The sequence below is a fragment of the Saccostrea echinata genome, unplaced genomic scaffold, assembly GCF_033153115.1.
Source record: "Saccostrea echinata isolate AGI-Se365-2 ecotype Australia unplaced genomic scaffold, CSIRO_AGI_Sech_v1 ptg000072l, whole genome shotgun sequence".
In the NCBI taxonomy this organism is placed as follows: Eukaryota; Metazoa; Mollusca; class Bivalvia; order Ostreida; family Ostreidae; genus Saccostrea; species Saccostrea echinata.
Genome location: NW_026889821.1, coordinates 1,360,330 through 1,432,418, shown reverse-complemented (window position 1 = coordinate 1,432,418; position 72,089 = coordinate 1,360,330). Strand labels below are relative to the sequence as shown.

At 33.0% G+C, this 72,089-nt stretch overlaps 2 long non-coding RNA genes across 3 annotated transcripts; one reads left to right on the top strand and one right to left on the bottom strand.

Moving 5' to 3' along the window:
* Positions 1-22,151: 22,151 nt before the first annotated feature.
* On the bottom strand, positions 22,152-41,990 carry LOC133176214 (uncharacterized). The gene is made up of 6 exons (XR_009719408.1): positions 41,932-41,990; positions 39,029-39,125; positions 34,526-34,630; positions 34,211-34,308; positions 26,662-26,734; positions 22,152-24,472 (listed from the first exon to the last, which is right to left on the bottom strand). It is a non-coding gene; the product is annotated as an uncharacterized LOC133176214 (long non-coding RNA).
* A 5,041-nt stretch (positions 41,991-47,031) lies between these two features.
* On the top strand, positions 47,032-60,694 carry LOC133176222 (uncharacterized). Of its 2 annotated transcripts, XR_009719410.1 has the most exons (7): positions 47,032-47,112; positions 48,074-48,268; positions 51,214-51,345; positions 55,200-55,273; positions 55,433-55,642; positions 56,917-56,995; positions 59,903-60,694. It is a non-coding gene; the product is annotated as an uncharacterized LOC133176222 (long non-coding RNA). The 2 variants fall into 2 exon arrangements; XR_009719411.1 differs by lacking the exons at positions 47,032-47,112; positions 48,074-48,268 and adding an exon at positions 50,770-50,903.
* Positions 60,695-72,089: the final 11,395 nt, after the last annotated feature.

Here is a 72,089-nt window from a genome sequence, read left to right as displayed (position 1 = left end):
CTGCATATTGAATATTTGATATTGTATATATCATATACAATATGATGAATAAAATGAACTTGTTAGATTAAAAGAAATCATATAACAATATCATATAACAAAATCATAAAACAAGATTTTTTCTTGACTGTTTTCAAGATTTTGTTTTAATAAGTTGTCTAGATCACTATTCGTTTCGGGAACTAATGCTGCATCTTAAACTTCCACTATTTCAATTTTTTCCAATATGGCAGACAATTCCATGTTATATTAAGTCCAGGTAACGTTTAATTCAAATGTATAAATCTATGTTAATTCCAGATTTCTATACATGTCGAAAATATGATGAATAAAATGAACTTGCTAGATTAATTAAATATTTTGAATGTTTGTAAATGCGCTATATTGTAGGCCAAGTCGTATTCTAAGTGTGCTATACCTCTTTACACGAATACAAAACACACCGTGTGTTGCTATTGTTTATTGTCTTCTTTCCCAAAACATTCTCATGCCACAATTTCACCTCATCTTCCGGCCATTTAGGATCATCTTGGCGGATCTCGCCCCCTAATTATCTATCAATGAGCAATTTCATTTTGGCGTCCAAAACTTTTCTCAACACGACAAAACTTAGTTCCTTCTCATCCAGAATTTTTTTTATCAAACATACCTTTTTGTTTTAAATGCCTTAATAGTCCACATAAAATAAGGTAAAGGGTTTAAGAGGGTAATCAGATCTGTCTTTCTTCAAGATTCTACAATAAACGCTCAAGTCAATAGTTCATTGGTTTTGTGTCCATTGTGACACGGCTTATGGTGTTTTTGTATAGAAATTGACTGTGCTGTAACTGTGATACAGTATAGTTTTGAGGGGCGTGTTTTATGCAAATGAGGACGAAAGTGTTCTGTATCTGCAAAATATCTCTGATACAGCACGAACAATGTTTGGATCACTGCCAATCTCTCGCGGACATTTTAAAAAAGGAGGCCTGTGTAAATTTTCAAATGTTTAATGCAGCTATTTGGCAAAAAATTCAACAGAATCTGAAGTAACATCAATTTGTCGAACAGTTTTTTTAGACAATGTAAAAAAAATACACTGTAAAAAATCGGCTTATTTACCAATGCTAAAATTAAAGCTTCAATTAGCAAAAACTACCTTGTTTGAATTGGTAAGGTCTTGCAGAACACGGAATTCTCTAGAACATCTGATGCACTTTCACATTTCACCTTCTTTCTTCGGGGCGCGGCTTGAGCTGTCGCTCTCGCCTTAAGCCCCGCCCTGTATCTCTGATACAGTAGAAAACTTGTACTCTAAATATATCTTAAGTGAACCTCGGTAATATACCCCGCTCTCTGCTAGCGTCAGTCTTCGAAAACTTTAAGAGCTCATTTTGTGTTGCTTTTAGTATTCCTATTTTATTGATTTTCAAAGACCCACCTCAAATCTTCATCATTGACGACAGGACCTAACATTGCCCTCTTTTCGTTCTTTTTTCTTCCTTCACATTCGGATTCCATTAAAGTTTAAAAAAAAAACTGCCCCCTTATCAAACTCCATTGTATTTATTTGAACAGCTGTCTAAAACGCCTTCATTCGTTTCCAAATTGAAATTTTCGGGGAAAAAGTCTTTAATCCCTTAAAAAACATGATATTCAGTCTCTATATTTTCACAAATCTGTGATAATGTGATCAGCTCATCTATGTGATCTACCTCATCAGTTAAAAAATCAATCAATTCCAAATGCATGTCCATCCTTTAGTGTTTTCAGAACTAATGTGATACAGTAACTAGAAATCTCACGCTGTCTGTGGATATAGTGCAGTTTACATCGAATCAAACGTTTTAATTGGAATGGGAATTCACATCTATTTTACAATTTACCGGGGATTAAGGAAAAAGTGAAATATACATAACACCACTTTTTTTCAATGGCACAATTAGAAGTTGGAGGAGCTTATTTTGATTTAGTCGTGTAATAAATCATTTAGAGACCTCTACAGGTTCTGTATCGTTGATAGGTATTTTGGGGTGGATGAGTGCGCAGTCTCGTTCTCTATATAATACAACAAACGAAATGACTTCAGCATATCCATCGTCAACTTTCTTTATCTATGTATTAATATTCCGCTATCATATGCATATGGTGTTTACTTCTCTAAACTTAGCATGCAGTGAGTATGATCAATTTCTATATAATCTTAAGACATGTATTGTAGTTTTGTATCTATACTGTATAATGTATCTTGTTTGTACCCTTCGAGCTATTTTGTTTCATTTAATCTTTGATACTGAATAAATAAAAAAAAGACACTTCCTTTCCATTATTATGACACATACAGAAATGCATTAGAAATGTTGACAAAGTTACAATTGTGGATATATTTTTTTTTAATTAATTGCATTTTCTACTGTTTGCACAATTATATTAGAGTGAAGACTTGGTGGGTAAAAACAAAATAAAAAGTCCTACTTACCAAACCTTTTACAGCCTGGTCTTTAGATTAGAAGCATTTTAGTTTCTTCTGAACGATTAGTTTCAGCTTTAATTAATACTAAAAAAATCAACAAGGCGGCAGTGATGTACTCTAACAACTGCATGTGTCCGAATCAATATAAACAAGAATATTTAAAAAAAAAGTTTACCTTAATTTAGAATAAACGTACAGTGCAGTCAAAGTGATTAAAAATTTGAACATCATCTATGATGTACTTATATCCAAATTGTCCTGTTGGTAGAATTCGTGTTTGCGATGCAGCGCTTTGAATAACGGTAAACTATTGTCCAAATCCTCAGTACATGTTACTTGTGAACATATTTTACTGTTCAAATTTAATTTGGATACCATTGTGTGAAAAAAAAAAATCATTCTTTTTTATATAAAGACATAAATCTTAAAAAATAATGATTTCGAATTTCTTGAGTTTTATCTAACGTATTTGTTTTAACATTTTCAGTATTGTATATTTGACATTCACGCATATGATGTTTATTTTGTTTTATTGTCAAAATTATTTCAAAAGTTATATTGGTTTAAAATTTTAACTTCAGTTTCTTTTCAGTTTAATGTCCTTGGGTCTGATTTAATTGTTCTAATTTTGCTAAGATACCGTTGTGTGAAATGAATTAATGTTGGTATATAAAAACAAAAATTTAAAGAAGGAAATGTTGCAGTAATGAACAAATTTTATCGGAAGTCTACTTCAGCATAACATTTTTTGAGTATATTCTAGCAAACGCGGACCCATGAATACATCAGATCTGGTCATTCGGGTGCCTTGGAGGAGGAAGCATCACCTGTCAACCGGTCACAACCGTGATGAACCCTTCGTTTTCAATTTGTAATTGTAGTAATCCGTATAGAATTCATTATAAAAATGATGTGCTATGTATTTAGAATAGCAATTACTATTCCCTGATACTACATGTATCTATACAAGGATATGTACGGAGTTTGAAAGGAAGAAGGAATGTAAAATTATAGTGTTATTTCCTCCGTATACTATATGCACACGTATTTTCTTTATCATAAAAATATTTTATCATCTTCTGGGACTTGAAACAAAAAATCCCTGCATGTTACATTAAGATTTTATTAAAATTGATATCGTTGTTAACCATTTCACAACATTATATTTCTTTTTATCCTAGACTCCGACAACTGTTAAATATGCACTGTTGTCTGGTAGACAACTTCCTTCTTCAGAAAAGTTTTCGGGTACTTCATCTTTGGTTACTGCATCCTCATATGGAACACCTTTGGGCAATGTTTGCGACATCCTGTGCCGTGAATCAAAACTGCAGACGCTTTTTTCTTCCACCTTAAAGGGTGCATTTACATGTGCAACAAAGATTCCTGTGCTAGGTTCTTGTGCCGTACTAGATATTTCGATATCACCTCCCGTGGTAACAGAACGGTAATTTATATTAGAAGCAACATTATTTTCCGATATAACTTGATACTGGGCATTTATAGCAGAATTGGTTTTACTTTTTGTTTTGTATCGTGTATATTTTCGCTTAACACAGTATGAGACAACAAATAAAACTATAAGAATTGTTAACCCATTGCCGCCAAAAACGCCAAATATTAACAACGTCTGAAAATTAAATTCCATAACTTTTGCTTTGTTCTGGTGGCTTTTGGATACAGACTTTGTAGGAAATTTTGAATAATCTGTCACATCTGTAGGACCTTGGAATGCTGCCGTTAGTGTTTTGGCTGCATCTACAAATATACATCTTTATGGTTTATTTGCATTTTATATATTTTTGTTCACTTTTATGAAACCATGATGCTATGAAAGTTGTTTATTTTTTTATGAAAAAAATCGTTTTAATTTTTTACATTCCAGATCATAATTGTTTTCTTTTTTTATCCAATTCGGGACCATTTGGCATTTCTTTATTTCGAGTTCAAAACATATCAAATGGTAACTTTGAAAACTTAAGACAATCAAAACCCTTCCTTCGAAGTATTTTGATTATTGTTTCACAGATCAATGAATGCTATTTGTAATTTTCATTCTTGTTTCTTACATATACCTTTATTCGGCTGAGCAGAGGAACAACCTGCCTGGAAGTCACACTCTTCTGGTTTACATGCACAGCTTCCCTGACAGTCTTGGCCATAGTATGGATAAAAACATCTTTTTTGACAGTTTGGACCATAAGAGCCAATTTCACATTCTATAGATAGAGTCACAATTCAAAATAAAAGTATCATTGCTACATTGTTTTTACTAACAATCCCAAAATAGGTTTGTTTTAAAAACAATAAAATTACAGGTGTAGCTGTATATATATATATATATATATATATATATATATATATATATATATATATATATATATATATATATATATATATATATATATATATATATATATATATATATATATATAATTTGTTTGGTTATTTAGATAGGAAACGTACTACTAAAAAGAAATTGACACTTGAAAAGTAACAAATAATGAATGAATAATACTTTCACATTTTTCCAAGGTAATATTCCAATGGAATCCGTCGCAACATTTTTCGTTTTGTCTGGAATTTAGAAAGCATTTAATCCCTTTAAAATTTGAAAATTTTACGTGCGAATACGTAACACAGACACCATTTGAGTTTTAAATTTATGTAAACGAAACTTAAAAAGACAAAAGTTTCACATTTGTATACCTTAAATTGCAATCCTTTCCAAACTTTTGAAGTCCATGAATCGAATTAAAATGTGGACAGATTTGAATGAAAAAAATAAGAGACACAATATTGAAGTATTCCATTCTTCTAGATTGATGATGATTCGAATGTTTTTGTTACCAACTATGATGCACATGTATTTTGAACTTAAATATTTTCCCACGAGAACATATATGATTGATAATATAATTTATTTCCGGGTCATTCTGTATTTTTTTTTCAGAAGGGCTGCATGCAAAAAAAACATTTTTTTTTTTTTTTTTGCTCTTTCGTGATATCTGAACAAATTCCTTATTCAATCTCAAATTAAAGTTATTAATATCTTGATTTTATCCCTTTCAATTACAATGAAACAATCATCTTCACTGCATAAAATTATTTCTAAAATAAATATAAAATCAATTTTCATGTTATAAAAATTCCAGCTGAGGCACTCGATAGTATATATAGTGTGTTTTATTATACATGTTCTATTACAATTATTTGTTTACATGGTGCTCATTTTCTTAATACTTGAACATGGGTATGTTAAAAATGCACCTAACGTTTGCAAAATCATATTTTAAACCACTATTCAAATTGATCGCACTCATCCCTTGTTCAATATAACATTTCACTAGACCACGGTATACCTACTTTTCATGCTTTTTAAAAATTGTGGATTCCTTCTAATCACGAGTTAAAGATCGCCTTTTTTATACGATGCTTTTAAAGTGCATCGTATGCACTCAACTGGAAGTGGTTAATGCCTAGGTTATTCTCACTGATTATGCATAATGATAAAAAAACAAGTATTTCAATTCTCTCTGTCTTTCAAAATATATAGAATATTAAATGATAGCATTTTTGCCATAAATGCCTTTTTTGCATGTGAATTACTTGTCGAAATGTAAGCCTGCTTAAGGCTCTGATGATCAAATTAAGATAAGGGTTGCAATCATTTTATGGTAAACAATATAAGAAACTAGTTGGTATTTGCTGTGTACAGGCTGCGTCTTAATTTTCTTCTATTAATGCTCAATGCATGTTAAAGGTGCTTGGACACAGATTTGAAGTTAATATTTTCTCAGATTTTCTATATAATATCACGACTTATATATTGCAATAGCATTTCACACGAAAATAAAAATTAAAAACTTATTTTATCTGGAAATTATTTGAACTACGAATTTCTGGACGCGTTTGATTAACACATCCTTGCACTTTCACAAATTTTATCTTCATCCTTAATATTTAAGATAAGAAGCGATTTTGTTGTGTATTAATGAAAAACATTACATCTTTAATCCAGAAAATACAGAGTAGAAATGTGCCAAAGCAAACCCCCTCACAAATATCGTCAGCCCGTGCTCAGTGTTGAGTACAGAGTTTAACAAATTGAATACACCCGTGAAACGTAAACTGTTTTTGTAAACAGGGCATGAGCTCTGTTATTGTTAATATTTTCAATTCACCGGGTATGTTCAATTGTTAAAGTCTGCACACACCACTGAGCACGGACTGACAATACTGTGAGTGGGCTTTGCTTTCGAACATTTCTACACTGAATTTTCTGGATTATAGTTTTAATATTTTTCATTAATACACAACAAAATTGCCTCTTTTCTTAAGTATTAAGAACAAAATTAAAATTTCTGAAAGTGCAAGGATGTGTCAATCAAACGCGTCCAGAAATTTGAAGTTTCAATAACTTCGAGATTAAATAAGATTTTTTTATAATATTTTAGTATGAAATGCTATAGCAACATATAAGTCATGAAATTATACAGAAAATTTGAGAAAATATTAACTTCAAATCTGTGTCCAAGCACCTTTAAACTCTGAACAAAAACCTGAAGTATTAAGAGATAAATGTGAATAATAATGATAATTACATGTATAATGCATTATAATAAAGATAACATAATGCATAAAGATAATCTTTAGAATATGTTGCTTTTGATTTTTAAACACAATTCGATATTTTTTTGTCTTTCTTTTTTTTAAATTATTTAATTTTCTTTATTACTGTTATAAGGATATACGTAGAAAAAAATTCTGAATTTTACTAGTATTTTACGGTAGATTTACAGTTATGAAAAGGGTCCATTAACGATGGCTTAATGTCCTTTAAATTCCCAGTTTGTCATTTTATATAGATAAGAATATCTATTGAAAGTGATTTTATTAAAATTGTACATTATTCTTGTATTATTCAAGTGTCTCTTCAATATAATCAAAAATGTTTGGAATTTAGTCCAACCAAACAAAAAAATAGTCGATCTGAGAGAAAAATCATGAGAGTTTTGCAGTGCTCGGAAATATGCGAGGGATTAAAAATACAGGTGAAAACAGTCGTCTTTCCAAGAATACTTTAAATACCCAACACTGTTCGATTTAATGCACACACCTCAATTGTTGCATTTGGGCAATCGTTCATCGTGGTATTGGAAAACATAATTCTGAGTATTGAATTGGGGTCAAATAGATTCTGCACACGACTGAGTAATAGAGGCACAATTTCATTGTTCTGCTGCCCTCGCCCACGATTCTTCATCTCCTGGATATTTCTCAGCAAATCGCTTATTTAATAGAAAAATTTCGTAAGCTCCAAATGTAGTGACTTGTTAAAAAGAATATCATTTTGTTCCAGTTTTGACAATAAGAGTCCCGTGGGCCACATCGTGCACCTGAGCATTTTTTCTACAAAAAAGGAGAAATTAGTTCAGTATCGAAACGTATAAATATATAAATTGCCCCAACCTAACCCAGGGGGATGATAAAAGAGGATGCTCTATATTTCTTTGACTTATCATGGCTTTAAAAGATCTTTCCTATATATTTCTATTAAAAAAAAATGATTTTCTATTGTGGTCCCATCCTTTCACTGGGTGACATGATTTGAACAAACTTGAATATGCACTTTCTGAGGATGCTTCTTTATTAATCATTAATGATTAATCTCGACTTTTCTTGTGTGTTCCTATCTACAAATTCGAATCGCCCATTTCGGCCCGCTCTACGCTCAGAGGTAATAATTTGAACAAATTTAATTCTACACTGCATGTGAATGTTATGTATTTATCTGACTAAATAGATTTTGCTATTCTTGGGAAGATTTATAAAGATATTTCCTTCATACATTCCTTTGTATAAATTTGAATAGTGGACCCACCCTTCCGTCAGGGGTCCTGATCTGAACAATCAATATGACTAATTATGGCCTCGCTGTTCTTTATAGGATTTCCCGTATATATCCACATGTATAATTCTGAGCCTCTGTAGTGTCCCCGCCCATCCTCGTCCAAGGGGGGTGGGGAGTGGGGTCGGGGTGTGGGGGTGTCATGATTTGAACAAAATTGAATCAACACTATAAATGGATGCTTATGAATTGAAATGACTAATAATGACTTTGCTGTTCTTATGTAGATTTTAATGCTACTTCTTATATATTCCTTTTTTTCAAATTTGCTCCACTGATGGGGCCCCACACAAGCCCCTGGGGTAATGTTTTTAACATTTGTGAATCTCATGTTTTTAACAAACTAAAACTACACTTTCTAATGAACCTCTCACCTAAGATTCCTCTTTTCTGGCTTAGTTGGTTTAAGATGATTTTTTTAAAGATGCCATTAAATTTTCGCTAAGTCTTTATTATCTCCCCTTGAAAGAGGAAGTGGCTCTTCCTATGAAAAAAATAAATAAATAAATAAATCCCCTTCACTCAAGAATGCTTTGTAGCAAGCTTGGCTAAAATTGGCCCAGTGTTTTTTGAGAAAAAGTCGAAAATGTTAAAAGTTTACAAACAAAGCTGGAATTCTCAGCAATTGTTTTTCATATGTCATATTTCATGATATATATAATATAAATCATATATCAGTAAAACTTAATTTTTAAATAAAATATATAATCAGGGATAAGGGCTTTAACCTGTTTCAGTGTGCGTTACGTAAAGTCCTACCGCGATCACCCCCCCCCCCCCCCCAAAAGGGGAAAAACAAAAATAAATAAAAATTTAATTTATGAAATTACTATGTATCATGCAGTCAACTGGAGAATTTCAATGCATTTGCTTAATTGTAGGCAGTTTCCCGGGCATTTGAAATGAAATAATGGTAACAATACAGATTGAAAATGGCGACGTTTGATGACAAAACGGAGAGCTGAAGATTTAGACAAGAACCCTTTACAGTTTTAATTTAAATGGCCACAGAAGACTAGAAATAATTGAAATCTAGAATATAAATTGCATGGAAGGTTTAAAGTCGGACTTTTTGGGATCGTGTCTCCTGGTAGACAAAACATACGGACAAACATATAGTGGCACTGTTAAATGATGCTATCGATAAAGACCCTCGAAAAGAACTGCATATTTAGCTGAAACTAGTAAGAGGTCGTCTATAACATTCTACATTTTAACTCAAAGCTTTAAAGGGTCCCAGATTTGTCCATTGCCTGCTTGCAAAATACTTAGCACAAATCGAGTACGTGCATCAGTGAAATTCTATACATGAATTATAAATAATATGATGTAATCAACCCTACGGATTCGCACATGATTCTTTCTATATATATGAAGGTATACGGTTATTGGATTTAAATCCAAGTATTCATGTTTCCTGATTTTACTTGTATTTTAAACCACTGCACTCACATACACTCACTCACTTTCCTGGAAAATGTAGACTGATTCTTGCCCCTTTGTTGTTTTAGCTCTTTGTAATGAGAACAAAATCTATATTTTAGATTATACTGTAAATTGAAGTATAAAAAGCCATAAGGATTATTTTCTTTAGTTTACACACTAATGGGTAGACAACCAATCAAAGAACTACATTGTACAAGAGGAATTGACATAGTAATATCAGAATTGAAAACTCAGCACATTGTAAATGGGCATATTATCTCACCATGCTTCCCAATATGACCAGTTCCACAGGCTTTCATATGGGTAAAAGAAAACAACTATTGAATCAGTCAATGTACATGTGAAATCCTAAGACAACAAAGTTTTGATGAACAGAAATCGTTGTTTTTTATCTAAGTGAGGAAAAGGCATGCAGATGAGGTGTTCATTTAATTTGTCTTAGCCTTTCAAAATTTAACAATCCTTGAATTGATTAGATATTGATTGATAAATAGATTTCAATTTATTTTAGATCTAGAGGCAAATTACTCTATCTACAAAATATACCACGGATCTAAATTCTTTTGTGTGCAGTGTATAGTGTTCTAAATATTCATACATATAATAACAAAACAATTCTCTGAATAAAAATATGTCGGACCTAAGTTCCAAGATATTAGATTTTACAAATGTGTAGATTTGAAGATTTTTCTACTAAATATCTTTCCATCACAAGATATAGCCCCCTAAAATCTTGTTTCTTTAAAACTTTTGTAAGCAGTTTTTATATTGGCTACAGTAGCTGTATAATTTGCATTGGAAAATTCAAATATGTTTTGAAAATTGAATTGAAATAAATAGTTTAGAAGTTAGAAGTTCTGACAAAACCTTACTCAAAAACTGGCAAGAGACATACCTTAAGGCAACCAAAATACAGTATCAGCATAAATACTATGATGAAAAACAAAGACCGCTTTTGAAGTTATCAAGCAAAATAATACTTACTTTCAGTTTACTTGAGAAAATATTGCATACTTTGATACTTGGATTTACTTTGAAACTCTACTCTAGAACTTTCCCTCGGATGTAGATCTTTAAAATCTCTTCAGTTTTAAACATGGATTAGATTTTGGAAATTATATATGAGCATACGACTATTTAACCCTCATATTATCAAAACTTTGTATAGAAGATTTTTGGGGAAAAAACAACCTAATCAATGGTCACTTATAGGGGACATTATGAAAAACGGGTTGCGTTTGTCAACACTTCTTTCTCTGTTTTTGTTGTCGCTCTCTGTAATTATATGCTTGAAGGAAATGCGATTTAAAGCACTTTCTTTCGGTGATGGTTAAAACTCGTCTCCTCTTTGATTAGACACTGTCAATCTTAAGTTTTTATGATTTTTTTCTGTGACTTTAATTTAACTCTCAATGGTCAGAAAAGCAGAGATATTTTTACACTTTTTCATTGAAAATATGTCCTATAGCATATGGTACCTAGTAAATGCACTAAAAGCAGTTAGCTTCATACGGTTTTAAGTTATACACATTTGTGTGAACTAAATAAGTAACTTAAAATTTTCCAAAATAGGTAAAAGTTAAAAATAGATGCTGACAACAACAAAGTCGTGTACTGTGTTTGTTAGGTCATGGTCTTGTACATGTGTGATTGGGAGTGTGAAATACCAGAAAATTTTTAAAGCAGATTAATAGCCAACCAAATGGGACATGATCTATTATCACATTCATACAGAAACTAACAACCATCCCGTTCAATGGAAATTGGCATGTATCTCACTAAGACGGTTAAAAATATTACCCTTGTCATAAGATATCGGGAATCATACTGGTGATTTTTTTTCATTTTACAGATGCAACACTTGCAGGATATGAAATGTATATTCATGAACAAAAACAAGATACCATCCATTCGTGCAATGACGAAATGATATTCAATGTTCATGAACAAACCAACTTTAGTTTATTCTCAGTGAGTTCAACATTGAAATGTTTAAATAAAATTCAATTTAAAAATATAATAATTATTCAATAAGCAACCTAGTTTAACACAGGCACATATGACTGTACAGTCATGCACAAAAAAATGGTACATTCTGTGTTGCACTTTAAAAATTATATTTTATACCGGGAAATTTCGTCTACTGAGCACAAACCTTTTCAACATAACTCTGTATTTCCCAATCCTTAGCGAGTATTGAGTTTTTTTCTTGATGAAGTGGATGATGAACACAATACATTTTAGTTAGTCTATTCGCTGACTAGCATTGCAAGAGACTCAAAACATAATTCTTCTTAGTAAACAAAGTGTGAAGAATAAACCATTCACAACAGTCCTGTAACAAATTGTTGAATTACGGTGCCGTCATGAAAAGCAGTATATAACAGCAATTTGTGTGTGTGTTTGAGAGAGAGAGAGAGATGACTCTCGCTACCTTGAACCTGATGATCTGTGGAATTTTGTATCCATCGTTTTTGTATTTATTTTACTGTTTCTTTTTGCCATCTCATAGCATGAAGGATCTAAATATGACAAAAACATCATTTATGAATGCACAGTCAAATAGTATATATCATTGAATAACTAGAATGATATCTTTTGTTTTGACGGCAGATACCGAGTCCAGACGAAGAATAACTACTTGTAGAATATATAAAGACTTCTATACCTAAAACGAATGGTTAATAATCTAATTCTTACATTTATAGGCCTCAGCTGAATTATAGCTGGTTGGACAAGATGGGGTATGCTGTGTACAGTCTGCATCGTAATTATCCTAAATGACCGCTGCATGTATATTAAACTCGGCGCAAAAAGCTTAATTACAGTATTAATAAGATACCATACACGTAATAAAAAAAATGAAAATAATAAAACTTTTAATAATTTTAGATTTTTTCCCTCAATATTAGATCTTGTTTTTATGTCCACAGGATAAATATCTAATCTTTACTCTATAGCAGCTTTAGAACCCAGAAAAGGGCATTTTGTTTTTCCTTTAATATTGGTCTAATGTTCTATATTGTCTATTGTGGTGGTTGTTTCTAATTGCAATTGTTTATGTTTATGTACAGTACAATATGTTTTGAAGAAGGTATTCTGAAAATCGCATTTTGTAATGTAATATTGCAAATGTTTCTTCAGTAAATGCATTTATATAGATGGAATTTGGCCCAACTGGACAAATGAATTGCAAGATATTGAGGAAAATCATGAACGTTGAATAGGTCTCGGTGCTGGGATAGAGGTATAAAAATAATACAAGTGAAATACTGTCGTCTTAACGAACTATATACATACCCAATATTGTCCGATTTAATGCATATACTTCTATCGTTGCATTTCGCCAAGCGTTTATACGCAATGGTATTGGAAAATATAATTTTGAGTATTGAATGGAGGTTCAATGGAATCTGCATACGACTGAGTAATAGTCGCACAATTCAGTTTTTCTGCTACTTTCGCCCACGACCCCTCATCTTCTGGACATTTTTCAACAAATTGCATCGTTAATATAGAAATTTCACAAGCCCCAAATGCAGTTACCTGTTTAAAAAAGCACAACAAATTTGCAGTATACAATTTGCCTGGTCGAGAACTCAGAAAAAATACTTTAAATTTATTTTTATGAGCACTAACTGATACATTTGTGCTCTAAAACTGGCAGATTGCGTAGAACACATTAATATTGTAGAATTTAAACATTAATGCGTGCAGAATATTGATTATTCCGAACATATTTAATGAAGATTAATCAATCCCTACCATCAATTTAAGAAAGAAATATTTATCATTACTTACTTTTGCCACAAACATTATAGTTACAAGAATGATGATTGAAAAATGGTTATTTTCTATCATTTTCCTCTTCACTGGAACGGACGTTGAATCCATTGCATCTTTAGATTGAGATCAATCATTTAAGAATCAAAATAATCTGTAAATTACTTTGAATTATGATAGGAAAAAAAAAAAAAAAAAAAAAAAACGAGGCAGACTATACAAAGGCAGACTGCACTTGTGCTATCACAACCACCTAGAAAATTTATATCTCAGACACAGATATGTTCAATGTATTAGAATAGAGCTAAAAATCCCCTTTAAATCAGCTATGGAATATACCGGTGGTTATTTAAATAAAGACACTGATTAAACTGCATTCTAACTACGCTTACAATTTATAGGTGTTATGTCCGTCGAAGTAATTTTGATTTCATATAATTCATACGAGTAACATGTTCGTGTATAAAATTTTTCATAGGAAACTATTGAAGAGACATTGGGAGGAATGTGTTACCGTTCCAGGAACACTAACTCTAATTTTTGGAATCTTTAATCAACCGGATACATGTAAGTATTAAAATACATTTTTGATATCGTACAATAGCAGTATCATTACTTAGTATATAGTACACATTCTAGCTGTTATACAAATAAGTCCAATTTGGAAGAATGCAAACAGTTCAAAGTATTTTTGAATTGTTTTTTTATTTGGAACCATGGATATTTTAATATACCTTGTCAATGTTCGACGAAACTGCACTGTTGGAATTTTTACTATTGCTATTTTATTAATCTGCTGTTCATGTTCGTCCGTTCCAGCGAGATAAGATTATATTCACATACTCTGAAAAAAAAAATGTCAAACGTTTATGTTCATATAGAAAACATAAATACGAAGGAAAAGCTATCAATACATATTCTTGACTGACCTGACCCATAGGCTCAGTCGAACTTTTCAGATTAAACATTGTCCGTTGTCTGATGGCGTTGTTGCTATTGAATTGTTCGTGCAATTTTTTCACATTTTCATCGCTTTCTTAAGAACCACTTGCCAATTTCAACCGAGCTTGCCACAAAGAATTACCAGGCATATGGATTCAGATTTCTTTAGAAGAAGGACAATGTACTATTCAACGTGGAGCTAATCAAGAAATTATATGAAATTTTAAAGATCTTTTTAGAATAATCCTCTAAAGGACGTTTGACCAATATAAACATTCCCTAATAAAAAAAAAATACTATAATAAACTATAGTTAACTACAGTAAATCGCAGTTTCAAAGTTATCCCCATTGTAAATCAAAGTTCTCAAAGTGATTACTAAAGTGTCATAGTTTTCACTATAGTAAATCAGTTTCCACCATAGTAAATCAAAGATTTTATAGTGATCACTATAGTATTTCAAAGTTGTCATAGTTATAACTATAGGGTCATAGCAATCACTATAGCAAATCAGTGTCAAAGTTTTCACTATAGTTAATCGAGAAAGACAAAAGGTATTTGCTATATGTCAAAGATAGTGCTGATATCGCCATAATTTTATGATGAAGTCACGAAGTCTTAAAATTTTTATCAGAGCTACGTAAAATTATTGTTGTCATTACTTATAAAAATAATTTGAATTTAAATAATTATACAGATATTTCATCGAAGATGTCAAATTCATGCAGTGACAATTTTTCCTAATTAGCTTTGTTGTTAATTTTAGCACTAGTCTACATAAAAAAAGGAGACAGACTTTATCAGAGCATTCTTAAATCTTGATTTTAGTTTCAATCACCGATACCCTTTTAAGGAATGTGATAAGTCTCAATGTTCTCTGTTGGAATATATTATGACACTCTATCTTTGTGTACACCTACCATCATGTTCAAGTTTTCTTTCAAAAGTGTTTATCTTACATTATGTGTAAGATCTTACATTATGTGGCATATCATAGATTGAAATAAAAGAAATAAATGACACACCTATTTTATTTAAATCTGCTGTGAACACATTGATTTTCTTTTTACCTTTTAATCTTGCATAAGTCGCATATTTCACCCCATTACTTACATCGATTAGTGTTTAAAAATTCACTCTCATTAAAACCTAAAACGACACCTACATTGTACATTTCAATATTCATCTTTCTTAATTCATAACCAATATTGTAAGTCTATCATCGATCAAGCCAAGAAAATAATGACATTTAAATCAGTAACAAATTCTAGCCAGTAAATGAATGACTGAATTAAAGTAATGTTTAACATGATCATAATCAGTTCGTAATAAATTGATTCTATTAAATAGACCATTGAAAGTATCTTGTTCATTTTATTTTATTTAATGCTACGTTTACCTGGCTTGTTTTGTGTTTAGAAAAGAAGTTAATACTTTATTTCACAGAATTGTGTTTCTATCTGTGGATAGAAACTTCGTAATTAAAACTTTATATCAAACATTCTTATTATTTTTCAGTAATGTTTCAATGTGGTGTTTTATTTCTAAATGATTGTCTATTGTTATGCATACATGAGACTGCTATAATAACTAGATCATATTTCGCCATAAACATTGTCCCCCAAAAGCAGTTTCGATATATTACGGCCGTTGTTACCCATTCACCATCAAAAGCAAATTGACTAGCTCAATAATAAACAGTGAGTATCAATTAAATTTTTTCAAACATTTTACAGAGAGCATGCTAACATGCTATAAAAATGGCAAGAGAATAAAAATGAAATAAAAATCAAGAATTTGTTATAAATAAAAATAAAATACTATATAGAAATTATTTTATGCATAGAAAAAGAACCCCTAAATGGTTCCTGGTACATGAAGAAATATACATGTATATAACACAAAAGAATATAGTTTATCAACAATAAAATGTTAATGAGTAAAAAACCTTAAAATCTGACGTTTGACTTTTATTAACAGGTGTATAAATATGTTAACATTATCTGTACAAGTTATCTTTTCTCTCCTGTATTGTCCCCTTCCTATATTGGTTCTGATATTAGGTCATTCAGACGTGCTAGTTGTTTTGGAGACGTCTCTGAGCCTCGCTTTTGGGAATCAATGTTAATCAAACTTTTTCTCTCCCTGTTTAAAGGTTCATTCTCATACTCAACGAGGAAGTTTTTCATGTCTGTGACTTGTGGTTTATCCACTATTTCCTTCACACATGTTGTGTACAAAGGATCGTAATCAACGCTTGGCCCAGCGATACTGTCATCGATTTCATGGTAATGAATAACAGTGGCAGAGTTATCTTTCTTGTGTTTTCTGAACTTCCTATATTTACGGCAACCACAATAAAGTACAACAGTAAATACTGTGACGACAAAGAAAGCATTAAACGCAAAGATACCTATCAATAATGGACTGTCTGCACCGACTGTTAAAAATGTGTCTGTCTTTTTCCTCTTTCTTTAGTACTTTAATTGTGTTTGTGTAATGAAAATGAGAACGATTGCTTTCGTTCCTTGGATAATTATAGTAAGTTGTTGGTCGTTCATACACTGTCACATTTAAGCTTTTAGCAGCATTTGTTATAACTTTGTTTTTAATTTCTGCTGTAGGTGGTGTAGAAGTAATGGAGGTTAATTCATATTGATTCGACAGAATTCTATCATCCTCCAACGTAGCTGATAAAAACATAAGCAGGTACTGAGAACTTGTTTTATATATATATATATATATATATATATATATATATATATATATATATATATATATATATTACATACGACTGTACTATGCAGTGTATTTTAAAACTCCGGAAAATACGGAAAATAAAAAATGCATGTATGTGTATGTATCCACAATAGAAACTAAATGAGTCATATATCCATCAAGGAGTCAGTTTGTGATTATTCAGTATAAATGGGAATATAAACTGTCATAAGAATTTTTTTTCATCATACTCACTAATTGCTGGTCGACAACCAATCAAAGGGCTACAAGAGGAGATTTCGCAATCACATCGGAACTGACATCCGTCCCCGTACATTGGAAAGGGACATATTATCTCACAGTGCTTTCCAATGTAACCAGTGTCACAGGCTTTTATATAATTAAAACAAATTAACAAATTTAATCAATAAATATGTATGTTGCCTTATTATACATAAAAGAAAACTTCAAAGAAAATGTTGAAAATTATTTATTTAATTCCTTTGTGCAATGGAAGCTCGAGGAAACCTTTTACATGCATATATCAAATGCACTCACGTATGCAAGAGCTTGCATTTCTGTCGAGCATAAATCCCGCACAGCAACCAAGTCCACAACAATCTGACCTGTTGAATATTCCAGACGAGTCTTCAATAAGAAAGCAACTTCATAAAGATTAATATTAGCTAATTTTGGAGTCGAATCTAATGTTATAGATCTCCAAATGAACATTTTCGGAATCTCAGACACCTGACATCGTATTACGGACAGCGGACTTGCAAACAAAAGCCATCTTTCCGGGAACGAATAGAAATACGTTTTCAAACTTACATAGTATGTTTACTGTACTGAGAATTTTTTCTCGTTATCTCTGAAATCTGTTAGAAATGAATGAAGACAACAATGAGACATTAATTATCAAGATTGGAAAAAAATTAAAAATCTATTTTGGAACAACTAATAAACAAATCACTACATAAATTGATAATAATTAATATGTATCTATGCATAATATTTCACTTGTAGATCCAAAAGGGGGATGGGGATTGCAACCAACCACCATTTGATTTCTGGTAAAAATAATATATATATATATATATATATATATATATATATATATATATATATATATATATATATATATATATATATATATATATAGATAGATAGATAGATAGATAGATAGATAGATAGATAGATAGATAGATATTTCCATTTCTATTTGTTTTCTCTGTGATAACTCCTTGAAAGTTAGGAGAGTTGATTTCTTGATTATTCTTACGGAATGCAAATTTCGCAAAGTGAAAGGTCAGGAGCTAGGAAGCCTAATATGCATATTATATCTTTTTGTCTGATGCTAAGGAGGCCTAATATGCATGTAAATCTCGTGCGGCTTCCTTTGTGTTTGATGTCAGTGGGCGGGGACTATTGAAATTGACATGTGAGGCCTCGTGTGATTTAAATCTATTAGTCAACATTTTTAAATTTTTAAAAGTTTTAAATTTACAATTTTATTTCAAAATGAAATGGAAATATAAGGAATCACTGTCGTCTACTTAGTAGAATTTATGCATAACGCCCGTTATGCAAATTATCCCACGTTTCCAACTATCGTTGATGCCCTGGCATACTCTACTAACTAGACAGTGATTCCTTAAAAAAAAAAAAAAAAAAAAAAAATTATATATATATATATATATATATATATATATATATATATATATATATATATATATATATATATATATATATATATATATATATATATATATATATATATATATATATTTAAGAAATAAATAACAAGCTTAAAAACTTCAATGGGAATTGAAGTGGGTCGGTCACGTGATCAAATCCTGTGAAGGCCGAAGGCCTTCTCAGAAGATTTGATCACGTACCGACCCACTTCAATTCCTTCAAAAAACTTCCTACAGGTATGAAGATATTTGCTCTCTGCATTTTCATATAATAGAGAGATACCACAAATATATATATATATATATATATATATATATATATATATATATATATATATATATATATATATATATATATATATATATATATATATATATATATATATATATATATATATATATATAACTCTGATTTAAGGACTAGGGAGACCAGACCATTATATATGGCTTAAGGAGACAATATACAGATTTTTTAAATTTGCTTTTTTCTAAAAAGAAATACCAGATCAAAGATCTATAGAACACCATTTAGTCGACTCTTGCTTTATTTTTTCATAATAAATGCCTCCTAAAAATATATGAAAAAAATGGTCTCCTTAATATTTTATGTTTCTCTCATATGACTTAAGGAGACCAGTGTATATTTTTTAGAAATATAACTTGTGGTTTAAGTAGACCATTTTTCTTTCATAGTAATTTCACTTATTATGCATTAATTAACATATTGTTTCCAACCAGAATAGTTGCGGATGGTCATTAGTCAAGGTCAGCAGAAAGATATTTGTGCTAATATGACTCAACATGATCAGTACAAAACTTTGAATTAAACTAAAGTCATTGCACAAGTGACTTAAAGACCCAATTTTTTACCGTACGGTTACCTGAGGAGGGGGAGTGGTCTTGGTAGTACTGGTGTTATTTACCTGGAGAGCCCCAATACTCAAGATGTCAAAAATCCCTATACACGCTGCATTACACAGGAAGTCCGGCTTTTGTTAATCAGGTTCAACATTACGAGTTTTGTGCATAATTTTGAGTGAAAATATTTAAAATAAATTATGTACTGAAATATAAAATTTGTAGACTTGGCGTTTTCGTCGATATCTTTAAAAATTCGAAAATAAAAAAAAAAATAAATGAAAAGACATATCTTTTTTTAAATCGTAAAATTAAAAAATAAAACGAGTGAAAACTACAAAGCATTCGTATCAATATTTTAATCGCCAATGAAAGAAATCATTATAAAATATTAAGTGTGAATATTGAAATAAAAAGATTTCAGTAAGTCTTACTGTGTGGACATTTACCACGATCGGAATATTATTTACTTTTTTGGCGAACAATGGTGTCCAAATATTCGCCATTTCCGAGGGTCCGTGTTCCTAAGCCCTGTTTACAGATTTGGATATAAAAAGAATCTTTATAATTGATGGCGTTAGACATGTTAGATACAAGATACTTTATTTATATTAGTATAAATATCTTTTCTTATTTAATCCATTGCATTTTGTTGTAATTTTCAAATGGTGGGGAGGGGGTCGATTGTTTCGAATTACGGCTAATTGAGTCTCTGTGTACCTAAGTTCAAGGTCGACAAGGGCATTACGTACATTCTTAAAATCAAGGCACGGGTTGAATAAGGGGCTCAGAAGAATTATACGTCTGTGCTGCTACAGAAACTTCTCTCTGCGGATCTCAGTTATTGAAAGAAGAAAGGGCTTGAATATCCGCTCATATTTCTTCGAAAAGTTCTACAGTTATCTTGGACGTCATATCGCTAACAATTACAAAACAGCAGTCGAGATTGAAAAAAAAAATCACGAAGTCACTGTTTAATTATCTACTGTCAATTATTTTTCAAAAATAAAATTGTCAACCAATATAACAGGAAGATGATTTTTTTTTTTTACCAGAGTGTATACAAAGCGACCATTCACGCGGTACATGAAAGCGTTTGAAGCGTGACCAGGTGATTGTTTTCAAAGCATGCAAACTCAGATTATCAGGTAGTCCATGTAGCTGGCCCGTCAATCAAATCAGAAGCTATTGTTTTTTTAATGATTGACAGGCGGTATACCGTTGATCTTGAATTAGGTAGATTTTGTGGGCGTTAACATAAAATTGGGTGTTTAAATAGAGAGTAGTTGCCCCCGTGGCGCAGTGGTTAGAGCGTCTGCTCTAGAGTAGCGAAGTAAGGAGTTGATCCTTACGTCGCAGGTTCAAATCACACTGTGGGATGGGGAGACCAGTCCTTCAGATGAGACCGTATAAATCGAGGTCCTGTGTCGCAGTAGGTGCTGGCACGAAAAAAATCCCTCGATGCTCAATGGCCGTAAGTGCCGAGTATAGGACAAAATTTGCAGATCTCCACCGGCATGTGGTGGTGTCTCCATATGAGTGAAAAAATCTCGAGAGGAATGTTAAACAACATACAATCAATCAATATCTAGAGAGTATAAGCCCAGAGTAGCTTGTTCTGATATCCACATTTAACTCTCAATGCTGTCGCCCACGTGGTGCAGTGGAAAGAGCCTCTGCTCTAGAGTTGTGGAGTTAGTTGATCCTTTTGTCACATGTTTGAATCCCACTGTGGGACGTAGAGACCGGTCCTTCGTACAAACAGAGGTCCAGTGTCGCAGCAGATGCTGGCATGAAAAAGATCCCTCACTGCCCATTGGCCCTGAGTGCCGAGCATAGGTCATTTGCAGCTCTCCATCGGCAAGTGTTGGCATCTCCATATGAGTGAAAAATTCTCCAGAGGGACGTTAAACAACAAACAAACTCTCAATGCCCAAAACAGTTTAACCTAAAAGTGAATGCAGACATAGATTATTCTTTAGACCAAGTATAGTATACTCCATATTGTTTTGTTGAGGACACAAAGTTCACAGTGGACATCAAGTAGTTTTTCCTGCTATTTATACCCAGCTTCTTTTAAACCATATAGTCACTGAGTGCATTCGCTTTCCAACTTATTGATGAAGTTCTGACCTATGCCTATATTTGTTTAAATTCTTTGTGATTTAAGAATACATTTGACCAGTTGAAACCAAGAGTACATGTACTACATAAAATTTCAAGGTTGTGATTAAGATTCAGTAAAAGTTATGCCCCATCCAGTATAGCAATATGTGGATGCCATGTTCAATATACATATTTGCTATCATTAAACTTGCAGAGACCATGAATCAAAATAATTCAAATGCTTAAAAATCATTTTATTTTTACTGCTAGTCAAAATACAGTCACTCAAGCATATCCTTTGTTAATTTGAAAAAAAAAATGATAGTTTAACATTTATCATTAATACCATACCAAAGCACAAGATAGTGCACTTCTTACATAATCCAATGATTCATGCTGTGATTTTACCTATTTAGATGTTTCTTATTATTTTACAGTTCAGTATACATGATATACCAGTACAATGTGACACTAACCTAGTATCAGTTAAATGGATCATTACTATTCTGTTTTTAAGAAGTTTGCAGGGTAAAAAGTATAATAAAATAAAAATGTTGATACATTTATTGATTGCATATGCTAAAAACTTTTATAAAATATCAAACATTGTATCATAACAGCTTTTACAAATTAATTCAATAAATTCAAAGGTACAAAAATCAAATTATTTTCATCCACAGTTTTATCATATTCAGTTGAACAACAGCTACATCTATTATATAAAATGTATGGTAGTTGGCACTGATGGTATATATATCCTGAGCAAAGAAAATACATACCTAATCAAAGAATACAAAGCTCACTTCTATAAATGTTATCTACTAGTAAGGCAAAGTCTCTCTCAACAAACACTCTGGTAATGTATATCACCTGGATCCAAAATCTATGCAAGTTGGTCTGGGTTACATTAAACTGCTCAATAACCCTGAAAATATATGTTACATCCAGCATCAGAAGCAGGATACATCATCTATGTTTACTGATCACCAAAGAGTATATTGTTACTTTGAATGAACCTTCTCTAAAAAATTGGTCATTAATCCACAAAATCTAAGTCAAATCAAGGATTGGTACCCTGAAACATTTACATGTACATACATCATCTTTGCAGATTTGTTCAACATAGAGTTTATAATTACATGAGAATAAGACTGCTCAAAACACTTAATCTTGTGAAATCCCCCATGTGGTGCAAATGATAGAGTTTGTAATCTAGAGTCGCGAGTAAGGATTTAATCCTTAAGTCTCAGGTTCAAATCCACTGGGGATGTGGGGACCAGTCCTTCAGATAATACCATATAAACCGAGGTCCCGCCTAGCAGTTGATGTGGGCACAAAAAAGATCCCTTACTGCTCAAGGCCCTGAGTGCAAAGTATAGGTCAAATTTTGCAGCTCTCCACCAGCAAGTAGTGGCATCTCCATATGGATGAAAAATTCTTGAGAGGGATGTTAAACAACAAACGAACAAAAACAAAAAAAAACACATGAGGGAAATGTAGATCAGGTCAAGCATCTGAAGTAAGTCTGTTAATGTGCTTTAATCCTGCAAGTTTGTCCAGGTAGAGCTTAGGAATGAACCTTGCTCCTTAAATTTTAACTGGGATACAATGCTAGGTATATAGTAAGAACTCATCTAGACTGTCCAGAAAAGCTAAAAAATATTTCGCAATTTCTTACTTGCATGATTTTAAAAAACTGCAATCTAACATTATTTCAAAAAAAATTTCAACACATTTTCTAATTTTCAAAAAATTCAATGCACTATGAGACGATTTAACATTTCTTAACCACATACACTGTACTTAAAGTGCAATATACATGCATTATACTGTATGTTAAATCTTTACAGTTTTCTTCAAGTACTCTAATAGTATATGAAATATGAAGATTACCAACAGTGATCAAGCTTTAAAGTCCATTGAAACAATACATAATTAGAGCAGAGCAAACACAGACCTCTAAAAACACCAAGTGCAATGGAGGAGAAAGCATTTCCTGCCATGTGCTCCTTGACATGATTGGGCAAATGGAAAAATCCACAAACAATTCAGTGTAAACAATTTTGATGAAAAACATTAGTCAACATTCAACTTAATGATCGATTGAATTTGCTATAACAATTAATTTACACGTAAGTGTACACACATGTATGCATACTAGATGAATTATTTCACAATATCCAAAATTGGACAATAATAGTTTCTAATCTAGCTAGACAACAGGAAATTTTCATTATTACTTAAATTACATGAAACTATTGAAGTCTGTGGGCTACAAATTATATCTAAAAATTATACACATTTTAACAAGTGTTTACAGTTTAGTGTATTTATTATACACAAATGATGACTTAGTAAGACATACTAGTAAAGTCCACAGATTGACTTCCAGATTTCAGCTCAAAGGCTTGAAGATTTTTAGTGGCTCTTTCATCATTTTTTTTTCACTGAATATTTTCATTTTTATTTTCAAGACGCTGTTTTTGTTGAGGTCTTTAGCAGTTTGATGCAATCCAAGAACTCCAAGGGCAATTTAAGAACTCCTGAATTTCTTTCTTACCTGGAAAAAATAAAAATTTAAAAGTTTAAAATATATTCAACTTACATGAAGAAAACTAGTAAAACTAGTGATAATATAATAGACCTTTCAGATGTTCCAAAGCAGCTACATGTATCTAATTAAAAAATATAAAGTTTGAAGTATTTAGAGTCACCTGTATTCTGAACAAGGGATATGTGTATTTGACAGACAGATGAATGAATAGACTGATCACTATAGAGCACCTTAGTCTTTTTTCAATAATCTTTATATTAGTGAAAATCAAATAGAAACTAGAGTGTTTCAAGGAATGTATATGTCACCTGCTAGGTATCGTCATTAAAGAGGTAAATCAATCTAAGAGTGGTCAGCTATTAATTTAATATTAGCATGGAGGTTCATGCATTTGCCTGCAAGGAAAAAAAAAGGATCCAAAAGTAAAAGACTGGGATAGAATCTGGCAATCAAAGAAAATATGGTTCCCCAGTCCTCAAATGAATAACTGAATTGAAATCATGAGGAATAACTATTTATCATTTTATTAATACACATGTAGGTGCTTCCAACAATCCTCGGAGGAAAGGAATTTCAGACTGTCTTTACTTTAATTGTCACTTTGTCAGTCAACACGATTCATTGTGGAATACTGATCCCAATGTATTTTCATAGTCTTTAAATATAAGTTTGTGTGGTAACTGAATTTCATACAGTTTCAAAGTATAGTATCATGAGCTCAAAAACATATATAAATGCTAATTATCAAAACCCTGCCTCTCAAAATTTTGGAGATATAAGGTGTGACAGACGGACAGACAGACACCAGGTAAAGTGATCTCTAAGTGTCGTTCTGCTCTGCAGTTGACACAAAAATGAAAGTTAGTCAATTTTTGACCATGTATATCACTTCAGTGATGAAAGGAATGCTGAAGTGGTAAGTCTATCTTAATTATTTGAAAATACGGCAACCCCATTGGTCAGAATATAATACATATGCTGTCCAGCCTTAATTTCATTGGCATAAAGCAGCACAAAACACAATTTGATTGGATGGTGCAACTTGTTTTTCTAGGGGGTGCTGTTGCAACCCTGGAAAAGAAAACAGGACTGGGGCTTGCCCCTAGGGGGCACTTACTGACCGGAACTAAACAAACAACAGAAATAGCAATACACTAGAAATATGTCCATAGGACATGTATGCCCGCCGAGTGTATAGTAATGCAACATGAAATTTTGTGTTAATGTATGAAGTTTGATGAGAATATCTTGAAAAGTTTCTTTAAAATTGAAATTGAAATCTAAAAAAAAGGATATAGATGATAAATTCTCACCAAATTATGTATAGATGCATAGCCTTAGATATCAATATTTCAAATGGTTTTAAAACCATGCAAAATGCAAATTGAAGGAAAGTGAGGTCAAGGTCATAGGAAAGGTCAAAAGTTTTTGAAATAGTTGAATAGGTCTTACTAATTATATATGTATCAGCATATTAAGTTTGATAAAAAATATCTTGAATGATTTCTTTAAAACTGAGCTAGTCACAAGTGTGGCGCCATGGTCGCGAAGTAAGGAGTTGATCCTTATGTCGCAGGTTTGAATCCCACTGTGGGACATGGAGACCAGTCCTTCAGATGAGACCTTATAAACCAAGGTCCCGTGTCACAGTAGGTGCTGGCATGAAAAAGACCCTCACTGCTCAATGGCCATGAGTGCAGAGTATTATAAGGACAGATTTGCAGCTTTCCACTGGCAAGTGGTGGCGTCTCCATATGAGTGTAAAATTCTCGAGAGGGACTGCAGATTACCTGTAATGATTGACCAAAATCCCTACTAGGCTTTAAACTCTTCATTCTTGACCTGTATTTCGTCAAATGAGATTTTTATGCGCCCGGATCGATAGATCGGGGGCACATATTGTTTTTGTCCTGTCTGTCTGTTTGTCTGTCTGTTGTCAACTTTAATCTTCACCATAACTTTTGAACCATGAGAGAGAGAGACTTCATATTTGGTATGCATACTCCACTCATTAAGTTCTTTCAAATGACACCAAGGTCAATGACCTTGTGACCTTGACTGTGACCTATATGCTAAAAATAGCTTTTTCGAACTTTGTTGCCGCCGGGTGCATAGTGTTTCACAAACCTATCTTGTTCCAGTTAATTAAGGTAAAATTACTAATTGTTAAAACTGTAAATGATTTTTTTTTTTACCTGAGCCAGATTTTTACTTTTCTTAAAAGTGTCTGTATTTGACTGTTGGTTCCACCTATCTCAAGGAAATGATCTGTAAAAGTAAATGTTAGAAATCATAATCTGTTCTCTATCTACTATAATCATGAGAAAAGGTGTTGAAAATTAACAGATGGAGATAAAATCAGCAGTCATATTAAAGGCTTTTTTCAATAATCAATTTATTAGTGAAAATCATAAAAGTATTAGGGAAAAAGGAAAAATAAATGTTGTCATAAATTAACCTTGCATATCTCAACAATTTTCTGATAAGAAAATTATACCCGATAGATGCAATATAATCACCCTTTGCCTGCCCCTAAATTAAATTATGAAATTTTGATAGATTTTGATCTAGTAAGCAATTATTTAAAACAAGGTTCTTTTAGAGGTGCCTAGGGTCGAGATTCATAAAAAAAATCCTACAAAAAACGTGAAAACCTATTTCTATCATACTGGTTTATATTTATTACAAATGTCCTCATAGTCAGCATAGCCCAGAACGATAGACCGCAGACTCTTACCATGAACATTTTTAGTGTCCTGGTTCAAAACCATTTGTTGGCACATTTTTATTTTTTCAAACTTTTTACCTGTATAAACACTAAAGAACGAGTGCACTTATGGGCCCCGGTAAAATGTGAAAAAATGAAGAATTAAATTAAGCATAATTTTCCATCTCAGATCATTAATTGATATCTAAATCATAAGATTCAACAAATTTTATCACTGAAATTCATGAATATACAAGGAGCAAAGCCATACAATGTGGTAGGGGGTCAGCCGACATTCGTGATTTTCTATAGTAAATAGAGGATTCATTTCAAAGCTTTTGTTTATTGTCAGCCTAACATTGTACAAACTTGTGCGATTGACAAAAAACACATTATACATTTATAAAACTTGTGTGAAAGTAGGAAATTTGTACATGATTAGGCTTGTACTTAAAATATTAAAAATGTATGAAAAGTTCAATGTTTTTCCTATAACAAGCAAGAGCTATTTACCTGTATGACCTATGTTGAACCCACCCGTGGATTAAATTTTTTAAAATACTGGTAGTCACGTGAGTTCTACCCAGGTAAACATTCCTCAAAGATGCTCACGGTAAAACATAGCCACGTTTTGTATCATTATATCGAAGTCAAGCCGCATAGAGAAGTTTGTAAGTATTTGGTTTTAGGAACACGGGATAGTTAGGAGAGTTTAGTGTCGTTAAAATGTCATCATAAATAAAAGTGTCAAACATTTTTAACATTCATGCAAGACAATGGTACTGGTATTGAAAGCCACCTAAATACACTTTTTCCCATTTTAAAATTTAAAGGAACTAATGTTAATACTTATTGTATTATTTCAAATGCAAGCATGCAAATTTCTTAGTTTGATCACTATGGATACAGGTATCTATACAACTTCATTTGATTTTTTTCTCGGGTAAAATAGCACAAGAAGTATCATTCGGCAAACGCGCCTGTCAATGATCCACCATCAGATTGTTCAAGTGTCTGATTTAAATGTCTCCTCCCCTTGATTTAAATAAACGAAACTCAAAATAGGTTCGGTACGACTTTTCCGGATTTGGGGTATCTATAGGCATTTAAAAAACTTCATTTGTTTCAAATCCATGCTGATTTAGGTGATGTTTTAATGTGATTTTAATTAGAAATGTCCACTTGTGTTTAACTATTACCAAAAGAGAATAATTTGGTAATACATTCTAAAGTAATACGGCACTGAAAAAGGGCCCATTAAGCATTGCTTAAGTGCACTTGTCCTTTGATTTTTTAATACAGGCTTTTGCATTTTACTTAATATATATTCTTCCTTAAATGCATGTTTGGTGTTGATATAAAAGACATCTATGGAAATGCAGATCATAAATTCTCTTTAACTAAACGCAATCAACCAGAACTAAACCTCATTGTAAGCACACTTTGTTCGAGGACATGAATCATTCACTTTGTGTTACTCGATACTGCAGGTGTCACGAAAAAAAATCATGCCGAGCAATAATTGCCGTGTTTGCCTTTCAAGAACATAATGACGTGTAATAGTACTGTTGTGCCAGTGGGAGAGATACTGTTCTATGCAGAGTAGATGCAGTTCATTCCTCGGGAAAAATGTGTGCATTGGTGATATGTTATGCTAAAAATGCATGAGGGTTTTCAGATTAGAAAAGAATGTGGTACGGTCAGTTAAGGTTTTATGTCCCGTTGCCAATACTCAGTCAGACATCAAGAATGACCTTCAAACAAAGGATGTATCATTCTGTAAATACTGAGGTAGGATCACATGAACACACAGTTGAGTAGAATGAAATATATCGAGATAACAATCAGTATTCAAGCTCAAAAGCCCATCAAAAGATACAAAATAGGAGCAGAGCAAACACGGACCTCCAAAACATCAGAGGTGGGATCAGGTGCCATGGAGGAGTGAGCATCCCCTGCAGACCAGTCACACCCGCTGTGTGCTCCTTGTCACGACTGGGAAACAATGGAAAAATAGGAGCAGAGCAAACACGGACCTCCAAAACATCAGAGGTGGGATCAGGTGCCATGGAGGAGTGAGCATCCCCTGCAGACCAGTCACACCCGCTGTGTGCTCCTTGTCACGACTGGGAAACAATGGAAAAATCCATACACAATTCAGTGTGTAAATAATGGCCTAACAATAAGTATGAAAAACGTCAGTCAGCATTTTACTTAATGATAAATTGTATTTGCTGACAAGGTCATTGTATCAACCATGATAGAACTTACAAAATTATGACTTTAAACAAGACTGCTGATATTCTTGTTTCAGCAATTTGTTTGTCAATAACTTACCTCGTTTTAAAAATTGTTCATACATAGAGGATGCTCTTGCGTATCGAATCAACTGAGAGATATAAACCCCGTATGCAGGTGATGAAGGTATGTTGCTGAATAAGTAAGGTAAGTTGACGATTGAAAAGTTAATGTCATCACGTTTATCATAAAGCTTGGTTGTTAGATTACCGTTAATGTAGAACTAAAGCAATACATGAGAAACAAGAAACTACACACATGTGACCTAAAGTCAGTGACTGGAACATATATCGATAAGCTTTTTCTACAGACTGAAACCAATATTGGTCCTATAGGTCATCTCATATCTTTAACTAGAAGTGTTCCTTTGATATACTATATTTTACTTAATTTCTATAGACTTACTATACCCTGAAAAAAAAAAGGAAAACAGGAACTACCTGTTTAAATGACCCTGACCACCGAGGTTAATCTAAAGTTTGTCCCTGCCTACCTGAAAAACAGACTGCCTCGGGCAGTCAGTAATTTCCAACTCTGCTTATGAGATGCTAAATGTTTAATACTTACAATTAAATGCTTATATTTACATTTTTAAATTCATGATAGATTGAGAAAGTCGATAAAATCATTTCTATATTATGTCTGTATACTGTATAGGGGGAAAATAACTCGTGGTGTTAATATTCGCTATATTCACGGTGTGAATAAATCCGTGAATTCAAGAAACAGTGAATAAGTTTTCAATAACCTACATGTTATATTTGGAAATTTGAGAATAGACTACGATAGGTAAATATACGTGCAGTGCATGGTCATTTCAGTAATTACGAATCGTACTTGTCATTCAATTATTTTAATTATCACGCTTGACATTAATTTAGATCACTCAGCAGATAATAACCTGTATTTGTAAAAAAAAAAAAAACTCTTTTAATAGCCAACGCTACATGTTTAATCAATCAAAACACTAGGGTCATGGGTTTTGAATACCTGTATGTAACTATGTTACGACATGTATTTGTTACCTGCATTATCATGTTTTTATTGACATTTTGGTTTTAAAAAATCATTCAAATAACTATCGAACTTGCTGATGTATATATAAATCTACCCTGTTGTTCGTGAAGTGAATACATAACGCTGATTAATGCCTTCTAGCTATGCTATGGATTAAACGGATATAGACATTGAAGGGAGGTACATGTAACCTTTATTATATACCGATTCCGCGAATTCAGCAAACCGCGATCATGTCAGAGGAGAGAAAAACATGAAAATTACAACCCCTGAAATTAATCCCCTATACAGTACTTCAAACGAGAAATTAGTTGGAACTGGTTCCAGAAAAAAAGCTGAAAATGTTCAATAGTTTACAGACAATACTTGACACATGATGACTAAACAAAAACAGATAGCAATAAGTAATTTAAATGACTCAGGTGAATTATAACCTGTTCAATCTTAGATCCATCTTTTTTCTAATACGAGGGTTGATCCAAAAGTTCATGGAATTTAATTATTTCTAAAATGTTATTGTGATTATGCAACAATACTGGAAAATTTCACCACATTCCAATTACCAATAAGGTCACATGAGCTTTCTGAACACTGATAGTTGTAAAATCCGGGGGAGACTTCGACGTAACGTCAAGTTAAGTATGTCATGTCATGTTATAGGAGCATCTCACCCTCATGTTCAATTCAACTAAGTAATTCTACAGAATATTCTGCCTTTTTCTCCTTTTTTCTCTCAAGAAAAGCCTGGGTATCCTCTCACACCAATCGACTTATCTTCATATTACACTCATATTTCAAAAATACTCCCCATCTTTCCATATGATGTTCCAATTTCAGTAGCAAAGTCCAGCACAGTACGTCAGCGGTCAACATCCATCAACGCTTAATTTGTCTACGAGAAAAACAGACCCTCCAAAAGCAGCCACACCTTTAATCAACCTCCATGGAAGTTCTATTGTTCTTAAATTTCTCACACCACTGGAAAATCAGTTGCTAAATGCATTTTTCTCCAGCCTGTATCAGAAGTATACCCCTTTAAGTCAGAGTGTTCCTAAGATTTTAACAAAACTTATAACTTAACTGAAATGTGATGTTCTCTAACAGTTAAAAGATAAACAAGAAATCATCAACTAATAATCTAAATATCAAGTTAAATCAGTAAAATTCTCACAGACAGGTATACTAGTGGTCAAGCAATCGTAATAATGACAAAATTCTCATTTTATTTGCCACTTAGCGCAGTTTTTTTCTTATTTCACGTATTAAGAATTAAAATGATAATGAACGAGTAAATGTCTCCCCTGCATTTTAAAACATCCTTTGCTATGGCAACTGCCATAGAGTCACTATCATTAATATTTAAAATATTTTTTTATTTAAAAAATTCAACAAGTGTCTATATTCTTATTTGTAATTTTCAACCACTTTCACTAAATAAATAAATAAGAAGAAATTCCATGAACTTTCGGATCAATCCTCGTACATGTCAGTCATTAAATTTATATAATATACCGTATGCATAAGGGAGACCAAATGTATTATTACTGCATTAAGGAGACCAACCACTATCCATATGTAAATCAGTATTCAACCACTTTCACTAATAAATAAATAAAATAAGAAGAAATTCCATGAACTTTCGGATCAATCCTCGTACACGTCAGTCATTAAATTTATATAATATCTATATAATATACAGTATGCATAAGGGAGACCAAATGTATTATTACTGCATTAAGGAGACCAACTACTCTCCACATGTAAATCAGTATTCAACCGCTTTCACTAATAAATTAAAAAAAAATATGAAGAAATTAGTGATGAGACATTGGTTAATTTTCATAATCGATCATCGGTTGGAATCGGTTACTGCTTCTGATGCAATTTCACCGATTATAATCAGATTTCTTCATAGTTTTGTATACAAAAAGCAGACTATTACAATAATTTCATTTATTTCTTTAACATGAATATATAAAATACATAATATATCATTTTCTTTGTTGTTTTGCTTCTTTTACACTTTCTAGACCTAAAAATATTTACAGTGGACACCCAACATGGCTGCCTAGCGGCAGAAAACGAACTTCAAAAAGTTGTGGGGGGAATTGATCACTCTTCATATTTAAAGTAAATGTTGACTAAGTTGCATATTTTATATCTCAAATAAAAGATACAATTAATATTTTTTGAATAAAAAGAATCAGCTGATTGATCAAATCAAAGAGCAAACACAGATTTGGCAGAAAAAAAAATTCACTCAGGGGTAAATTGAATGGGTCGGTCGGGTTATTACAGGAAAACAAAAATATTTTTTTTTAGGCCCTATATATGCATCTTCGGTTCTTAATCACCTCTGCTTCGTGCTAGTTGCCTAGTATCAGATGCAGATGCCATTTTCTTTCATTAAGAAGAAATAAATTTTAAACCAGAAATGGATAATTCCGGAATGTATTGTATTTGAAGTATGTTTCCGATGATCGATTATGAAAAACTATAATCGATCATTGGAATCAGTAGCATTTTTTGTCGACAATCGATGTTTTCTGATTATCGGTACAACACTAGAAATTCCACGAACTTTTGGATCAACCCTCATACATGTCAGTCATTAAATTTATATAATATACAGTATGCATAAGGGAAACCAAATGTATTATTACTGCATTAAGGAGACCAACTACTATCCACATGTAAATCAGTATTCAACCACTTTCACTAATAAATAAATAAAATATGAAGAAATTCCACGAACTTTTGGATCAACCCTCGTACATGTCAGTCATTAAATTTATATAATATACAGTATGCATAACGGAGACCAAATGTATTATTACTGCATTAAGGAGACCAACTACTCTCCACATGTAAATCAGTATTCAAAACTTGAGATTTTAATACTCTAATAATTTACATGTTTAGTTACATGAACTAAACCTATTTACCTTTGTCATAACGCAAGAACTGTTTTACATTCAGCCAACTTTAACATTACACATGCATACAGTGTATGCCATGCATTAGGAAGACCAGATGCATTATTTCAACATTAAAGAAACCAACTACAATGGAACAATTAGACAGTATTCCAAAATGTTCATTCCAATACCATAGTAATTTCCCTTAATTTGTTTGTATTTAGATGACTTAAATCAATTTATCTCAGCCAGAATTGGAACAAAAAAGCTAATCATTAAAGTGGCCAAACACATGAACAGACAGATGGACATGATGATTCCTATGCTTATATATACCCAAAGTTGCCAAAGTAGAGCAGATGCAGTGGTTAGAGCGTCTACTCTAGAGTCGCGGAGAAAGAAGCTGATCCTTACATCGCGAGTTTGAATCCCACTGGGGGGGGGGGGGGGCGTGGAGACCCGTTCTCCAGATGAGACAGAGATATTAACCGAGGTCCCATGTCACAGTAGGTGCTGGCTCGATAAAGATCCCTCAATGCTCAATGGCCGTAAGTGCTGAGTATAGGACAAAAATTTGCAGCTCTCCACCGACAAGTGGTGGCGTCTCCATATGAGTGAAAAATTCTCAAGAGGGACGTTAAACAACAAACACTATACACCCAAAACTTTGTTTGCAGAAGATTTTGTGATACATGCTTTACAAGTATACATATTGTTCATAAGGGAATAAAAATGCTATAATACATCATTAAGGAAAGCAACTGAAATTAAATGTGCACTTCTAATTGAACTAAACAAAATTACCTTTTGTCAGAATGTAGATTTATAAACAGGAAGGCTGTTTTTCTTCATTTTTTCCATGTCAGATTCAGACTGTTCTTGAAAAAATTCTGGCATACACCCTGTAAAAGTGAACAGTGCAGATAATAAAGAACTTCTAAATAAACTGCATAGTATTTAAATGATCCACTTAAAAGGGATAACAAATGCATTTAACTCCATCAAGGAGACCAACTGATATCCATATATATATATATAAATCAGTACATGTATTTTAATTGTGATATTTTAATATCCTAGTAATTTACATGTTTAGTTTCATGAAATAAATCTATTTACCTTTGTCCAATGACCAATGAGCACAAGCACTGATTTTTCCTCTTTTTTCTTAACGGAAACACCAGGGCCAGTCTGGGGTCCATATGATTCTGGCATATGTACACTCTGTAAAATGCATATTTGTACCATGTACAGGTATATGAACAATATTTCTATACTACATACATGCATCATTAAACTTAATAATCTTTTTTTTCCAAAATTCATTATTCATATATAGTGTTTTGCTGTTAGCAAAATTCAACAAAAACTATACCGTATATATACTTGCCTATAAGGTGGTCCACCTATAAGTCAGTTGTATTTTTTGAGGTTATTTTGGAGGGATTTGCTATTGACCCGCTTATAAATTGGTACAACTTTTTGCCAGAATCAATTGACAATTTCAAATCAATGCTCTGATGTTTTAACCTGGTTTCAAAATACTAATCTTTTTATGACTCACCTATAAGTTGGACATAGAGTATATACAGTACCTGCATTATACATGCATTAGGAAGACCAAATGCATTATTGCAATATTAAAGAGACCATTGTGGCAAATGAAATCAATGTATGAATTGTATTCAAAACTACGGGTTTACTAATTTGTCTGAAGTATATCATGATATAATGTGATACACAAAGACTTTAACAGGATATGTACATATACCCACATGCCTAAATGTAACAACAGTTTAAAAATGAATAATTTTTTTTTTTTTGGTAAATTTCACTGTTTAATTTATGAAATATAAAATATTATTTAAAACCTACATTTATTAATATTGTGGGTCATCACCCCATTTTTTGTGAAGGAATCATGAAAGGCATTGTAATTTCAACTTGCTCACAGAGCAAGTTTTACACAGAGGACCAACTCTTTATTCAAAATTTAGTTTACATACTTAATTTTTTAACAATTAAGTTTAATGGATTTAAAAAACTTCAAACTAGGTCAAAATATTTTGCTTTCTAAATATGGACAAGAAATGTTCTTTTGCTTAAAATCACCTTAACTTCAGAAAAAAAATGCACTGTGCTCGTCCTCTTCAAATGCCTTGTTTGTAAATAACTAATAAAAGGTATATCTCACAAATGCTTCACTATTACAAATGTCTTACAGTAAATATATGCATCACCACAACTTATTTCATTAGTAAGAATAAACCCTTAAGTAATATGAATATAAATGCTGAAAAGTGTTGCATTGTTAGGAGTTGATCCTACTACACAAGTTTAGAGATTATCTCCATTGGTGCACTCTTTTGTTACAGAGGGGAGTTTTGTTTCCACGTTAGCAGGCAGGTGGGACAGTGGCATCTCAATATGAGTAAAAAAATTCTCAAAAGCAATCTTGAACATAGAAACTAACAAATAAATGCTGAAATGATACATTGTGATATGTAGGCATATAGGGTTGGGATAATACACAGACCTTATGATATGATACATATAAAATTTCAAAATGATTTATAAATAATGATTGTCAAATGTCAATAAATAACACAATAAAGTAGATTCATCATTTAGTGTAATGGCTAAGCATTCAGATTTGTTGTGTTTCTCATATATTGAAACTTTGAATGACACAGTTTGAAAACAAGCTGTCTTCTCTGTAGTAGCGGCACTAGTGTAGAACCCAACATGTTCCAAAACTCGTAAGAATGGCCTGATTTGAATGTCTAAGATACAGTTGCAATGCCAACCATGCCAACATTTGGCATTTGTTTATTTTTTAGATATTTTATGAACCAGCAATAATTAGGGCTGCATCAAATATATCGATACATATCTAGATTAATGAATATATCGTATCAAAAACAAGAGGCCCATGGGCCACATCGCTCACCTGAGCACATTGGCTAGGAAAAAGCACAAATCACTTCAGTATTGAAAAGTTTAAAGGGGAGGGGGCTTGGATTTTGAACTACCTGAGGATGCTTCCATATCAATATAACAAATGGCTTTACTGTTCTTGAGCAGAAGATTTTTAAAGATTTTTTTTCCTATATATTCCCTTGTTAAAAATATGATCCCCCATTGTGGACCCTCCCTACCCCTCCCCCCCATCATTTGAACAAACTTGAATCTACACTACCTGAGGATGCTTCCATATCAATATGACTAAACATGGCTTTTCTGTTGATGAAAAGATTTTTTCCTATATATTCCTATGTAAAAATTTGATCCCACATTGTGGCCCCACCCTACCCCTGGGGTTTATGATTTGAACAAACTTGAATCTACACAATCTGAAGATGCTTCCATATCAATATGACAAAACATGGCTTTGCTATTCCTGAGAAGAAGATTTTTCAAGTTTTTTCCCTATATATTCCTATGTAAAACTATGATCCCCCATTGTGGCCCCACCCTACCCCCAGGGGGTCATGATTTGAACAAACTTGAATCTACACTACCCGAGGAAGCTTTCATATCAATATGACAAAACATGGCTTTGCTGTTCCTGAGAAGAAGATTTTTCAAGTTTTTTTCCCTATATATTCTTATGTTAAACTGTGATCCCCCATTGTGGCCCCACCCTACCCCCAGGGGTCATGATTTGAAAAATCTTAAATCTACACTACCTGAGGATGCTTCCATATCAGTATGACAAAACAAGACTTTGCTGTTCTTGAGAAGAAGATTTTTGAAGTTTTTTCCTATGTATTCCTATGTAAAACTTTGATCCTCAATTGTGGCACCACCCTAACCCTGGGGGTCATGATTTGAACAAAGTTAAATCTACACTATCTGAGAATGCTTCCATATCAATATGACTTAACAAGGCTTTGCTGTTCTTGAGAAGAAGATTTTTCAAGTTTTTTTCTGTATATTCCTATGTAAAACTTTGATCGCCCCTTGTGGCCCCACCCTACCCCGAGGGGTCATGATTTGATACAAACTTGAATCATCGCTACCTGAGGATGAATCCACATCAATATGACTAATTGTGACTTTGTTGTTCTTGAGAAGAAGATTTTTCAAGATTTTTTTCTACATATTTCTATGTAAAATTTTGATCCCCCATTGTGGCCCCACCCTACCCCTGGGGGTCATGATTTGTACAAGATTTAATCTACACTACCTGAGAATGATTCCATATCAATATGACTAATTGTGGCTTTGTTGTTCTTGAGAGAAAAATTTTTAAAGATTTTTTTTCTATAAATTCCTATGTAAAATTTTGATCCCCCATTGTGCCCCCCCCCCGGGGGTCATGATTTTGAACAAACTTGAATCTACACTACCTGAGGATGATTCCATATAAATTATGACTAATTGTGGCTTTGTTGTTTTTAAGAAAAACAATTTCAAGATTTTTCCTACATATTTCTATGTAAAACTTTGATCCCCCATTGTGGCCCCACCCTACCCCTGGGGGTCATGATTTGAACAAACTTGAATCTGCACTACCTGAGGATAATTCCATATCAATATGCCTAATTGTGGCTTTGTTGTTCTTGAGAAAAAGATTTTTAAAGATTTTTTCTATATATTCCTATAAAACTTTGATCCCCCCCTTGTGGCCCCATCCTACCCCTGGGGATCATGATTTGAAAAAACTTGAATCTACACTATGTAATGAAGGTCTCACCTAAGTTTCAACTTTTACAGCCCAGTGGTTCTTGAGAAGAACATTTTTAAAAGATACCACTAAATTTTCACTAATTCTTAATTATCTCCCCTTGAAAGAGGGTGTGGCCCTTCATTTGAACAAACTTGAATCCCCTTTACCCAAGGATGCTTTGTGGCAAGTTTGGTTGAAATTGGCCCAGTGGTTCTTGAGAAGAAGAAGAAAATGTGAAAAGTTTACAACAACAACAAAAACGACAACGACGACAGACAACGGACAAATTTTGATCAGAAAAGCTCACTTGAGCCTTTGGCTCAGGTGAGCTAAAAATAACTTAATTCCAATACATTTTGGGAAGGCAGTTTTTTTATGTAATTCTGTGAAAAAGTTGGGAATTTCAATCACCAAAGATTATATTTAACTGTTTTGAATTAAAACTGATCAAAAATGATATAATCATTAAGGAGGTAGCACATCTTAGATGATTATTACAAAATCATAAAAATACATAGACAACTTTACTTAACATGTTGATTTTACAGTCAAGAAAAGTTTGAATTTGAAGTGTAATTTTTAAAGACGGTGAGACAAAAAATTAAAAATGAGTAAAAAACAATTATTATTTTTATAAAATTCATGCATAATGATTTATAAGACTTTTTTGACAGAATTGTTAAAGAATTCAATATATTGCATATCGCATTAAAAAATGTCTTTCTTTATTTCTTTTTTTTTTTTTTTTTGCTCAATACACAGCCCTAGCAAAAATGATATACAACAAGGACTTTGATTGGATTATTAACATTCATTCAATTGATCATAATTATTAACTGTTATTGCACTTTCATTTTCAAAATGTTGTTAGGTACATTGTTTGTTCATTCTTTTGCATTGATATTATAATTTATAAAAGAGTATTTAAGCAGAAAAAATTATCAATTTACCTTTCTTGGAATAAAGACATGTTGACCCTTGAGCTGAGATTTTCTCTCTTTCCATAGATTTGTTAACACTGGGGTCCACATGATTCTAGCAGAGACCCTGTAAAAAAGGACTTAACTATGGAAAAGCATGAAGAATATATGCCTATTATACATATCTTAAATTCTAATGAAAACAATGTTTTTTAATTAAGATCCATATATTTCTAATGATTGACATAATACAAATTCAAAATAAAATATGCATGTCTATATTATACACTGTACCTTAAGCAGACCAATTGCATTATTACATCCTTCAGGAGACCAACTTAAATCAATGTTTGAGAACTACTTGTGAGAACAATATATTTGTCTACTTTACAGTACTAAATGTACATGGAATCTATAGGATCATGTTACTTTAACTGACCTGCCTTAGTTCAACACAGTAATCTAACAAAGAAATTGAGCCAAAACAACATTTTAAGACTTTTTGAACAGTGCATGTTCCTATCATTTCAAAACCATTACCAGTAAAAATGCTAATATAGGAAAATGATGACAATTAATTAATATTGTACTTTCAGGTATATTAGATGAATTAAGATTCGTCAAGAAACATTTGTTAAAAAGCACTATTATCCGCTGAATAATGAAGCTACGCCCAGTGTCGCAATAGTCAACAATGCTTGACGACGGGTGATATTCCAAAAAATAGTGACTGCCCAGATTTATGCGCTCAAGGTTCACTATTATTTGTATTTGTATAAAACATTCAGTAAAATATAATAAATATTGCATGTAGTTGAGTGTAATATTGAAAATTTTCACCCCTCGAAAACCAAATACGTCAAAAAGGGGATGGGTTTCTTTTCCAACTTCTACATAGTTTCGCCCCTGCAAAAACTGGTATAGACCTTGGAAATGTTTAAACGGGCTAAGAGAAATCAAATGCATCAAGAATACTTAATTGTTTTTACCCAAGTTACATGCCAAAAAAGATTCAGAGAGACATCACATAAACATGATAAAGTTTACGTTGATTTGAGCTGAAGTTAGGGTGTCAAAAGTCATTCACGTCCAAAAGTGACAATGATCATGTGTGGTAGATAATAAACTCCTACGAGCTAAATATGCTGCCATAATCAAGTGAGGATCTTTCCCTAATCCTATATATAAATCCATTTACAATATTATATGCACTTAAGCAGCTGTTTATGACATTGTAAAATTATATAAACAAGACCGGTTTATATAATTTATATCAATTTATATAATTAATAATATAATTTATATAATTTTATCAAGATAAGTGTATGGGGTAGAGGGAGCAGACATTGAGAATCAATGTTGTCGGACCTCATGAAACTAAACTAACAGTCTTCCAAATAACCCGGGAGTCCAATGCCAGGGACCTGTTAAATTTGCAGCCGGGCATGTAAAAATTGCCAAATTACATGTCCGAAGAGGGCATATGTGAATCTTCTTTCATTGTACGATCTTTACTTGCCATTTATTCTGCCCTACCCCCATTATTCGCTTAAACGTTGCTATATGTAGTGTCGATGGATTGCCTGTCTACATTCTCGATACGACCTGTCAAATGATTGTCAATCTAATCATTGAAGTGTTTAGTTTAACCTATTTGTTTTCTCGAAGTGGCTTGCTAAATTATGAGATGTTCATCAATGCCACATACTGTGGCACTACAGTCATGATCCCATTTCTGAAATTCAGTTCAGCTAAACCGGCCAACAAATGACCAGCATGCAACTCAAAAGTTATTTATGAACAAAAACGTTTTAGAAAATGGCAATCACAGGCCATGGTTGGTTTACGACACTGAAAAAATTAATATAAAACCTTTATACCCAATGGTTTTTTTTTTGTTGCACAATACTGGTAAATGTAAGAATTTTGAGTAGGACATGTACAAATTTGAATGGGCTGGGAAAAAATGATAGGTCTACAGGCCCGAAGGGCATGTGCTGAAAAAGAATTGTTGTGAAGACCGAACTAAAGCGACAGCGCCGGGTGATCATATAAAGTCCCCTTTATTACATAATAGTTTGGCAAATTATCAACACATCAAGCTAAAATTTCAAACATATCTTAACAGTGAGCATTTTTATTTTTTAAGTTGAAACCTTGTGACCTGTGAAAAAAAAGAAATTTGTATCCCATCTAAAGTCTTAAAATGTATCAAGGTAATTTTTCGATACAAATTTGCGGTTGGGGTTATAAATGAAGGATAAAACCAGAGACCTCGGAATGGAATACTCAGAAGTCTCTGGTTTTATTCTACCCCCAACTGGAAGTTGTATCCCATCTAAAGTCTTAAAATGTATCGAGGTAATTTTCGAGGAATAAATGAGTGGTTTACAATAAAGAGGCTCGACCAGAGATGTCTAAAACGATTTATTTGACAAGAAAAAAGTCTCTTGAAGCGAACGATGTCATTTTAAAGTAGGTTAATGATTGATAATGATACATGAACAAAATACAAGCTTGAAGCGGGGGTGCCTGAAATTGAGTTAGATATCTTGTGGTAAAAATAAGTAGGGGTGCACCGTATATGAAACAAGTGCCTGTGATTGATAGTCTGAAATTTCTCCAGCTGTTCTCTTCACCTAAATATTAAAAGCTTGCAGTGATCGCTATAAATCTATACAACAGTCAAGTTACATACGGTAAACTAACATAAAAACAAGATTACAACAGTCATGATTACAGAAGGTATATTTTGAAGACTCTAGGTCAGTAGGTGAATGTAAACAGGTAAACACACGTGGGACAGTCACCGCAAATAAATGAACCACAGAACGACTTATAACATTAAAATGTAAATATTCATCTGCACACAGATTTTTGCATAATAATCATAATTTTTAAAAAGTGTAAATTAAAATATAAAATAAACAAACCTCAAACCTTGTAACAAGGCTTTTTTCCCTGCAATCTTATTCTGGTTCTCTATCACTGAGGTGGCAGGAGATAGTTTCGTACTAAAGACCCGGTCAAATTTCTTAAAAAATTGAGATATCCCCTGTTTGATGTGATATTTTATGTAGAAAAATGATTAGAATAATTATGGGACACATTTGCAGTGCAGCAGAGTGCTTGCTGAAAAAAATGATGTGCAACATGTAGGTGTCACTATGACGCTTATCATATACAGAGTTGTAAATGCGAAACTAAGACACGTGGTCAGTTGCATCTGAGGAAATTCAGCTAAAAAGCAGTAGGCCTTAGAAGAAGGTGTGTATCTCAGAGGGAAGGTGAATGGCCCCATATCAATTGGTGAATTTTTATTAGGGCTTGCATTGATTTACAGACTACTGGGTGTTTTATCCTGCTCGCTCGGGCCTGGGGGTGGGTTGTGTGGGTGTGAATGAGGCCCAGATCTTGGAAAAACAAGCCAAAATTTGGGGAGTCCCCAGGTGCATTTTTGGTACATGTGCACTCTAATAGGCAGATTACATGTAATTTGTTGACATAATTTGTGAGCCATGGGCATATGAAGTGTAATTGATTAGCCCCTGGAAAACTGTCCCCATGTAGATGTTTTTATGGATGGCATGTATATGTGTACCCCCTCGGCACATGTTTGGCATTAAAAAAAACTATCCTCTGCCACCTGAAAATGCAGGGAACCAGGCTGCGTTATTAACTCGTACACAAATTTGTTGATACGAATCAACCTATAAACATATACGAAATAAAATATTATCATAAAAAATGAAGAATTTCAAATTGCTTGAAAAATTATCTTTATGTGGTTTATAATAAATGGTTGTAATTGTATATTAATTTCTATCTAGATCTATCCATTAAAATTTGATACGTATATCAGCTTATGTATCCGTCTGAACAATTATTGTTATTACACTCCCTGTCACATCTTCATAGCTAAGCCTGTAAGCATGGTAAGTAGGAATCAATTTCAGTTGAAGGGGACCAAAACCAAACATTTTTCAGTTTCATTTGGTGGGGAACGGGGGGGGGGGGGGTATAAACCTCAAATGATCATTTTATCTCTGTCACTGAACTGCTGAAAATAATGAAGGGAACTAGGCTGCAACAGTGATTTGTTGACTGAATTAAAATACGAAATAAATTATCATACATACGAAATAAAATAATTTCATGAAAAAGTGAAGAATTTCCAATTGCTTGAAAAAAAGAAGCTTTTCATGTATGTGATTTACAATAAATGGTTGTACTTGTATATTTTCTATATATCCATTAAAATTTCAGAGTATTCAGAGTATCAGTAGTTCACTATTTGTAAACATTAACAATAATATTAAATAAATGTTACACTCACTGTGGCTTTGACTGAGTTACTGTCACATCTTCATAATTAAACGAGAATATTCCCTTCCGTAAATATTGCTATATATATATCTGAACTGTTACCAATTAATCATTCTTTGGTGAAAGAAAACCTCAGGGATGGAGAATAGGCCCGTACGTAATTTAGTTGGAGGGGGTTTGGGGGGGGGGGGGGTGAGCACAACCAAACAACATTTTTCAGTTTCAGGTTGGGGGAGGCTACAAACCAAAAATTTTTTAATAAGCAAAAGAAAAATACATTATCAGAGGTTATTATTGAGGGGGCCCAAAAGCAAAAGAAAAATAGATCATCAGAGGTTATTATTGAGGGGGCCCAAGCATAAAGGAGCAATGTTTTCTATAGTATACCTAAATTTCAGCAAAAATACAGGGGGCGTGCCCCCCCCCCCCCCGTTCCTTCAGCCATGTATTGTATCAAATCTGCTTCACCCTGATTCAGATTTTTTTTTTACAGCATATATATATTCTATTAGCAGAGGATCACATTATATTAATAAACAATTATTAAATTACAGCTGTTTTCTTTTTTACAGGGTCTGTTTCATTTATACTATATCATGATGATCATGTCCTGCATGATGTTTACAGAAAGTTTAATTTAAATTTTAAGCTCGAAATAGCTGCGTCAACTTGCGAGACTATTTTTTTTTCTACGTTCGGCCTAATTTTTAAATATTTAATTTGTTTGTGGACTTGCATAAAAGAATTAAAAAATATAGGGGCCTATCATTTAACTTTATTTCGAATTTCCTTCAGGATTTTATATACCGAACTATAGTCTAACGATTATTTAAAATCATACTTTTTCTCTTGAAAGCTAAATTAAAAGGCAAAAAAAAAAAAAAAAACACCAACAACGAATGTTTGTCTTGCGTATTCTTAATTACAACTTATTACTGTATCATTTTAGTTACTTACCCAAATTTCTCAACATCCATGGTGTTCAGAGGTCATTTTTTGAAAACTGAAGGGGCATTCCGATGGCATTCGGAACAAATGACGGAAAGCACTTGCTAAGAATTCAAAACATGGTTCATAAATTTACAATATTTTTCCTTTTTAGGTTTTTAACATAAAACATGGAAAACTAAGTTAAAGAAACACTCATTTGAACAAATCAAAAGCGGAAAAAATATATATGCTAGATTTTTTGTTTAATTGCATGTTTTTCATGGTCTCCAAAATGCAGAAAAATTATCCTTTGAAATTATACGTAGGTTATAAATTCTTTTCTTTTTTAGGGAAGATGATAGAAATTAGACAACTTTTGAATGTTAAATAACAGAGTTAAAGATTAATAATATTTAATGGCAGACTGTTTATTTATCTATAAAAAGACATTTGCAATACTGATGAGGTCAAAATAATAGGGAGACCGAAAAAGGTCGCCTTAATCCAGTGGTCTCCCTAAGCCAGAAAATATATCCCCCTTGGTCTCCTAAAGCCATATGTCATATATATATATATATATATATATATATATATATATATATATATATATATATATATATATATATATATATATATATATATATATATATATATATGTGTGTGTGTGTGTGTGTGTGTGTGTGTGTGTGTGTGTGTGCGTTTGTAAACACCTTCAACTCAGCTCAGGTACTTATTGACACATCAATCAACTCACTACAGTTTTCCAAGTCACTACAGTAATCACTGTAGTGAGTTGCCGTTTTACGAAAAATGGGTAGTTCTCGATTATTTATGCCCAAAAAATCGAGAAAAAAAGTTGGTGTCATTTGACGGTTTACACCCGTATTTTCACACACCGACTTATGATCAAAAAATGGCCCTTACACACTTTACTCGGTTTTGATTCTAGCGCATGCGCAATGCAGACTAATACTATGGCCGACTTCCGGTATGTAATGATCTCGATTTTTCTACAAAGCAACAAATGATCTCATCAGGTAAGTTAATTTTCTGTTGATTTTACCGTGAATTAAAGCGTTAATTACAAAACATCACATCGTTTCCATATACAAAGATATTAATCAATCACTCGATAAACATAGAGTATTTAGATTTCGTTGTTTATATACCCTTGAAAAATTTATGTTCAAATCCCTTAGTTATAATCCACAAAATAAAACTTTAAGGTTAAAGAATTATTTAAATATATTTCCATATAACTTTAAATCCACTACATGGCCAAATCCATTTGTTAAGCATAATTTGCAGTCGTCATCGAGTCTAAGTTCGAATTTTCTCGAATTATTCATAATGTTGACATGTTTCTATTTCATGCACTCGTATCAATTAATTATGTTCAACTTATATAAAAAATTATACTTCATGTAATATATCAAACGTATCTGGTTCTTTGTTCTAGTTATGAACTGAACTGAAATTATCTCTATCCTTTATAGTCACATATATTGCCATCAACACATCTTCAGTTCAGAAGTTAAATAAATTATTTTATGAAGTTAGAAATTATTTATCTTATTTATCTTTGTCCAAGACATGCACTTCATTTGTAATTTATTCTTTATTTAAAAAAAACTGCTTCAAATATGTATGATTACAAAAGTATTTAACAGTACGTTCTCACTATATAAGAATCACACTTTTCGATTTTAAATGTTTCTCGACTGATTTTACAGAATTTCAAATGAACAAATTCATTTAAATATTTTCTAATACAATGTCCCTGATGTATGTCACAATGGAACACCTGCACATGTATTGTATAAAAAGAATTTAGAAAGATTAGATATCTTTATAATGGAGGTACGTGTATGATAAACTGTTTTGATCGGAAGGGGAAATGCATTTTTAAAATACTACGGCTAATGTAGACAAGACCAGAGTTCTCTTTCATCCAAAAATAAAGTATGCTCAGTTCTTCTTGTATGTGTCCTTAAAGCTGGTAAACTAATCAAAATATGAAAATCTGCAAGTTTTTGTACATGTATTCAGATTGAAAACTTTACTCATTAGTTGCTTACCTGTCCGTGTAAGAGAAATAATTACAGTCTCTAGACTTGATGAGGTGTGATTACGGTAATTGTAAAATGTGGTTTCCAAGACTTTACCTTATTTATTCATTAGAGTTAGTGATTCATGTTCACTATTGTTTCCTCAGAAGGAGATGATCCAGGAATTCTTCCGGGGGGGGGGGGGTCCATGCCCCCCCCCCCAAAAAAAAAAATCCAACTGAGAAATTTACCCAAAACTTAAAAAATAAATAGATAAATTTTAAAAAACGCAAACTTGTCCATCCCCCCCCCCCCCCCCCCCCGAGAAAAACTACAATTTGAAAACTCAAAAAAAAAATAATAATAATAATAAATAAATAAAAAATGAAAAAATAAAAATAAAAAAATATGAGTGGACTGGACTGGATCGGTGCATGAATTGCTAAACATTGTCCATCGTATATATAAAGAACTGCATAAATTTTACACTTAGTCTAATCAGGGACTATATATAGAAATATCTATTTGAACATTGTTAATGCCTCCCCCCTCCCCCCTCTCCATTTGCCATGTTTATTTCTAGTAAAAAAAATTGTCTGATTAACCTATTCTACTCAAATTTACTCAAGTAATAAACATTTTTTTTCTGTGTAAAATTTCATTCCGAGTCATCACCGGAACGAATTACTACTTAATCGTAACTGTTGTGGCGTGCTGCTTGATTGTGAACCTAATAACATAGAAATACTTATTGGATTATACCTTCGATGTCATTCTGTGATTTATTTTAGTATGTTAATACCCCTCATGGTAAGTATAGAGTAAGAAACGTTATATAAAGGTGTAAATGACAAGTTCAAAATATTTACATGATAAACAAATCAGAGGTCATTCGAGTCACGTATAAAATTATTAAGTCATGCATGTGATATCAGTCAAGTGCAGATATTTCACAAAGGTTTGGTTGTGCATATATTTTAAACCTTTCACTGTGGTGTTTGTGAGCGTGATACGTGATACAGCTGTGATACCAACACGTAAAAGAAGATAGGCTAAGTGAGACTCTTGTAAATTCACATACACACACAAAAGATGTAAAGGTTACTCCACACCTCTTCAAATTAAGGCTTTGCCACACTACAGCATGTACAAAGCTTAAAAAACTTGCATCGACGTACAGAAAGATTAACATACTCGCTGGCATATGCTGAAGGCTTGTGCCATGCACCATAATCAGGATAATTGCACTGAAGTAAAAAAAATTTAAAATGGTCATTAAATCAACCATATTAGCACCAAAGTGTGCATTCAATTTTCCCTTGGCTCTGTTCATTGGAAAGATTTCGACATTATATCTTTTAAAGGAAAGGTTTGTTTTGTTTGTATGTTGTTTAACGTCCCTCTCGAGAATTTTTCACTCATATGGAGACGCCACCACTTGCCGGTGGAGAGCTGCAAATTTTGTCCTATACTCGGCATTTATGGCCATTGAGCAGTGAGGGATCTTTTTTGTGCCAGCACCTACTGCGACATGGGATCTCGGTTTATACGGTCTCATCCGAAGGACCGGTCTCCACGTCCCACAGTGGGATTCGAACCCGCGACTGTAAGAATCAACTCCTTACTCCGCGACTCTAGAGCAGACGCTCTAACCACTGCGCCACACGGGCGACTTTAAAGGAAAGGAATTGTATAGTTTGATATGTGCACACCCTAGATTTTGGAAATGTTAATGCTCTACTTTTATTGTTTTAATTACTTTCATTTTCAGATGTTTATTTTTTGCGAATGTGTGCATTTGGCCGGAAAACAATCTGACATTCCACCTTGAGATGTTATTTGAGAGTTGTTCCGTCCTTAAATGTAAAGCAAGGATTTAAAACAGTGTGAGAAAAGGTTAACATTGTCGCCTATGGGAAATGTATTGGTGGACTGTATACCCCATATATATTGAGTACGTCTATTGGTAAGCATGCTAAGAGAAATTCTACTTGTTAAAAAATTGTACTTTCAGGCTGAGTTGAAGTTTGTAATTTAATAATATTATCATTTCCAATTGTTGAAATCTATGAAATACACAACTTTTATTTTGCTTAATGTGCATATTTTAAAACAAATCGAGTCGCAATATAGTGTCCTTCCAAAATTTTGAGGTGAAATAGACATAGTGTATATAGACACAGTTAAGGCACGGAACCCATATATGAAATTTAGAAAAGATGTACGGGCTCCACAGACCCAAGATATGGACAAAGAATCTGAGGTTGAAAGCAAGGTGTTCTTGTGCACAGAAACCAATGTGTAGGCAAGGAATACTTGTCCCAAGAAGACAGTTTCTAACTTACAAAATTTGAATGAGGCAGATTTGGTTCAAACTATATACATGTATTTTTAATCTCACGGCTTTTTACATAGCATGATCATAACTTCCTTTGTGCAAATCAGATTAGAAGGATTCATGATCCTGAGCTAATATAGCTTGTGTCTTTCTTAATTTATAAAAGATACATAACTAATATACATGTATATCACTTGGAATTGTACTTAGGTCAACTTGAATGATTTTGTCACTTTTGAACTAAAAGTCTAAGTAAGTAAGTCTAATATAGAAGCCATTTGAAATCTTTATCCTTGGATGTTTCAATGCAAGCTGACAGACATTGAAATAGTCTTTGTTGATCAATGATGATTTAACCTAAGTTAACAATCTCATTTCATTTTGTGTCATCACATGATAAAGAAAGTTATGATTTTATTAAATTCAAATTGAACAAACTTAGGCTGAAAAAAACAACAACATGTATTTCCCATAACCCAGCTGACCTAATTTTACCCACCGACTCTACTATTTTTTATTCCAAATCGAGATTTTGAATCATACTTTTGTTCATAGTAAAGTTTTCTCGTAGTGCAGTCCATAAAATGCATGTCTCGTACACTGTAAAAACCTGTTTATCCAAGATTCTTAAAGAGTACTCCTACTTTATATATATATATATATATATATATATATATATATATATATATATATATATATATATATATATATATATATATATATATATATATATATATATATATATATATATATATATATATATATATATATGTTTGTTTGTTTATTCATATACATGTATGTTTATGTACATGTATATGATAGAAAAACAATGTACAGAATAATTAATTGATGCTTTCAAAATAAAAAGTGTTGCTTGTGTGACGCAGTGGTTAGAGTGTTTGCTCTAGAGTCGCGAAGTAAGGAGTTGATCCTTAGATTGCAGGTTCGAATCCCACTGTGGGACGTGAAGACCGGTCCTTCGGATGAGACCATATAAACAGAGGTCCTATGTCGCAGTAGGTGCTGGCATGAAAAAGATCCCTCACTGAGAGCGGAGTATAGGTCTATTAATTTGCAGCCCTCCACCGACAAGTAGTGGCATCTCCATATGAGTGAAAATTTCTCGAAAGGGAATTAAACAACAAACAATCAAGTAAACAAAATTAACAGTAAAGTAAAAAAAAAAGTTATTCCCTACTTACCTAGCCTAATTTTTTTTAGCATATGTCACCAGAAACACATAATTTTTTTCATTTGGCCTAATTAAGTTAAATTACTATAGAATTGTGCATTGAATCATTTGATTCTTAATAAGAAACTACTATAAATTGTTAAAATGATAGTGTAGATAAGTTCTATAAAAATGAATGTGGCACTCTCATACATGTATTAATTTCAAACTTTAAAAATTCTAAAACTAATCAAATTAATAATGTAAAGCATTGTAAAGTTTGTATTCAGTCTCTATTTGGCATCTACAGCAACATCAGGGGATTCTCCAAGATCCTAACCCAGATCTAGATGAATTAATTAAGGCACATGCAGATCTCATGACTCCATATTTGGTTATTTTTTGACATGGTCGGTTTCCCAAATCAGGGTCTCCAGATATGGAAAATGGCACAGGTTTCTGGTACAGGTTTTTCAGAATCCATGAGTTCATGTAGGGAACCTAGCACAACTTTCTGTGAAGGGTTTATTTGTAAAACTGTGTTATGTTATATTTCAGTCATTATCCCATGCCTGTTCTTGCCTTGACCACTTTTTCGCATGGCTTTCTATACATATTTTACATATATAGGAGGAGAAATGCTAGTCTGTTACAGGTTTATGGAAGCTAAATTTGTGCCTGTGTTTAAACCACCCAGACAGTTTCATATGGGAGTAACCCCCCCCCCCCCCCTTATGAACATACAGCTAATTCTCATACCTCCTGTTGTTTACAGTTACATGTATGTAGCGAATAAATTCAATTAATGTGTCAATTTATATTGTTTATTAATTCAAAGCTAAGTTGAATATATTTTTACATAAGGATTCAATATGTACACAAAAATTCACAAACGAGGTCGGAATCGGTATTCAGTCAAGTTCAAAGTGAAAGTAGTGTACTCAATGTACAGGCCGGCAGGGTCTTGCAGTATGTAAGTGACATGCATGTGTCATTTTATGAAGGGGTATAAATGAAAACTATTATCATGGAACAGGATTACATGAATGAGGACATGTACATTCTTTGGAAGCAGTCAGTCAACTTATTCAAGTGTGTGTGAACATGCACACTAACATTTTTCATATTTTATTGATAGCATGATCGATACATGTATTAATTTTGTCTAATGTATTATTTGTCAGCATGGTCAGTAAAACATGCTTTTTAACTGTATTATTTATTTAACTAAACAATGTTGGGACTTAAATCAGTGCAAGATGAAGCAAATTCACAATTTATGATTATTTTCAAATAATGAACATAAATGGAACGTGGAACGTTTGTATGTGTTTAATGTCTGTCTGTGAATGTTTTAGGATGGATGTTTTGTGATACTGAAGTATAACATCGATTTATTTAGGTTCATGGTGATACAGGAAAACTTCAAGGTTCCTGCAGATGGTGTTTAAAACTATTGGCCAGTGAACACAAACCCATTTAATTATATTTTGAACCTTCACCAGGAGAAAAAAGATGGCAGTACTTCTAATGCGTAAGTAGAATTGTTTTAAAAAGCTTCTTTTTTTTGTTTTGGGGTGGGATGAATGATTAAACAAATACATCATGTACATAAGCGTTGAAATCCCTTTAATACAGGGTGTTTCAACAAACATGTCCTTCTTTTACTACTTCACATGAGTCCATCAAAAAAGGAAAGATCAGTGTTTTGTAACGATTTATCTAAAAATAAACATTACAATGCAGTCTTTGCCAAATCTTTTTTTCAGTGCATGCCCTTCGGGCAGGTTTAACCACTTATTACGCTAGCCCGAACAAATATTCACATGCCCAGAATTTTATCAAGTAATTTTATTCTTATTTGCCTTTTCATGGCAAGGAAATGATCCGAAATCCATTTCTATTGATCTATTGTCTAGCCATTAATATTGTTTTCAACCTGTACACTTTTTGTGTTTCTTTTGCAAAAGAGTTCCCTGGAAATCGTGGTAGAATAAACTATCGTTAAAATTTTATTTGGTGCTCCACTTCAGATGAAAAATCAGACTTTTAAGTACATTTAATGTTATTGGTATTACTTAATTTGATAATACGGAGGCTTAGGCCTCAGAATTCACATGCCCTTTGGGCTTGTAAGTATGCAATTTCCACATGCCCCCTTCCAATTTTACCAGGTCCCGGGCTTCGGACTCCCGGGATTTGTCGAAGACTGATTACAATGTACTTTTTATAGTTTTTTGAAAGTACATGAAGTGTTTTATTCCAAAGATTTTTAGCTCACCTGAGCCAAAGGCTCAAGTGAGCTTTTCTGATCAGAATTTGTCCGTTGTCTGTCGTTGTTGTTGTCATTGTCGTTGTTGTTGTAAACTTTTCACATTTTCATCTTCTTCTCAAGAACCACTGGGCCAATTTCAACCAAACTTGGCACAAAGTATCCTTGGGTAAAGGGGATTCAAGTTTGTTCAAATGAAGGGCCACGTCTTCTTCCAAGGGGAGATAATTAAGAATTTGTGAAAAATTAATGGCATCATTAAAAAATCTTCTTCTCAAGAACCACTGTGCTTGAAAATATGAAACTTATGTGGGAGCATCCTCAGGTAGTGTAGATTCAAGTTTGTTCAAATCATGACCCCCGGGGGTCGGGTGGGGCCACAATGGGCGATCAAAGTTTTTCATAGGAATATATAGGAAAAATCTTTAAAAAATCTTCTTCTCAAGAACAGCAAAGCCATGATTGGTCATATTTACATGGAAGCATCCTCAGGTAGTGTAGATTCAAGTTTGTTCAAATCATGACCCCTGGGGGTCGGGTGAGGCCACAATTGGCGATCAAAGTTTTACATTGGAATATAGGAAAAATCTTTAAAAATCTTCTTCTCAAGAACAGCAAAGCCATGATTGGTCATATTTACATGGAAGCATCCTCAGGTAGTGTAGATTCAAGTTTGTTCAAATCATGACCCACGGGGGTCGGGTGGGGCCACAATGGGCGATCAAAGTTTTACATAGGAATACATAGGTTAAATCTTTAAAAATCTTCTACTCAAGAACAGCAAAGTCATGTTTGGTCATATTTAAATGGAAGCATCCTCAGATAATGTAGATTCAAATTTGTTCAATTCATGACCCCCCCCCCCCCGAACCACTTTTTTATTTAAACTTTTCAACCTTTCAAGACTGAACTGAATTCTGCTTTTTCCTAGCCATAGTGCTCAGGTGAGCGATGTGGCCCCTGGGCCTCTTGTTTAAAATCTCGTGATCATGCAGGAAGTATGAACATATTCCTGATCTCGTTCATTATACTCAAAACATTTGACATCTTTATGTATCATACCCTGTACAAAATGTTCCACCTGGAAAAAGGCATAATCAAGACAGAATTCTCAGTAAAATTCCAGGCGTAAAACTTACTATAAATGTTAAAGCAATATAAGCAGAAACCAAGCGTTAACCAAGCGGAGACTAGCTGGAAATTTGAGGCGAAAATGTAATTAGTTCCGCCTGGAAATTGACATTCTGCCTGCATGGAATTGAAATTCCACCTAGAATTGAAATAACAGGATTCCGCCTGAATATAGATTCCATTTAAACTGTCCAAAATATTTCTTTTTATAATTTCCAGCTATTTTCCCACTGAACTAAATTCAGCCTAAAATTTGATGACTGGAATCTGTTAAATTTAGGCGGAATCTCTGAGAGCCTGGAATTTGTGGATTCAGTGGAATACCCTTGGTGTCCAACGAAATTCTGGGCGGAATCCACCTTAATTGTTTGTACAGGACTAAATCATAATCACTAAAATGTTTAATTTCACATCAGTCAGTCGTAAAATTAAGTGCCAACTTGACTCAGAATTACCTTACTACCTGCTAAGATGCTAGAAAGCTAAAAATACATGCAGGGTTTTCTAGTAAATGTTGTTGAAAATCGTAATTTATTCATTTTGTTTTCCAGAAATTTTTATTGGTCTGTTGGGACTTACTAGCGACAGATTTTATTAGTCCAAATGAAAATGTATTAGTCTGATCAGACTAACGGACTAACATTAGTGTTGAACCCTGACATTAAAATATCTCAGGCATATATTTAGTCAGGCCATGCTTACACTGTATAAAACATGATGCTGGAAAGTTGAATTGAAAATTTAAGTCTCCTTTATCAGTCTCTAACAAAAAATTTTAACTAAATCAGTAGAATTAATTTAAAATTCATAGTCTTTCCGAAATGTTTAGACTTTATATTTTGCAATAATTACTTAAGTGTTCATTATTGATATCCCTTATCTTAATTCCTGAAACTGACAAATCACAGTAGCCTAGACGGTAGTTGTTGTCGGTACTCGCATTATAATTAATAGGTCCCTGTTCAATTCTTGTTCCTAGCACCTCGTCAATCCAAGATGTTTGAAATAGGTAATGAGATTGTTCGGTTACTAAGCTGTGACTCTATACTTAGTGAAAGATGCATGTGTTTTAAATGAAACCTTAAAAATCAAGGTCTCATTTCATGGTAGGCAAAATAAAAAAAAAAACCCTCCAGTGTTAAGCTACTAGTATACATTGTAGTGAAACCAAATATCGAAATTTTATGATATGGTGTCATATGTTTTTTTTTTTTTTTCAACCACAAATTAAATCCCCTCAAATCATGAAAATTTAAACCAGTGAAAATAACCAATTTTGCATTAATTGAGAAACTTGCATGTATTTGAAAGCTTCCTGAAATACCAGTAGTGTAGATTCAAGTTTGTTCAATTCATGGACCCTAGGGGTAGGGTAGGGCCACAGAAGAGGATCAAAGTTTACATGGAATGACAGAAACATGATTTAAATTAGTCATATTTATTATATCCATGTTCTTCCCAAATTTCTGTTGCACTTTTCTCAGCAACTACTCATCGAAGGTGCTTAATATTTTAGCACGCTCTCTGTTTAGGCATGCCATATGGTAGGATGTATTTTTGTAGGAATCCCATGTTAACTTCCTGTTCATCCGTCCATCTGTCCGTACTAAATTTCCATCACAGTTTTCTCAACAACTGTTAAGGATGATGCTTGAAAGTTTAGCACACTTTTAAATTGTTTAGGCATGCCATATGGTGGGATTCATTTTTGTATGAATTTGACGTCAACTTCCTGTTTACCCCTGTGCTTGTCCGTACCAAATTCAAATCAGTGTGGGAATTATAATTACTAGTGAGCATTGGCTCGATCACAGACTTCTTGTTTTCTATTTGATAGGAATGTCTTTTACTTTAATTAGCTAAAATACTTATTTAGTTCTTCACAAATATTCTAAGAATGTTCTTTTTTTATAATATGTGTAACCATTACTGTTTCTTGAGTCAAGATTTTTTTAATTTATTTTATTGGTATTTATTTCTACTAGAAGCAGCTACTAGGGAAGATTTAATGAAGGAAGATGAGGAAGTGGAGAAAAAGCTGAAGAACAAGGAGGACAAGGTGAAGAAAAAGCAAGGTTATTACATTATGTATCTCACATTATTTTTACAAAGCCCTCTCAAATCCTGATTTATATAGTTTTTTTGTAAAACTTAAGAATGAATTCTTATTTAGTTCTTGATCCTTAAATATAAATGAAGAAGGTAACAATTTTTACAGGGCACAGTGACTTGCAGTGTGTGTCATGTAACATTATTACAACATCTATATCATGGGTCCATAATTTTGAGTAAGTCATTCATCAACCACTTTATCTGTACTGGAAACCATTTCTGAGAGGGATGAAGTGATGGAAGATAATGAGCCAGAGGGTGGAACGGAAGAGAAAGGGAAAGAAATAAAGAAAAAGGCAGAATGAAAAAGGACTAGGTAATTATTATCACAATACCCCCCCCCCCCTTCCCCATCAATGTATTTCTTCAAGTCAACAAAATTACCATGTACTTATCTTATTCTTTCATAAATATTTTGAGAAAAAATATCAAAACATCAACTTTGACTGGATGTAGTGACTTGCATGTGTGTAATTAGCTATGGTCGATACAATGACCTTGTCAGCAAAAACAATCTTTCATTACATGTAAGTCGAATGCGGACTGATGTTTTTAATACTAATTGTTTGGCCATTATTTACACATTGAATTGTCTGTTTACACATTGAATTGTCTACAGACTTTTCCGTTTTCCCGATCATGACAAGGAGCACACATCAAATGTGAATGATTGGCAGAGGATGTTTACTCCTATATTGCACCTGATCCCACCTCTGATGTTTTTAGTGGTCCGTGTTTGCTCCTGATTTGTATTTTTTCTATGGACTCTTGAGCTTCGTTATCTCCATAATTATATGATTGTACAGTGAAAACTGTCTAATCTGACACCTGTGCAATCCGTCACACTGTAAATTCCAAGGTTAAATTTCATTCCCATTTTACTTTTTTCTATGTTTTTTTACACTGATCAATACGACACCCTATCTATTCCGACAAAAAATTTGTCTCCCAGTGCATGTCGGATTACACAGGTTTCACTGTATGATTAAGTGGTATTTGAGTACTCTTTACTGGAACCCAGGAACATCTTTATTTTTTTTTACTTTGTGTCATCTAGTTTAAGATAATGAGATTGGACTGTATATAGGTAATTCATCATGAAAAATGTTACATGTTACATGACTATGCCCTGACTTTACCTTAGGCTGAAAATGTCGATCAAGACACATTTCTAGTCTTTGCAAGTACTTGTAAATCTGTTCAGTCATGTTTTTTTTTTCTTTTGTGTGAATCAAGCTGCACACTTTGAAACTTTGAATCATAACCTTGTTAATTGATGCCTGTTATAGGGGAAACGTTATTTCTTGACCAGGCTTTAATAGCAGCAAGAAATATAGGTGAATTTGAGGTCATGGAAATATTTTAGGTAATAACAAAAGTATGTATTTCACATTCTAGTACCAAAACGTTTCTGTCGAAGTCAAGCAGGTACATGAAAATGAATAAGTTACTAACCACTCTTTTCTCAGATAAATCACTAAAAAGGTTCAGTATGCCAAGATTTTTCATGAATCTGGTAAAATCCGAAACTTGACAAATTGAGTTTTTGTCAGTTTAGTAGTTTATCGAATTGGATTTTTTTTTTTACAGAACTTGCAATAGAAGAAAAAGTTGAGGAAATGAAGAGGAAGAAATTGAAGATGAAAAGAAGAGCTCTGGGAGGAAAAAAGTGAGCATAGTGCAGTTATTTCTATCATTTTACATTTTATGGCTGCATTATCAGATGCCGTCTGAATCATAAACCTTATCTACTGATAAAGATGATGGGCAAACAAGGCAAGTAAATGCCTATTGTGTGACAAAAAAAGATGTAAAAAGTTAAATCTTAATCATGTCAAAATTTTCTTTGATACTTCATGTAACATTATTGTATACCTTATGTAAAATCTTTGCAATTTGCTACAATCTTATAACGATTAATATTATTGATCTATGAAATAGCAGATACACACCAAAAGAGGGCGAAAATGGTCATTTTTTCCTCCTATATCATACTTTTTAAATATGAGTAGGTCTTCACTCCATATTTTGGTAAGATTATACTCGAAGCATATTTAAAACTTTTCCTATTTCGTTTGACAAAAACATGGTGAAATGACCAACTCTTCTAAAAATAGACTTTTATGTCACAACTAGTGATGGGAATTGGTAAGAATTTCATAATCGATGATCAGGCTACTGTAACTAACTAATTATCAATTATAATCGGACATTTACAAAGTCTGTCAATTTTAGTTTATTAAATGGTAAGAATGGTTGAATAACTACTTTCTGTGGTGGTCCAGCTGTAGTTGGAATAACTGTGTCTCGGAACAACCCCTAGTCCTTAGGACAATATCATTTTAACGACAGAATGTTCTATCTAGTCAAGCTGGTTCTACGCTCATTTTGTAGAATCCAAAGTACGTCCATACCCAGGAATGAGCGTTGTTACCTGGGTATGAATACAATGTCTCTTTGTCTGTGCCATTACGATATGCATATAAGTTAATAGAAAAGTTGCGGCTGGAATATTTGGCTTAAAAACTATTACGCTTTTAAAATAAAATAAATAACCCGATTAATCAGAATAAAAAAATTGTAATCGAGTGCTTGGATTATGCCAGCAATTGACTGATTTTCGATTATAATCGATGATTGGAACACCACTAGTCACAACAACATTCATATCATGGTTTGACATTAACTTTTATGAGTACTAGATCAGTCGTGCTACTTCCCATAATTTTTACTAGCTCTGACCATAAATTCACTAGCCCTGACCAAACTTGAAAATTTTCTATTTATAACCTCCTATTATAATGGGAAAAAAGTTTTGAAACCATACTACAGTGTATCTCTCGCATGTGTTCATGTATACATTTTGACAGACTGTTGAGCCCATAGGTAGCAGCCCAATGAGTGAACATGCGAATGTTATAAGCTTTAAAGAACATTAATTCAAGGAACTTAAATAAAATTATTACCGTAAATATACATGTAAATAAATTAAAAACTGTAATATTCAATGAATATTTATACCAAATGATACTGAACAAAGCTGAGGTTTCGATTGTGACTTGTCTATTACAGCCGGTCTAAGAAAAAAAGCAATTGTGTCATGCAGGAAAGTTTTCTTTTTCAGAGCAATGGCTGTGTTTGCAATCTGAAAATTAAGAAAATTTCTTTAAAAAGTTTTTAGTCAGAGCATTTATTTGAAAGACTGAAATGAGAGTTAACATTTATTTCATCCACACAACCAGTCGGGCAAGTTATTGAACATTTAACATGACGGACCATGCATTTACTAGACTGGGTCAGTCGGACGTGCCTTAGTGTCAAACCCTGCATATCTTTCAGAAATATATTTGAAATCCATTTAGTCAAGAGCCACATTTTTAAACGTGATTTACATATGTAAATGCCCATTTTTGTCATGAGCTACATGTATGTAGTTTAGTGGTTAGCATGTTAGTCTCTTAGAAAAAAAACTGATATTCAGGATTTAATTTCATTGCTTGGTTTTCAACCCCTAGAATACCACTTTTTTTTTTTTTTTATCATAGAATGATTTTTGCTTAAAGAATTTTCCACAGAAAAGTTTTGTTTGTAATATAATGTTATACCTTTCAATAAGAAGAACTTTACTCTAAATACTAAACTCAGTATTTGAATATGACTTTTATACATTTGAAGCTATAGGCTTTTTGCATGCCTTGTTCACCCATCTCCTTATGCACATTATGAAACATGTAAAACTAATTATTACATATTACTGTTACTTGGTAGACTTTTAGTGTAATTAAAATTAGGTCTTTCATTTTACTCCATTTATTAATATATGTTACTAATGAGAGACAGATAAATATACAGGAAAAGCTAAATGAATCTAAATTGTGTAGCTTGTTGAATGTTTTCATTTATAATATTCTTATAAGTGACTTGCTTGGATACATGTTTTCATTTTGAAAAAATCCTTATTTGTCTAGATGCATGTATTCTGTTGTGAGTACTTATATAGTCCTAACTATAAAGATTCCAGCCTTTTGATATGTAAATTATAGAACAAGATGAGATTAAAGTTTGGCACTTTAAACTGATAGGAAACCAAAGGCAAGGACAAAAGAAAAGGATAACCCAAAATTTCAGAAAGTGTTTGTTAAGTTGTGAATATACTTTTCGCTGTGTATTCTTTTTAGTGCCTTTGTCAGAAAGCAATGTCCACTGATTCAAGTACAACGCTAAATGTCTTGCACAAATACACATAAAGAAGAACATTAACAAATGCTCTAAATCAAATCTCCGCTAACTTGCTCAATAATCAACTTCTGCCAAATATCGTACACGCTAAATATTATACATTTACAGTAATTCAAAAGGCTAACAAGTTCTAAAGGATAATCATTTAATACAAATCAAATACACAAAATGTTAACTAGCTGTTTTAGGAATTTTAATTTTAAAATTTATTCTTGTCCTTTTGCTTTTAAAGAAGTGTTGTGTCTTAATTAAGATTGGAAACTTGATCACTGATATATTTTTATTTCATTTTTATGTAAAAGCTTTAATGGTTCTATTATATAATTATGTATTTCAGTTCCATTTGTAAGATGTGTGGACAAAAGAAAAACAGCCATAGAGTGCCAATGTGGAGTGGAATAAGTCAGTATGACTTAAACATGGTCAATTGAAGTGTTTGAATGCCCCTCCAGAAAGCAGAACAATCTTTGAATTTGCAGGAAAGAGTATAAAATTTGCTGTTAAAATATCATAACAGCTAGACAAAGATTAAATAACAACTACATGTACATCTAAAGAATTCTTTTGTCATAATAGTGATTCATGTGCTAACACATGTGACAAGTGCTATAACGACCTAATATAAGTGTGTTTTAGGAGCATGTTGACTCTATTGTAAATGTATTGACTCCTTATATGACCTCATTTATATATAACATTATATGAATGGTAGTGTAGTGACTTGAAATGTGTGTTAGTAGTATAGCTCATTATGTGTGGTAATTTTGTTATTTGTTTTACATGTATGATAGTACATATAGTATGGTGACTCATGTGTTGGGAATTAATGTATAATTTTATGTGTGTTACTGGTATAACTCATAATGTGTGTAAATATTGTTTTTTGTAATATATATTAGTAGTGTAGTGACTCGAAATGTGTGTAAGTAGTGTAGTGACTCGACATGTGTGTTATGAGTGTAGCTTATGATGTGTGGTTATTTTGTGTACGTATGTAGTATGGTGACTCATGTGTTAGGAATGTATAATTTTATGTATGTTACTGATATGCCTCATCGAGTGATTTAAAATGGTTATTTGTAATGTATATATTAGTAGTAAAGTGACTCGACATGTGTGTTAGTAGTGTAGTGACTCGACATGTGTGTTAATAGTGTAGCTTATTATGTGTGGTAATTTTGTTATTTGTTATGTGAGTTGTACATGTAGTATGGTGACTCATGTGTTGGGAATGTATAATTTTATGTGTGTTACTTGTATAACTCATTGTGTGTGTTTTAATATAGTTATTTGTAGTGTATATATTAGTATTGTAGTGACTCCACAAGTATGTTAGTGTGTAGTGACATGACATGTGTGTTAGTAGTGTAGTGACTCGACATGTGTGTTTGAAGTGTAGCTTATTATATGTGGTATTTTTGTTATTTGTTATGGTTGTTGTATATGTAGTACGGCAACTCATGTGTTGGGAAAGTATATTTTAATTTGATGTGTGTTACTGGTATAGCTCATTGTGTGTTTTAATAATTTTTTTTGTAATGTATATTTTATTAGTGTAGTGACTCGACATGTGTGTTAGTAGTGTAGTGACTCGACATGTGTGTTAGTAGTGTAGTGACTCGACATGTGTGTTAGTAGTGTAGCTTATTATGTGTGGTAATTTTGTTATTTGTTATGTGTGTTGTACATGTAGTATGGTGACTCATGTGTTGGGAATGTATTATTATATTCTTGCTCCAAAAGATACTGTTTTACCCTTGTCTGTCTAGCTGTGTGTGACTGTCTGTCTGACTGTCCATAACAAATTTTTGGTCACAGTTTTCTCAGCAACTACTCATTGCAGATGCTTGAAATTTTAGCATACTCTTTGTTTAGGCTTGGTGGGAATCATTTTCATACAAATCTGATGTCAACTTCCTGTTTATCCATGTGTCTGTCCATACCACACATAACACATTTTCGTCGCAGTTTTCTAAGCACTACTTATTGCTTGAAATTTTAGCACACTCATTGCTGAGGCATGTCATATGGTGGGATTCATTTTTGTATGAATTTGATGCCAACTTCCTTTTTATCTGTGCGTCTGTCCGTACCATACATAACGAATTTTTTTCGCAGTTTTTTCAGCAATTACTCAGAGCAGATGCATGAAATTTTAGCACATTCTTTATTTTGGCATGCCATATCGTGGGATTTATTTTTGTACAAGTCTGATGTCAACTTCCTGTTTATCTGTGTGTCTGTCTATACCATATATAACAAATATTTGTTGCAGTTTCTCATCAACTACTTATTGCAGATGCATGAAAGTTTACACACTCTTTGTTTAGGCATGCCATATGATGGGATTCATTTCTGAATTTGATGTCAACTTCCTGTTTAACTGTGCATCTGTCTGTATAATATGGAACAAATTTTTGTCAAAGTTTTCTCAGCAACAACTCATTGCAGATGCTTGAAATTTTAGCACACTCTTTGTTGACGCATAATTGTCATATGGTGGGATTCATTTTTGTATGAATCTGATGTCAACTTCCTGTTTATTCATGCATCTGTCCATAGTTGAACTTGTGAATATTCACATGATAGTGTATATTCAAATCACAGCGGAGGTATTACCAGTGAGCATTGGCTCACAGACTTCTTGTTTTATGTGTGTTACTGGTATAGCTCATCATGTGATTTAATGTTGTTATTTGTAATGTATATATTAGAAGTGTAGTGACTCGACATGTGTGTTAATAGTGTAGTGACTCGACATGTGTGTTTGTAGTGTAGCTTTTTATGTGTGGTATGATTTTGTTATTTGTTATGTGTGTTGTACATGTAGTATGTTGACTCATTACGTGTTGGGAATATGTGATTTTATGTGTGTTATTGGTAAAGCTCCTCATGTGTTCTTATATTGTTATTTGTAATATACAGTGAAACTTGTCTTATTCGGATGTTGTGTACTCCAAAAACTTGACTTATACAATGTTAACTTTAAGTCACCTGCAGTAGACTCAATTGTTTTAAATGTTGTCTAATCCGGAATGTCGTCTAATCCAGCGAATTTCTCGACATGTGTGTAAGTAGTGTAGTGACTCGACATGTGTGTAAGTAGTGTAGTGACTCGACATGTGTGTTATGAGTGTAGCTTATGATGTGTGGTAATTTTGTTATTTGTTATGTGAGTTGTACATGTAGTATGGTGACTGGTGTGTCGGGATTGTATAATATTAAATGTGTTACTTGTATAACTCATTGCGCGATTTAAAACTGTTATTTGTAAGGTATATATTAGAAGTGTAGTGACTCGATATGTGTGTAAGTAGTGTAGTGACTCAACATGTGTGTAAGTAGTGTAGTGACTCGGCATGTGTTTTATGAGTGTAGCTTATATGATGTGTGGTAATTTTGTTATTTGTTATGTGAGTTGTACATGTAGTATGGTGACTGGTGTGTCGGGATTGTATAATTTTAAATGTGTTACTTGTATAACTCATCGTGCAATTTAAAACTGTTATTTGTAAGTTATATATTAGAAGTGTAGTGACTCGACATGTGTGTAAGTAGTGTAGTGACTCGACATGTGTGTTAGTAGTGTAGTGAATCAACATGTGTGTTAGTAGTGTAGCTTATTATGTGTGGTAATTTTGTTATTTGTTATGTGAGTCGTACATGTAGTATGGTGACTCGTGTGTTGGGAATGTATAATTTTATGTGTGTTACTTGTATTGCTCATCGTGTGATTTAAAATTGTTATTTGTAAGGTATATATCAGTAGTGTAGTGACTCAACATGTGTGTAAGTAGTGTAGTGTCTTGACATGTGTGTAAGTAGTGTAGTTACTTGACATGTGTGTTAGTTCTGTAGTGACTCGACATGTGTGTTAGTAGTGTAGCTTATTATGAGTGGTACTTTTGTTATTTGTTATGTGAGTTGTACATGTAGTATGGTGACTCATTTGTTGGGAATGTATAATTTTATGTGTGTTACTGGTATAGCTCATTGTAAGTTTTAATATTGTTACATGTATTTGTAATACTTATTTTGTATTGTTATTTTGATTTGTTTGTTGTACATGTAGCATGGGATTCATTTTGTGTTGGGAATGTAGAATTTTACCTGCGGTAGTGTACATGTAGCTCATTTTGTGTGCTAATATTGTTATTTTTATGTGTAATAGTCATGTAGTGACTCAATATGTGTGTAAGTAGTGTAGCTCATTATGTGTTTTCATGTTGAGTTAGTTTAGAAGAGTGTTGACTTACTGTGTAAGTTAGAGTAGCCTCTTGCTATGTGTGAGCATAATATAAAAAGACACTTTTTTATGATGTGTATATAATTATTAAAACATTGCTAAATATGATATTATATCAACCTCTATTGATAAACTTGCATGTGTTTGAATTTCTAATGTAATGTAAGCTACATGAATAGATCATATTTTGACTGAATTTTGAATGAGCACAATTTGTGATGATTTTTATTTTTGAAATAAACAGAAATTTAATTTTCTTTGTATATGTTTATTTTTTCGTTAGATTGCAGAATAAAACTACATAACTTTTGCAGTATTAAATATCTAGAAATGCTTTTTATGACCAGAATGGTGGATACTTATACAGTTAAAATATACCACTGAGGGAGTTAGCAAGATTCCAGTTCCCCAAGGCCAAGACTATTTCCCGAGGCGAAGCCGAGGGAAATAGTCCTGGTCGAGAGGAACTGAAATCTTGCTAACTCCCGCAATGATATACTTTTAACTGTTTTATTATACTGATAAAAACTTAAAATTTAGAGTTAGAGGAATCAGATAGCATGATTTCATAGCAGGGATTAGCTCACTAACTAACTAACACACGGGGATTAGTCCATTCACATATCATACCAATGTAAAAGTAAAATCTAGAGGATTACGGATAACCGGGAATTAGCTTTCGAAGCAGGGATTAGCTCACTTGACTAACGCACGGGGACTAATCCATTCATTACGATTTCTAGGGAATTAGTCACATCTAACGATCTAATGTTCTATAGGGAAAAAATCAGTAGAGATATGATAAAACTATATAACATGTTATTCTGCTTGGGAGAACAAGTTAAGGGGAAGATCAAATTGGGTAAGAATTATAGACCAATGCAAACTGATGTACAATGTATATAAAAGCAGATAAATGTTTGTCGGTGGTATGCTGTAAATTTTAAATGATAAAAGCTTGACTTCAACTGTAGGAAATTCTCGATTGGGACAAAAATACACACAATCAATCAATCAGCTGTAGGAAATATCCCTACTAAAATATCATGGTAAAGTTAGATCAAAATAACGATAGTGGTTTTATAATGCACATTATTGTGAAACCTAAAAGACATCTTAAAAGAAACGGGGCGTATAAGGCGGGGACAATCACCCGCTCTGAGATAATAAATTTCTCAATCTTTAAAGTTCATGGAAAAGTTATATTTTTCTAAAATAAAGTTTTCAGGAATGGCATTTTCAACATATTTGACTCATTTATTTTATTAAATGGCATTGGTTGATGATTTGTTTTAAAGTTGTAAGTAAAGCATATTTAGTGGAAAACTGGTTTTTTGGAGCCACACAAAATGATTTTTGAAAATGAATGGGACAAGTTCCCTTTCTACATTAACCTTTAAATGACCGAAAAGTAAATGTAAAATTAACTTAAAGTTTTAAAAAATGGAGTCTGAGCCCATTCCATTTGAAAATCGAACATTATAGAAAAAAATACGCTTCAACAACCTCTTTTATTTTAATCACACTGAAACACATCAATGACAAGAAGACTTCGTGGCGAAAAATAAATTATTTATCAATAAATTATTCAGTAAAATAAAGGAAGCTAATGTGTAAAAGATGATATTGACAATACATTTTTTTTTTTTGAAAAATGTAACTTTTCAAGAACTTTCAAAATTGAGAATCGTGTTTTTTCAGGCTGGGAGATTGTCCTCGCTCTGTACCAGGGACCTTTACAGCGAATATAGGTTTTAAAACATATCATATATAATGTATCCATTTAATAATTGAAAGGGGATTATGCTTTAGAGGTTATTGACTCACACAGCACAGATTCTATAATTGGTCTTCCAAATTGAACATAGATTACCCTCTCTCCCCAAATAAGGAATAGAACAGGAAGTCACAGTCACGGTCTAGCCTTGATATTAAACCGGGAAATACTACGATCTGCATGAAGCATGCAGTATCGAAGGGGTACAGGGATGCCCCCTAGTGTTTTTTTATTCTCCCGAGAAAATAACTGTTGTTAATGTACATAGGAAATTTTAATATAAGGCGTTTTGTCATTTTTTCTTCCTTTTTGCTGCTTAAAAATCGATTTTTAACGCGGGAGGGGGGGGGGGGTGGGACTCCAAATCAGTTTGACAAGCAGGAAAAAAACCTAAACCTATTGTCTAAACTCGAAAATCTTTTCTACATTCGGGCCACAAAAAAGAGAGAGAAACCCCAACCATTTGAACATGGGTAGGAAAACGAGATTATATATATATTTTTTTCTTTTTGTCCTTGGTCTTCTTTTTGGATATCACCAATCCTTCACTTTGAAGCGGTGTTCCACGTTTTCGCATATTGATAATATCTTTCCGCAAAAAATGAGTCACAATTTCTCGAATATTTTTTTTAATTACGATTCCGCATAAAAAAGGGGGAAAATGTATTACGATTCCGCAAATACATGTATGTTATCTGGATCACTGGTACATAGATAAAATAAAAATTACACAACAGATTAAGATACAAACAGGAGTAGCTGAATAGATTGCTCCCATGCATGTAGTTGTTTTTTTTCTTAAATTTCATTAGAACGCCCTTCTTGTCTCTCTGAGCTGAGTCGAGTTTACTACCAATTGGTCGAACTGGATTTAAAAAAAAATCACGGAAATAAGTTTACGGAGGGCTTCTGAAATAATACACACCGATCGATGCCTTAACTACATGTAGCACATGTATAATTCTTGTATGACTTTTTAAATAACTTTAAATAACTTAATAAGTCATACCAGATTATGTTCAGTTTGAGACTAAATGAAAAATTGTTACAATTTTCTTAATTCAATTGCAATGCATGTTTCTAACACCGACTATACTACTACGTATAGAACCATGTAAAAATAAAGTGGGTCAATTCTCTTCACTTTGTTGGACTTTCATTTAAATGTACATGTAATTATAAATATATTTCGTGAGGGACTTAAAGGTGGAGTAAGGGTGAGATTAAACACTTTTACCAACAAGCAGTTTTCCTTCACATGCATATATTTCCTGAAATGGGGTGTGTATCGAAATTCATAATTTTGTTTCTTTATTAACTCTGAATAAGATGGAAGGCTTCAAAGACCCCTGACCGTCCTGCATGTTTCGATATTGAGAAAATAAAAAGCTATTTATAAAACGAGCATTAAAGTGTAAAGAATAAAACAAGAGATTACAATTAAATTTGTCCACGGCTCTCCGAAAGGTTCCGGATTTTTTTTTACTATTAGGTAGGGTCATAAGTATGTTTTAGGCGCAATCTTAAGACCTGCCTAGGTACTACTTAAATTTGTCTTAAACCGTAACATAAAATGAACTTAGCTAGGTCTTAGCTAAGTCAAACTTACGTTCAAAATATTTTATGAATCATCATAATTTTCATATTTATTTATATATATACATGTATTTCTAAAAAATGATTTAGTTGCGTTTTTAATTACACATAGATTAAAGTTGACGTCCTTACCTATCGGTTTTAGCTAGGTTAGATTAGATTTCGTATTAAAAATATTCTGTTTAAAATTAGTCTGAATATTTGAAAATAAATATTGCACGGACACAAAATAGTGGTTCACTGTAAATGCATGAATATTGTTTATCACTAGAGACTGCAATGTTTGTCGTTATTCTTTTGTTTTGACAAAGGTTCACTTGCTTTCAAATTGTCACTTTCGCAGACATTGCACGATAACCGAACGTCTATGTACTTGAAATTGAAACTCTTAATAAAACAATAGGGACATATTAAATTCTTTTTACTCCGATGAATCAGCCCATATCAGCAGGCAAAGACTGCAGACGTTTTATGATATACTTATTTACAATTCTAATCAAGGATGGAAAAGAAGATAATTTTTCGTATACCTCCTACATCTCTCTCTCTCTCTCTCTCTCTCTCTCTCTTATATTAGTGAACTCTGTCTGAATCCACGCTTGTTGCATTCTACGTTTAATCTTATTTAAGCAGACACTCTTTATTAGTTTTCTAGTAAGCACCCTTTAATTCAACGACAATTTTTCTGTGTTTTTTTTTTATATATAAATCTATATCATCTCATTTTTGAATATAAAAATCCATGATTACTGTGTACAATTAACTTATAATGCTTAGTGTTTATAACCTAGGTCCCACTAACATTCAATCGTATCCCAAAAATAAAATTTTGCATTTACATGAATGTCATTTAGAGAGTAAAATTGGAATCAGTGATCAATATCACCCCCCTCCCCCTTCCCCCGACGAAAAAATAAAATTCTTATATATACCAATATTAAATAGAGAAAATTATTTTCTTTAATGTATACTATGATTAGATGAATGTTTTGACGTCGAAAGTCAACCTTTGAATAGTTCTAAATATGTGTTTAAAGAAGTTAAAACATGCTTAAGTCACCTCTACCGACTGCCTAAGTTTTGCTAAGATTGTCAAATCTTAGCACGCTTCTAGTTATGGTCTTAAGTTTTAAGACTGTACTTAAGTCCTACTTTAGCATGGTCTTGGACTTAAGTACATTTATGTCACGACCCCCTGAACCGTAATCATGCTGAAAAATTCATTTAATCAAAACAGATTATGGGCAGAGCAAAAATAGACCCCTGAAAACAGATCAGGTGCCATGGAGGAGTAAGCAACCCCTACCGATTGACCGGTGTTGCATATTATTTGTTCCGCCTCGTTTAAAGATCGGGGGGGGGAGGGGGGGGGGGCTAATACGATAACTTTTTAAAGAAAAGGTCTAGCGCGTATAAGAAAAGGTCTGCTTACATTTAAAGGTCCAGGTAGTGCAAAATGCTACTTGCATAAACCTTGACAATCACATAAATTTTCAGAGAATGGGTTTATATCATTTGAAAAAAGAATTGTTTACCCTTGTCGTTCAATATGATCTCTAAGGCAAGACTTGCTATTCCCTGTTCAGCTGCTTTGAGTTGTGCTGCTTATGCCCCAAAAATAAATGTAAAAAGTGTCACATTTATGGTGCTATTGTTTGTTGTTTTTTTTTTTGTTTACCAGCGTTTGCTTCGATTAAAGGTGTTAAATCTGCCTGTGTGTTCAGGTAATAAAACAAGGGGGGGGGGGGCGGTGAAGTTATCATACCTCTACCTGCAGGTAGGTAGCAATGGCAATGTAATGGCCATGTATTTGCCTTATATCAATTGCTCTGAATTCTTTATTTTAATAATTTATGCCAAGGAACAAATTATAGTACTATTATGATATTCATACTTTAAAATTGTAATTTATATTATTATAGTCTATTTTTAGTAGAATATTTTAAGATATTTCTTATCCCAAGTGTAGATTTCAATACGAAAATCGATTTAAAAAATATACGAATGACTATTCTTCAATTTTGTTTTAACAATCGCCATTTGTTTTCAGTTTATAATTACATTTTAATTATTTACTTTTGGATAGGGTAAAATATGCATTTACCTAATGATGTATTCTATGTATATCTACTACTGAAATAAATACATTTAATGCTTAAGCTTTAAACAGGTAACTCAATGTTGAAAACATACATCAGAATGAAAGTATGGTTGAATAGATTAATTCTTTGAAGCATGGGGGAGGAGGGAAGGGGCTATTAGTTTGCAAATATTTACTCAAGAATAGAAAATAAAGCATATTTACAGTTGGGCCCATCGAAAATAACATCAGTTGATCCTTTTTTTTGCGTACCAAGGACTTTCTAATATGTGCAACCCCCCCCCCCCCTTTAACTGAAAATTAGTTCAATGTGTAAGCCTGTATCTGTACCTGTAGGGTTTCTGAACATTATCATTGAGATACAGACATCAGCAGAATACGATTTGGGTATCTGGATTAACCGGGTGCAACATGCTGCATACACCCCGGGCACAACATTGAATTTTCGTCAATATCTTTAAATACGAACTGTTTTATAAACAGACAATTTATGCATACATTTATACAGATAACGTGTACTTAACAGTAATATGAAAGTGGTGATAAAGCGAAGCTTTGTTCTGATATGTAGTAGTTACCCCATATAATATTGTTTGTTATGTACAGATAACCTACACTTTTATATGGCCGTAGGAACCGGGGGGCACGGGGGTAGGGGCGTGCCCCCCCCCCCAATAATTTTGCCGATATATAGATTATTATAGGAAACATAGATACTATTTGCTTGTGCCCCTCAATAAAAACGTCTGATGCCCTTTTTTATTTTTCTATTTTTTGCTTGTCAGGAATTCTTGTGTCATCTCAACTGTCAACTGAAAATGTATGGCTATGCCCCCCAAACTGAATTTGCTTACTACGGGGCTGTTTTAATAAAAGAAAAAAAACCCAGCTAACTAATGGTACAATTGATCATAAACACAATGTAGCGTCAATCTTGCTCTGATCCTCGGAATTGTGTTGAGGTGTTTGATAAAACTAGAAAGTGTACAGTGGATTCGTAGGTATCCATATACTTCTTAGATAATGCTTTCTTCCGTATGCATATGCTTTCCGGCGAAATATATCCATAAATTGAAATATTGATAATGTACAAAAAGGATACATTGACCCCCTTTTTATCGCCCCGAAAGCATATACCCCGTGCACAACGTAGCATACACCCCGTATGTTGGAATATACACGATGTAAAAGGTCGACCCTCTGTATTTCAGATACAGTGTATCTTTCTGTTAAAAAGTGAAAATTATGGACAGGGTTTATTGGATAGCGTAAAAACTAAAGGTTTACGTCAAAACGTGGCCAACGCACATTTATTTTTCAATACTTCCCTCGAAAATTTTACCAGATGTGAGAACAAAGCAGTCCTGTAGTTTTTTGTTTTTTGTTTTTTTTTTGTATACCGTATTTAAGGAAGGCTGGTTAAGTCCTGTGCGTCACTTTCAAGCACCTGTTCGACTTCGATAAACTCGCTTGCCTGTCTGGAAGTTTTTGTATGCTTAGAAAGCATTGTCTTATAAAGTCTGAAAAAAAATTCTCGAGGAGTTTGTTTTCGACGAGTACATGTATGTCTTCTATAATTTTCGTAATTTTGGTAATAATTAATATATAATTATTGAAATTTGATACTGGTGTGCAACCTAGAGTAAGCCCCAGGGCGAACTTAAAAATTCAATTTGATATAAAAGGTATCCCCTCTGTATTCCCAGGTATGCTTCAGTCAGAAACTTAATTAATATACATGCTATGATTTATGAATATCGCTCATTTCTGATATTTAAATAATATCAATTCATACGTAAACCTGTATGGCAAGGCCATACAGAATATGATGAGGTCATCTTTAAAAAATTGTTTGTCCTCTCCCGACCGACTGCTTCAAAATGGCTGTACTCAAACCTTTTTTAACCTCCAGGGAATGCTAATTTTCCCCTTTTATTCCCAGATTTTCTCATCTTGTCAATATGACAACCACTGGCGGATTTAAGGGGGGGCGTGGGGGGCGCACGCCCCCCCCCTAAAATTTTCAAAGTATGATATGACTGATATCAATAATGCCATACTTTGGTACATAACAAACCAATACCACTATTTTTGTGCCTGGTTTTACTCTTAAAATACACGAAAACCCAGGAGCTTCCGGGGGCTTCGCCCCCTGGGCCCCCACCAGGGCTTCGCCCTGGACCCACTGGGGGCCTTAAGGCGGCCCCCAGACACCCTGCCTGAACAAAGTTATCCACGCCCCCCCCCTAATCACAAATCCTGTATCCGCCCATGACAACCATTCAATTTTTTTCAGACCAGTGGAGAGCTACATGTATATATCTGCAGCTAGATATGACTAAAGTTTTTCGATAATATATATATAATATTTTGTATTTTATAAAACATTTATACCTCGTTCACCAGTCTAAACAATTATTTATGTTATATACATGTAGTGGACTTTATCCCTAGCCCCCCCCCCCCCCCCCCCCGATCTTTTATTACATAGTGCCATTGTGGACCTCGTATATTACTTTTTGATCTGTCACTTATTTCGGGTCTCTCAGAGCAAAACATAGACTTTGCCTTTATAATCATATCGGAGGCGGGGGTATCCTTCAGTGAGTTCAGTGCTCACAATACCTCTAGTTTGTTATGTGAGTTGTACATGTTGTATGTTGACTCATGTGTTGGTAACGTATAATTTTATATGTGTAACTGGTATAACTCATTGTGTGTGATTTAATATTGTTAGTTGTAATTAATATATATTAGAAGTGTAGTGACTCGACATGTGTGTTAGTAGTGTAGTGACTCGACAT